Source organism: Dipteris shenzhenensis, chromosome 31, assembly GCF_047967505.1.
Source record: "Dipteris shenzhenensis isolate YYH24624 ecotype China chromosome 31, Dip_SZ_1.0, whole genome shotgun sequence".
NCBI lineage: Eukaryota > Viridiplantae > Streptophyta > Polypodiopsida > Gleicheniales > Dipteridaceae > Dipteris > Dipteris shenzhenensis.
Genome location: NC_141626.1, coordinates 44,925,225 through 44,997,313, shown reverse-complemented (window position 1 = coordinate 44,997,313; position 72,089 = coordinate 44,925,225). Strand labels below are relative to the sequence as shown.

The 72,089-nt window shown below is 43.7% G+C and overlaps 1 protein-coding gene across 1 annotated transcript; it reads left to right on the top strand.

Moving 5' to 3' along the window:
• The first annotated feature begins 31,870 nt into the window (after positions 1 to 31,870).
• Positions 31,871 to 54,298, top strand: LOC147881510 (deSI-like protein At4g17486). The gene is made up of 4 exons (XM_087369896.1): positions 31,871 to 32,923; positions 33,013 to 33,300; positions 47,778 to 47,858; positions 53,680 to 54,298. Exons 1-4 carry the CDS (start codon positions 32,779 to 32,781, stop codon positions 53,826 to 53,828), a joined length of 663 nt encoding a protein of 220 aa, XP_087226022.1. The 5' UTR covers positions 31,871 to 32,778; the 3' UTR covers positions 53,829 to 54,298.
• The last annotated feature ends 17,791 nt before the right edge of the window (positions 54,299 to 72,089 follow it).

The following is a 72,089-nucleotide window of genomic DNA, read 5'->3' as shown; positions in this document are numbered from 1 at the left end:
CCCATGCCCATTGCAAATGACGAGGCTCTGCCAACTCCTTCTGCCTCCCCCCCTGAAGGTGTCCAATGGTACCCCAAGTTGCAGTCATTTCAGGAGCTGCTAGACAATGCACTTATGCATCATTGGAAGCACTAACTCGAGGGCTCCCACCTCCATCTATAGAAAATCCTAGAGGTGAGCCCCTTCACATAGTCCTTCGATGACTGGCGACACGTGCATCCAAAGTGCACAAGAGGAGGATACAGCCTCACCCCCGATGCTCCAGTCCCAACGATCGATGTAGCATGTAGTCCTTCGATGACTAGAAATGTATGCATCCAAAGTGCACAAGAGGAGGATACAGCCTCACCCTCGATGCTCTAGTCCCAACAATCGATGCAGGTGCCAGTCTACAACCATGAAGGCAACTTCCCTTCTTGAAGCTAGAGAAATTTAGGCGATACTATTGCAGTGCCAATGTTGATCGTCGAATCCACCCCTTGTATATGCCAATGGAATGACCATGGACGTGGGCTGAATTCAGAGAACTCCAATAGAAGGACCCCAATATGTTGTACAACTTTCCCAAAGAGATAACTCAGAAGGGATTTCGCTTTTGCCTCCAGTCATTCAATGACACATATGGCTCAGTTCCATATCCTGCCATCATAGTAGCGGTCCACTCCACCGCCTCCTTCTCTTACTCCTCTGTGATCTCCCCACCCACAATTGCCCCATTGACGACCGCCTCCACAATTTGAACAACTAGATTGTCTTCAATCCTGACATCGATCCTACGCAATTCCAGGACCTCCACCTCTACCTCATCCATAATCTCCATGGACATCACATCTGCACGTACAAGGATATGCACTCCACCCATTTTTGGAAGTATCGCCCATACCTCACTCGCCTCACTCCATGACAGATAGACCACGTACGAGGATATGCATGCCACCCATTTTTGGAAGTATCGCTTGTACCTCACTCACCTCACTCCATGACAGATAGACCCCTATGCAGTCCTACAGACAATCCTCACCACACACCTCTTCCAGTGCGGCAAGGGCGAATCAGCAACAGGAAGGGGGGCATGTTCACATCCACAGAGTACAATCGCCAAATCTAAGGTAATCAGTGATTAGAGGTGATTAGGCTTCATGATCTACTTCAACAGACAAGCTCAGGGAGTTTAATCCCCAAATACCCCAAGGTCAATGATTGCAGGCAATGTGCACATGGCAGGAGTACAGCACAAACTCAAGGAGTTTAACTCCCAAATATCCCAAGGCCAAAGCTTCCAGGCAACGTGCACAGATTGTAGGTTCCAGCTAGCACCCCAAGGCCAATGATTGCAGGCAACGTGCACATTCTTATCCACTTCAACGGAAACAACCATGGAAAGAGTACAGGACAAGCTGAGGGAGTTTGATCCCCAAATACCCCTAGGCAAAAGAGTGCAAGCAACGTGCACAGGTTGTATGTTCTAGCTACAACTGCTGTTAATTGTCTCAAGGAAGTTAAGCCTCACAACTCTAGGTTTTGAGCCTCGTACATGGGCTTTGAACCCCAAATGACTTAAGGCGTGAGGGCGCTCAGGGAGTTTGAGCCCCAAATTGCCTAAGCCTTGGAGGCACGAGGCTAACACAATCGCTATTTGGGAGCCGGTTAGGAACAGCTCCTAACGCCAGGCTTTCCCAAGTGCTCTAATATGGTTAACACAAGTACTATTTCCACTAATAGGGAGAGATGGAAAGAATAGCAATATGCCTTGGCACCCTACAGGCCCAAGAGCCTTTGGTTGTAAAGTGAAGGACAGTGCCAAAAGGAAAAGGGTTGGCCCTCCCTTCAAAAGGTGACATGTATAAAAGGCCAAAGTGTTGACGTTGGTCTTCATTGTTGTTCGCACAAGTTTGAATACAAGCTCCCTCTTCTCTTCCAAGAGAGTGTTTTGGGTGTTCTCTTGTTTCCATTGTAGTGCCCTTGTGTTTGCCACTCCATCCCCCTTCACTCTCCTCTTCTCTTCTCCTTTCTCCTTGTCCCTCTCTCTCCCCTCCCTTCTCCCCTCTCCCCCTTTCCTCTTTCTCTCGTGGAAACACATTGCAACAATTTGGAGGCCGCTTGAGTAACACTTGTAGATGGCTCGTGCCTTGCATTGCTCTCACAAGGAGTAGCTTGGAGTGGGGGCTCCATCGGCGTCTCTTCAACATTCCCATGACACGTGAGTCACCACCGAGACCCACACAATCTCAAGATAAATGGATGCACGAATTTTTGCTTAAAGGTTAGTGTAACCACCTTAGCAAGTATGGTTATCAATCCATCCTCCCCACCTAGAGGTAAAGATTCATAGCACTTAGCTATATCTACACAAAAGATAGAGTTGATTTTTGTTGGTAGATTAAGAGATACCTCAAATATAGGGTTGATTATCCATAATAATGAAGTATCAATTGTTAAAAAATATTTAGCAATTAAGGTTTCGTTATGGGCCCATTCCCTTGGAACCTCCAATATAAGTGTATACACTCTCATAAGAAGTTTGGATAGGGTAGAATAGATATAGTTGTGAGCATTGGTAATCCATCTATGAGACCCCTTGTATGGCTTAAAAATTGGACACAGGAAAGGTAGATTATAATGAGATCGTGCCACACTTTTAGAAGGGGATTAAATCCTTCAAGAGATTAGAAGTAACTTGTTTAGGGATGATCCATGTATTTTCTTCCATGCATGGGTTAAAGTCCTGCCTTAAGCCAAAGGCCAGCCATACCATGGATCCAATGAATGCATTCAAATACCATAGTATTAGAGCATTTGTTTGATCTTGAAATGTACAAATATGATTTCACCCATTCAATTTCTTCCCAATAAATCTTTGTTATCTAACCAGAATTCATGTGTTTGAATTTTCTAGTATTGAAAGTTTTAAGTTGGTCAGCACAGTTTTAAGAAAGATGACTTAGCTGAGTATTTATTGCTTAAATTGCACAGAGATAATAACTCCTTCCAGAAATTACTGAGGGACTTAAGGGCTGATGAAAAAAGACAAGGTTTACAAGAAATGTGATTTAAGCCTTTGTAAAGTGTTTGTCGAATAATTTTGCTTTGAAAGATTTTGATATCTAACATTTGAACATGAGATCCCATTTTTATCCCATTTTTAAGTTATCCCCACACACTTCAATAGTAAACAGTTTAAAACGTTTAAAAGAAGAGCATTTACACAGAGTTTCCTCATTTTCCCATGAAAAAGTATGGTATACTTATTTGGAGTTAAGAATATCCAACTTATTGGTTTATCATACTTCTATCAAAAAATGAGATTGGAAAGTATATTAGTTACATTGGGATAAAAATTATTAAAGCAAGATAATAAATTGTCCCTTAAGGATACCCTCTCTAAAATTCGAGAGGAGTAATAAAGATGCAAAATGCCGATGGTTTCTTTATGAATAGAATTTTTTACCAAAATCAATCTTCCAAAAAACTCCATCAAAGACCTAGAGCCTGTGTCACACCGATAACCATTTGAGTTTTTTTGCCAAGGTAGGAATATTATTGCTATTGTTGGTCATAGGCCTTTTTCCCCTGATGGAGCTAGAGCCTGAAGCTAGAGTACTATTACCAATTATTAGAACCACATTGCTAGGGGTATTTGAGGGTGGAGTGGATGCATCCACAATTTCTTATCGAGGAAAAGTAGATCCTTAGCTAATATTATTACATCCCCCCCTTGTGTAACTTCTTCCAAGTCTGGCTCCACCCCTCAAAGGGACCTGATTGCCTCTTCCATTACCTCTGCCCTAGATTTAGATTTCATAAAGTTGGTACTTTCCCTAGATAAGGAAGGGGGTTTTATTAAATTTTCAATCACAGTGAGTCCTTGATCACTATTCATTGACAAAAAAATTTTGGCCTTTGGATTGTCCACATATTCCAAAACCCCTTGGATAATAAAATCTCTTACAAAGACAAAAGTGATAAGAGTTTTAACTATGGGTTTTGTAGGTCCATTCAGCCATATGAGGAATATAGTAAAAGATGCTACTAAATTCATACCAGGGTAAAAGAAATCTAGCTGATTCACCATATACCAAATTGAGAGTGCTCTCAACGGAAGCAAGAACAGAAGAAGGAGAGAGAGAGAGACAGAGAGCCACACAAGTTTTGGTGGGTGCAGAACCACCCTAATCTTCTTTTTCATTCATTTATATATGTGTTTGAGTATTGTACCATAATCGGGGTAAAGGCATAGTGACCTTTAACCCCCACAACCTCCCACTTAAAGGACAATGTGCCTTTAAGGGAGATCAACCAGTGAGCATACTATCCAATGCCCATCAATACATGACAATACTCAAACCACTGACTAGGTAGACTCTTCGTCAGCATATCTGCAGGGTTATCATCTGTATGAACCTTGACAAGCTCTATGCGCTTGTCCTCAAGTACCTCCCTGATGAAATGGTACTTGACCTCAATGTGTTTGGTCTTTGCATGAAAGACCGGATTCCATGCTAGCTGAATAGCACTCATGGAATCACTATGCAATGTTGGTACATCTGTATGAATCCTCAAATCTCCCACTAGCCGATCAAGCCATATAGCCTCCTTGCAACCCTCTGTGGCTGCAACATACTCAGCCTCTGTGGTAGACAAAGCAACACACTTCTGTGCACGAGACATCCACGACACTGCACCACCTGCAAAGGTGAACACATAACCAGAAGTGGATCTCCTACTATCCACATGCCTTGCATAGTCTAAATCTGTGTACCCAAGTACATGCATGTCTCCTTTACCAAAGCAAATGCACATCTCCTTGGTACCCTTCATGTACCTCATGATGCACTTAACTGCCTCCCAATGCCTCTTTCCTGGATTAGCCATATACCGGCTAACAACTCCCACTGCAAATGCAATGTCTAGTCTAGTAGCTATCATAGCATACATAAGACTCCCAACCACTGATGCATAAAGAACCTTGGCCATCATGGCCCTCTCCTCTTTTCTGATTTGGGACTATCTGTATGACTCAGTTTCACATATGGAGGCAATGGAGTACTCACTGCCTTCCCCCCCTCCATATTGAAATGCTGCAATACTTTTGTAACATACTCTTTTTGTGAAATCCAAAGGAGTTTCCTACTCCGATCACACGTGATGCGCATACCAAGAATATGACCTACAAATCCCAAATCCTTCATATCAAAGGCCTCATGCAACTTGGCCTTTAATGCATTTAGCTCATAAGTATTCTTGCTAGCCAATAGCATATCATCCACATATAGTGCCAGGATTATCAGGCTACTATCCTTAGCCCTTTTAGTGTAGAGGTAGTAATCAATTTCACTCCTAAAACCCTGGGACCGAATGAAAGCATCAAACTTCTGATACCATTCTCTAGGTGCTTGCTTAAGACCATAGAGACTCTTCTTCAGCTTGCAAACTAAATGCTCTTTGCCCTTTTCTTCAAAGCCTTCTGGCTGCACCATGTAAATTTCCTCATGCAAATCCCCATGCAAGAAAGCTGTCTTGACATCCATCTGCATAAGCTCCATATCCTCTGATGCCACTAGTCCAAGCATGCATCAAAGTGTGGTCATCTTCACAACCGGAGAGAATATCTCATCAAAGTCCACACCCTTCTCTTACTTGAACCCTTTCGCGACCAAACGGGCCTTGTACCTAGGCACATCATCTCCTGTGACCTTCATTTTGTAGACCCATTTACATGGCAATGCTTTCTTTCCATGTGGCAAAGAAACCAAGTCCCAAGTCTTATTCTTCATAAGTGAACTCATCTGTGATTGCATAGCATACTCCGACTTGCGTTGATCCTCATGCATCATAGCCTCTCTGTAGCAAGAAGGCTCCTCGCAATCAATAAGCATCACATAGTCTACCCCTGGAATAAACTTATCAGGCGGTCTAGACACTCTAGAAGATCTTCTCAAGGGCATTTTAGCTTGCTGTCCCACCTCCATATCAGCCACATTTGGCTCATCATTTCCACCAATAGATGATCCATCATCTACCCTTGATTGTATACCTATGGGAGTACTTGGTGGTACCATTTTTTGCACATTTGGTGCATGGACAGCTTGCTGTCTATCAACATATGCAGGTGGATTCACATCCTGGAAAGTGATTCTCCTCATTTCCACATCCCTCATGGGTGCCTTATGCATCTCTTCTCATTGAAGACCACATCATGGCTGCGTATGATCTTCTTTGCTTCTGGATCTCAGAGACGATAGCCCATCTCTCCACTTTCACCATAACCCAGAAAGATGCATTTCCTAGACTTAGGATCTAGCTTCTTTTGAAGCTCTTTTGGCACATGTGCATATGTCTCACACCCAAATATATGCAAATGAGAGTAAGAGGGCTTCTTGCCACTCCATGCCTCTTCAGGAATACCACCATCCAAACTCTTACTAGGTGATCTATTGATCACATGCACTGCAGTCTTCATTGCCTCAGCCCAAAAACCACCAGAAAGACTTGCATTGGAAAGCATGCATTGCAACCTTTCTTGAATGGTATGGTTCATCTTTTCTGCAAATGGATTTTGCTCTGGAGTACGAGGGGATGTGAGCTCCCTCTTAATCCCACGTGTATCATAGAAATGCTGAAAGTCATGAGAGAGATACTCACTACCATTGTCAGTCCGTAGGCATTTAAGCATTCTACCTGACTGATTCTCAACCAAGGCCAACCATTTCTGAAATACCTGGAACACATCACTCTTCTGAGCTATAGCATAAGCCCACACTTTCCTAGTTGCATCATCAATGAATGTCACATAGTATTCAGCCCCGCCTAATGACCGTGTATGCATGGGACCACATACATCTGAATGCACCAAATCAAGCTTTTCAAACTCTTTCTTTCCCCTTCTTTTATGGGCTGATTTAGTCTGCTTTCCATAGAGACAGTGCTCACAAAATTCAAAATCAGAGAAACTCAAATGCGGTACATAACCCAAATGGCATAAGAGTTTCATTCCATTCTGGCTCATGTGCCCCAACCTGCAATGCCACAAAGAAGTGCTTGGCTGCTCGGTTATTGCAACAACATGATCAAATACCCCTAATACATGTAAGGGATACAAAGTCCCACACTTGGCACCCCTGGCCAAAAGCATAGAGCCCTTCTAAATTTTCCAACTCTGAACGCCAAAAGTGGTGTGAAAACCAGCATCATCTAGCTGACCCACTGAAATAAGACTCTTGGTCAGTTTAGGCACATGTCTCACATGTTTTAAAACAAATGCAGACCCATTTGCAAAAGAAAACTTTATGTCACCTGCTCCCACTGTGTCACATGCATAGTCATTTCCAAGATGCACACATCCTGTCTTTCCACTGTCATAAGTGGAGAACCATTCCCTATGGGGAGTAACATGGAATGAAGCACCAGAATCCAAAATCCAATCCTGGGAATATGCATCATCTGAAGTGGTAAGCAACTCTGCAGATAAAATAGACATGAAGAGAACGTCATTGTCACTATCATGTGTGACTGCATTGATCTCCTCGATCTTCACTTTTCCTTTGTCCTCCCTTGGACTCTCTTCCTTTTGATTTGCACCCCAATTTGCATTCTTTTTCTTATCCTTTTGCTCTCTTTTCAGCTTGTAGCAATCCTTTTTCATATGGCCCTTCTTGCCACAATGGTAACACTCAATGTTCCGTGCCCTGGATTTGCTACGTGACTTCCCTCTTTCTTGGGACTTCCCCCTGAACTGTGATCTGCCCCTTTGCACATTTAAGGCTGCATCCTGCTTGTTGCCATCCATAGACTTCCGTCCAATCTCCTTGGCCAACAAGCTACCCACAACATCATCAAATTTCAGTACTCCACCAGGTGCAGAGTTACTAACAGCTGTACGGAAGGTATCCCATGAGGATGGCAATGAACATAAGAGAAATATTGCCTTAGTCTCCGCATCAAAATTCATTTTCTGAGCCTGAAGCTGGCTGAAAATAATATTGAATTCATTCAAGTGAGAAGCAATGGAGACCCCTTCCTTCATCTGCAGCTCAAACAACCTCTTCATGAGGTTAACTTTATTAGAGGCAGTTTCCTTCTCATAAGTGGCACATAGTTTCTTCCACAAATCTTCCGTAGTCTGCTCATTTATTACTACTGTGAAATAAACTGACTCTGCAAGATGAAGTCTAATAGTAGACTTTGCTAATGCATCCAACTCATTCCAATCATCCTCAGACATATTTGCAGGCTTAGTTTCAATCCCTGCCAAGGGTTTAATCTGCTTCTTTTGAATAAGCACATCCCTTATTTGTTCTTTCCACAAAGAAAAGTTTGTCCCATCAAACTTTTTAATGCTGAGAAACTCCTTTTCAGACATGGAAGAGGATGCCATGATGCAAATAAAGCAAAATCCCAAATGCTAGTTCCTGCAAGAGAGAATTACACCAAATACCAGGTGCACCCAAATGTGTATGCCGCAATAGATTGAAATATCACCAAAACTCAAAGATCAAAGCATCAAAAGATGCATCTGACTCATGTGCATATACTATGCATCCATATGAGCAAATCTGGCCCAAAAGAAAATGCCAATAAGTGCCAAATGACTCAAGCATAAACACCATCCACTGGCATATGCATTAATAATATCTCATCCAAGAGAGCATAGCACTATCAGTGCATCACCTACAATGTGTGAAAGATGTCCCTCAGCATAAAATATCATCCATGTGCAAAGCGTCCATAAAAAATAGCATCCCACAAGGTAATTTAGGCCTATCAACGCATCTAATAAGGACCGCAATGCATCCAAATGGCTTATGAATCATCCACTGCAACCTAATGCACACCACGAATGAGCGCACACTGCTCAAACTGCAACCAGAGTGATCTGCATAAGGTATGCTCAAGAAATCATAGTCCCACGATAATGACCGCTACTGAAAATAGAACCTGAGATGCCTCAAAACATGGTGCCATTGCATAATCGGAATCAGCAAGAAAATATGCAAATATCTCTCTTCTGCCAAAACTCCAAAATCCCAACCGATGAGTGAGAAATGGGAGTCAATACTTATCCATTGCCATGTGGCATAAATCTAAGGTTTCAAAACCTTAGAATGAAAAATGCATAACAGAGAGACGAAATCCAATACACAGAGATCTATAACTCTGAAAATCCTCCACTGAATTGTGCAAGAACTGATAGGTAAGGGTTTTTGGGCGTCCGGAACGCAATGGGACAGACGGTTTTGGAAACCGTGGTCTCAATCACTGGGTCCAACACACGGACTGAAAAACGTTTTTGGAAATAGAGCTGTTTATAAACTCCACCGGAGTGCAAATGATGAGCAACATAGAAGTTTTAGGACCTCCTGAGTCCAAAACACCCAGGCAAAAAACGCAGAAACTGACACAGTGAGTCAGAAATCCAATGAAATGATCCCAGATTCAAGAATGAAGGTGTTTCCAAGCTCCTGAAGTGAAGTCGACACCAAAAGCAAGCAATAGTTGCCTCTATAAGTCAATACGGAGTCTCTGTCATCGAACGGAACAGGGAAAAGCTCAAAAAACGACTTTTTCTTTGAAAACTTTTAACAGGCTCTCAAAACCACTTCGCAAAACCAAAGTGACTTTTCCAAAGGTTCCTCCAAGGTCTCCACACTCGGATGCAAGTAAAGTCACCCACAAAGCTTCCCACAGAGCTTCTCCTTCCTCCCACAGAGCTGTTGAGCTTCAAGCATTCATGCATGCTCAGCTAGATCACCCGGGCTTTGATACTAGTTGAGAGTGCTCTCAACGGAAGCAAGAACAGAAGAAGGAGAGAGAGAGAGACGGAGAGCCACACAAGTTTTGGTGGGTGTAGAACCACCCTAATCTTCCTTTTCATTCATTTATATATGTGTTTGAGTATTGTACATAACTGAGGTAAAGGCACAGTGACCTTTAACCCCCACACAAATAACATGGCATGCCACCTTTGGATTGTCCACATATTCCAAAACCCCTTGGATAATAAATCTCTTACAAAGACAGAAGTGATCAGAGTTTTAGCTATGGGTTTTGTAGGTCCATTAAGCCATATAAGGAATGCAGTAAAAGATGCTACTAAATTCATACCAGGGTAAAAGAAATCTAGGTGATTGACCATATACCAAATAACATGGTCTGCCCAAAAGAGAGAGCCCCCACATTTGTCAGCTACACAAGCACACTTGAGGAATGGTCATAACCAGCTCCACCAAAGGGATTTGTAATTTGCCACCCTTTTTATGATGGAGTTAAAGCCTCCACAAACTAGTAGTAGGAATTTGGAGTTAGAACATTTCCTTGCATCCATTGTAGATAGCTTTGGTGCACAAGGAATGCTAACCTTTTTGAAAGTTGTTAATGAGACTCCTTTGAGAGCTACCAGTTTGCATTTTTCCACTTCCACATTAGAAAGTGAACCCCAAAATTTGAGGATATCTATGCTCAAAGGTGCCAATAGATTCAAATTGTTAAATGTCCACATTTTATTTTGATGAGTCTCATGAGACACATCAAATTCTACCTCCCTAGCTTGCATGGTTGGAATACAAGATGATCCTTGCAGAGTGGTGAGATTATCTTTGGTTCCTATTCCACTAAAGTAATAAGTAAGTTGGAGAAATTATGCAACTTTTCTTGCTCAAATGAGGAAAGAGAAATTTTTTTGAACCATGGGAGCTCTGTAGTGACTTCTGGTGTATTGGTAGAAGATAGAGCTTCTTCAATTTTAGGAAGAATTTCTTCATGATGACGAACATTGATATCATCATTAGAAATGATTTCATCTATCATAGTTTCCATTTTTGAAAGGAGTGAATGGGATTTAGTTGTACTCTTTTGGTTAGTAGCAAGGCCCAATGTCCATCCTTCAATGTCAAGAGTGTGTAATAGTGTGTTATTGCCTAATTCCTTAGCCACCAAGTCATGCTTGATGATCTTCTTATGAATCTCTTTATTATTGATAAGAGAAAGAGTAGATTGTACCATAGGGCTAGGAATGGGAATATTATCAGAGTATCCAAAGATTAGTGTGCCACTGTAGAGCCATGTGAAGAATAGTCATAAGATGTAGTGTTAGTCATATATTCAAGGAATCTAGGTGACCAAACTTTGATGGCAATATTTGTGTGTGTGTGTTAAGATTAGATTAGAACCCCTCAAGAAGGTCCAAGAATATATGAACAACACTTAACATAAAATGATTATTATAAAAAAAAGGTATTTATAAAGATTAAATGTAGTGGAATCCCAAAAAGAAAATATTTTTAGGATTGAAAAACTTTTTTCCATGGAATTTGCACAAAACCTCAACCAACAACACTGATACCTAGCACCATCCAAAAAGTTTTAGTTAGGACCAAAAAAAAAAAGGGAAGATAGGTGTTGTAGTATTGCTAGACTTGTTATCAATGTCTAAGCTAAAGTCAAAGATTGATCAATGGAAACACTGTAAAACCACAAGGAATGGAAATATTTCTTAATCCACCTCCACACATTTTGAAGGGAATACAATTTTCTTTATTACCAACATTCTATGAAAATAGAAGGATAGTGGATGAGACAATGGCCATAAATGGTTAGAAAAGTAAAGTGTAATATCATTCAAGAGGACTCTCTTCGTGCAGTTACGTAAGCAAGAAAGGTCGACTATGTTACACTAAGTTGATGGTGTGTAGGCTATCAATTGTTTGTATGCTCATGTGTAGGGCTTTGTGAGACTACAAATGAATAATATGCACCTAGCGACATATTAGGAGCTAACACCGCCTTGCACAGATCAATCCGCATACTCATGGTCATGGGAGTTCATTGTAAAGTAGCTGAGGTCTTATGCAATTGGCTACTCATTATAGGCATAGGAAACACCATAACACCTCACATAACTTTACCATTGATGCTAGTGTTTGCATGGTGTACGTAGCAGATGACACTCTCATGTCTTGTGGTTTTTTATAGCTATCCCACTACCTTGGCACAAATATGAAGTGAAAAAGAGCTCACTATGCAGAAAATTCCTGCCCGTGGAGCTTGCAGTGCAACCAACAAACCATACATTGTTGCTTTTATAGATTTGCTAGGCAGCAATAATCTCATATAGCTCACATCTATAACTAATGTGTATTATGGATGGCCGAATCAAAATTGGTCTAGAGAATACATGGATAGCCATAGCACATGTAGAGCTCGCTAAGCAAAAACTGGTCTGAGAATACATGGATTGCTATAGCGCATATAGAATAGTGTAAAGGCAGTGACCCAAAATGTTACACTACGTTGAGTAAGTATCCAATAGAAGTCATCAACAACATACATAATTGTCCAGAGTAGATAGCCAGATGAGCATGGCATATGAATATCAGACAATGTCTCATGCAAAGAAATGAGCTGACCAGCCTATAGAATTGATGCCTCATGCAAAGAATAGAGTTGCGCTATTTATAGAGTATTGTCAAGCACCTTATAATGCAAAAGGCCTTCATGGCATGTAAAGTTTGGCACTAAGGTACACTGAGAATTATAGGAGAGCTATGCAAGAAGGAAAAGATTCTTCAAATAAGCTGAGCGAGCTATTAGTTGAGTCTCAGCTTGAAAAGTTGAGTGGAGCTTATTGGACTTAGTTACTTGAGCCCCTCTTCATTCCAGCCACTCCCCACTTTTTGTAATGATAGTCGGATGGTGATATGAAGATTCAAGCTCATAGCCTTGCAATCGTTAAGACTACTCGAATGCTAAACTCATCATTTATAAAGTGGAGGAGACTTTACATTGCTTGGCTATTGCTCTACACCAATGTAACCTCTAATAACCTTTGGACTTCCAAGGTTGAACAAAGTAGGGTATACATATCACCACCCTATCACCTTTCCACATAGCCATTAATAGTAATAATTACCATTAACTTAACATCACACCTACTATACGTAATTGAGGTGACCTTTTTGTAATCCAGTGAAAAGATTTAGCTCTTTTTTTACTTGAATTATTCCACATCACAGTTGGATGAAAAAATTCCCCAAAATTAGCTTAGGTAGGTGCTTATCCATCATACATGGCTTCTATTCCATCTTTCTCTTTCCCAACTTCCCTTGCATCCTCATTGACCCAACGTTTCCTATGTCCTCACCATCTACTTTCCCAATGGTAGTGCTTACAACACATGCAGTACCATCTATTTCCTCTATGTCTACATCAGTAGTAACTTCACGAGTGTGTTCCACTAGAGGAGATGTTTTCTCATAAACCTCTCCACCATATGTCTCCATGGCACCCGACATTTAGTACTTTTCCATTGAGAGGCCCTTGACCCGCTTTAGCCTCTCAGGTGGCTATGGTGGTTCTCAGTCTTGCAAAAAAAGGCAGACTTCTTGAGTTACTCAACAAGGTCCATGTGAAGAGTCAAAAGTTCACCTCCATGAGGATGTAGAAGCTCATGTGAGGAAATTTCTCATTGCATGTAGAGCTAAAGGTGTGGAGAATGAGCATGCCTTCCTACACATCTTTATGTCTCATAGAAGGATGCAACTGATGTATGGTATAGTCGATTTCCCCCTAGCCATTTCTAGACTTGGACAGATCTAAGGGAGGAATTCTTACGAACTTCCCCTTGACCATTTCTAAACTTAGATAAATCTAAGGGAGGAATTCTTATGGACTTTAAAATTGGAGAAGTTTGAACATATGATTGTTCAGTAGTTTTCCACTGACACCATGAAGCGTGGCGAAAGCATCTGTGAGATGTACAAAAGGATTTGGGTCCTGAATGTGAAGATGTCTATGCCAACTAAGGATGCTGTCATGAAGGGGTGGTTTTTGAAAGCATTGCCCCCACCATTTCTATACAGCTGGTTGAAAACCTCCCTAAACATGATTCACTACAAGGCTTCCTAAAGGAAGCAGTTTAGATGGAATGCCGCACTTAGTTTTTACCTCATCATAGACTTTGACCACACAGCTACCAAGAGAGGAGGGTTCATCTGCATGGCAGCAACTCAAGAAGGAGTTAGAATAAATCAAAGAAGGTATGAAAGGTTGAATAAGGGTGGATGGCCAGTCATCCTTTGAGACCCAGATCAGAAGTTGTCTTTGGTGTGCATAGAATGCAAGGGTTTTGGCCATGGTCACTGGGAGTGTCCCTCTAAGAGTAAGGTACCTACTTTTACCTCATTTTGCACATTTTGTGAGATCCATGGACATGATGCCTCCAAGTGTAGGTACCTCAAATGTTAAGGAAGCTTCTACCAGAGTATTCTTTGGGGGAACCCCTAGTTTCTATAGTCAATAAAGCCACACTGATAGCTTCTGGCCCAACACTCGTACCTCTTGCGCTTGGGAAATCCTTTGAGCAACCTTCTCCTCCTATCATTCCACCTCCATTACTTCCTAATCCTCCTTTGCCCTAAGCTCTTGCACCCAATCCGGTTGGGGCCCCATATTTCTATCCTTGGCCTTACTATGCACCATACCAACCACCTATGTCAAGAGGTGGATATGGACCCCCTTATCAACCTGGTTGATGGGGTGACTTCTGAGGTGGACGTGCAGGCAAAGGTACCAACTTTTGAAGACCCATCATGTGTTATAGATTTGAAGACCCTCTTGTACACAGTGCAACACAAATGACCACTACATTGTCCCAATGGAAGAGTGTAACCAGCATTTCAAGTCAATATGGTTGACATAGTAGTGGCGGGGGAGGGCAACAACCCCTACTTGATAGGCCTATATATTGTTGGGAGCTGTGACAAGGTCACAAGAAAAAGTTGATAAATGTATAGATGTCTCAAATTCAGCATTAGAGGCCTCATCATCAACTAGTACCACAAGTGCATCCCCACCGAAGTCATCCCCTCCCTCCACGGTACATAGTATGCCCACGAATAGACCACCCTTGCTTTCCCTTGATAGTGGATCAAAAACAATTCAGAAGGGCACAAGGCCATCAAGCCCTACCACTAGCTCTAGGAATGTCTCACCTTCAGGTGATCAATCTATGCCTTTGAGGTACTAGGAGGTGGTTAAGAGTTCCACCAAAAATCAACAATCCAGTTCTAAGGATGAAGGTAGTACACCTCAGTTTCCTTCCTGCAAGTCTGTAATAATTAGGTTTGCAATGGAGGTGACAACCCTAGGACAGAATAAGGAGAATGAGGTGCAAGCAGGTCTATCCACATTTTCCCCAAGAACACACTCAACAAGAGAAGGAGATGGGGGTGAGACTTAATAATGCCCAAGTAAGGGGAAGTGGATGGAAGAACCACCGTAGAAGACAATGCCTCTTAATTCAGAGTTATGTCCTCACCCTTGCGTGAGCTTCAACCCTCAGCTAGAAGCTCAAAGGATGAGGTCACAAAAGGCTACTGCTAGTATCTAGCCCTATTCTTTGATTGAAGATCTTATGGAATTCAGGCCCAACATCACCCTATGACAAATTTGTTTGTTGTCTCCTCAAATCAATCATCAAACCATCGCATTTTTCAATCACATGCGAGGAGGTTGACATAAGGGATCCATTTAGGGTGAGCCCACACTAGAGATAGTACCGGCTTAGCATGTGCTAACACCAAATCACTGCTCTACCTACACTTGCCTCACATGTGAACAAAGTCCCAAGCTCATGGTGGATATTAAGGGGGTGGAGCTGAGGGACGTCTTTCTGGATGGTGGGGCAGCCGTGAACATCATGCCAAAAGGTATACTCCAACAAAATGGTTTAAAGTTGATAATTGACGTTCATTTTCAAGTGTGCATGGTTGATCAACGCAAAATGAAGCCAATGGGAGTAGTCAAATGTGTTCACATGAAGATTGGTGGAGTGATTTTCTTGTCCAATTTTGTTGTCCTTGATATGACAAAAAATGAACAAACATACCCTCTACTTCTTGGTAGACCATGGTTGCGGTCAGCAAAGGCCATTCAAGATTGTTCAACTGATGAAGTTTGGTTGCCCTTGGGATCCACATCTCTAGAAATAGATGTGGTCATAGGAAAGGCACGTCCCCTCCCAATGGAACTCGGAGAAGAGGATTTTGAAGAACAACTAGGAGTCAACAAGGAACGTTGGGCTCTTGGGGACTGGCCCATTGGAGGTGACCAAGATGGGCGAGAGGAGACTTAGGCACTGGAAGGTTTTGAGAGCTTGACCTACTTGTTGGATCGGGCTGATCCAGAAGAGGAGGAAGCTATCATCTTGGATTGGATGGGAGCCCTGGGCTCCTTAGTAGTCAACATGGTGGAATTATGCCAGCAAGAGGATTCTGAGGAACATCATGGTACTTCAAGTACGGTATCAGAAGTTAACCAGGAAGCATGTGCACAGGGTCTAGTTGAACTAGTTTACAAAAGAATGCATTTTGGTCTTTTCAATAGTCCACACATGTATTAGAGAATAGTGACTTATTCATGTCAAGTCGGGAACAAAAATGGTACTGCAGTGGACACCGGTGATCATGCAGAGGACAATGATGGTACTACAACAAACGCCAATGATAATATAGTGGCAAACATTAATGACATTGGTAAAGTGGATACTTATGGTACTACAACGTACAATGATGGTAATGCAGAGCACAATAGTAGTAGTGAAGAAGACACGAATCGTGCTTTAGAAGACACTAACATAGACATGGCTGATCTTGAGACAAATCACCACCAGGAGCTTGATGTCTTGGGGAGACACATGTGCACACGAGATATGGAGATGTGGACATGGCTAACATACTCTACTTAATCTTAACTTATCCAAAGCGGATCATCCCTCCATTGAAGACCTTCTTGGAACCACTTATGAGACGAAAGGCTTACCCTATAGGGGAATGCTAAGACAGGCACTGAGGCATTGAAGGAACATAACAAATTTCGACTCTACATCTCAAGCAGTGCAAGAGAACACACCAGTTACTTTTCCACCATCTTGGTTGAAAGAAGTGGAGGGGGACTTTCCCCTTGAGGATACTCCCACACATAAAGAACTAGGAATGGGTGATCCAAGTACCTCCACATCCCCAAGCATTCCTTAGGTCGAAAAGGCATGGAACTGGCGGTACCTCAACATCGGTAGTGAGGACCAACCTTGGCATTTTAAGGTAGCCAATTGGGTTTGGGAACATGATTATCTTCTAGCAATAGTAACTGATTTCCTACAAGGATCTGAAGGGGGTGCCAACTGAGTTCATGGAGAATCACATCGACTTATACCCAGATGCAGACCCTGTGAGATTAAAGGTCCATACTGCATGAATCCCAACTATGGCAATGCAGTCCAAGCTGGTATGCAAAAAATGGAACAAGAAGGGTCAATCTACACAATAGATTACTCTGATTGGGTCAGCGAGATTGTCATTCTATCAAAAAGAGAGACCCGCAAACTCAGGTATGTGTTGACTATAGGAGTTTGAATGCTATGAATCACGTGATAGGTTTCCCCTTTCCTTCACCAATAGAGTGTTGAAGATGGTGGTAGGTCATGCTCTATACTCATTGATGGACGGATATAGGGGTACAATGAAGTTCAAGTTAGAGAATAAGATCAACCAAAGACCACATTTGTCACTCAATAAGGGACATATGCCTACCAAATGATGCCATTTGGGCTATGTAATGCACTTGCAATATTTCAACAACTTGTAACCAAACTCTTTGAGGAGAATATTTATAAGTTTCTTGAGGCCTTTCTAGATGAGTTCTCTATTTTTAATGGTAAAGTTGCCTCCCATCTTGATCCGGCGATACAAAATGATCATTTACACAAGTTAAGATGGATATTTGATAAGTGCAAAGAAGTCCACCTGTTCTCCTTGATAAGTGTAGAGAACCCTGACAAATGCTTCTTTCTCACACTCAGAGGTGTTCCCCTTAGTAATATTGTTTCTACTGAAGGGATGACTAGCAAGCCCACCAAGGTAGAGGTGATAACCTCATTACTTATCCCTCCTATACCCAAATACATGGTCTTTTTTAGGGCATGTGGGATATTAGATGAGGTTCATACATTTCTATACGCACTGACAGAACTTCTCCATTAAGACCGATCTTTTGTTTGGTCAATACCTCAATAACTAGCATCTCATAATTTGAAGGACCACCTGGTGAATGCCCCAATTCTAAGACAACCATATTGGGATATCATTTTTCATGTTCATGTGGATGCTAGTGTATGGATCGTTGGTGCTATACTGGCTTACCCTAACAAGGACCACAAGATTGATTTGCCAGTCTACCTTGCCAACCGACAACTTAATGGAGCAGAACGCAATTATTGTACCACAGAAAGGTAGGGTCTCGGCATGGTTTATGCCATGACCAAGTACCATCGCTACCTCTTGGGAAACAAGTTTGTTATCATCACTGATCATCAAGCTCTTAAATGCTTATTGAATAAACCTACTCTCGGTGATCATTTGACCAGATGGATTCTTCTTTTTCAAGAATTTGAAGTTGACATTGTGGTGAGGGCTAGCCAAATGCATCAACCTACAAACCACTTTAAGTTCCAAGGAACCAATTAGTGGTATTAAAGATGCATTACCTGATGTAGGACTTTTTGGAGTGACATCACTATATGGTGAATGCTTGTTTGAGGTGGATTGCTTTCCACCATGGTATGCCAACCTCGTGTAATTGATGTCCACAAGTGGGTGGATCATTCAAGCTACCCCCTTCAAGTTGATTGTAGGTCAATTGTACAATGTGGGAAGGGACTACATCTTGAGATGGTGCGTGCTCCCCCATGAGACAAAGTCTATTCTTGAGGAGGCACACGCTAGCATCAACGGATGTCATATGGCTCTAGATGCTACTGCTTCGAAGATCATGCGTGTTGCGTTCTAGTGGCCCAAGCTATTCTATGATTGCTACTCATGTGGCCCAATGTGGCTCATGTCAACGTACAGGCCCCAAGCCTACATGGTGTGAGTATCTTCCTCTTATACCATTCACTCACGTGCCCCCCTTCTCTTCTATCATTAGGTTTTGGATTTTATAGGGCCCATCTCTTGTGCAACATGACGAGTGAACAGGTATGCTCTGGCCACTGACTATGGTAAGCAATGGGTCGAAGTCAAGGGAGTAAAAACATGCATAGCCTAGGTCAAGGCCGCATTTTATATGATCGAATCATCTCCAAGTTTGATTGTCCTATCGAATTTATGAGTGATTGAGGAACTCATTTCCTCAACGGCACCATTGCTACCCTAGTCAACATGTTACAAATAGTTCACAAATTTTCACTTCCAATAACCCACATGGCAATGGTCTCACCGAGAGCTCCAATCAAACTATGTGTGCGATCTTGACTCGTCTCAACCTCAGTTGTTTAGCATATTGGGATGTCTTACTTCCAACTGCTTTATTTGCCTACAGGAGCGCATATAAGGCAAGTACTAGGTATTCATCGTTCGAGCTGGTCTATGGCCTGGAGGCAGTTATGCCTTATGAATTCCATCTAGATACCCAGCGAGTGCTCACGGAGATGGTTGACAACTTAGAAGCTTGAACTATTGAACGTTTATGCAATGTGGAAGAATTGGAAGAGCATCAACGCGAAGCAATCTCTCGCTCAAGAATTGTGTAGAAGAGACAGAAAGCATGGCATGATCGAAACCTTAGGAAAAGAGAGTTCAAAGTCGGTGATTTGGTACTATTGTATTCAAGTAAGTTTCTCCTACATAAGGCCTTCTCTTTCAACCCCCAAGTGTCATGTTCTCTCTCTACAACGGGCCTTCTCTTCCCACCATGTGTCACTCCATCTGCTCTCACTTGCAGAGAACCTTCTGTTAATAGGTTTTTATGGTGCATCTCAAGACGACACAAGTTCTTGTGTTGCTACCTTCAAAGCCTTCGCGGCTTATACCCTCATCTTTGGGACCTAGGCGACCTTCTTGCCTCGATCGCCCAAATGTTTAGTGCTGACAGAGCTATTGGGGGGGTGTGGTAGTGGATGAGGTGGATTGGAGCTTGAGGCTCAAAGCACGAGGTGGCGGTGTGGTCTTCTTCTTGTAATGAATGGTTTCAGAAGAGATGTTCCTTGGGTGAATGGGGTCTTCTGTGCTGCTTGGACTTCCTTTGGGCGTCGGGTCCAATTGAAGTGATGTTGGGCATAGAGGATAGCCTCTTGTAGTTGTTGTTCATGAATTTCCTGAGTGGAGGATGGTAGTGGCAGTGGAGTGGGCAATGGCACCGGTTTACCACTACGGCTAGCTTTCTTCTCCCTTTGGGATGGGACTTTTGTTGGGGTGTTGGAGGTGGTTGGGGCTTCCGATCCACCCTCTTGTGTAGCTTCGCTGTCATGGACTGGCGAGGGTGGAACTGAAGGAGCAGGACTTGGTCCACATAGTGGGACTACCGCCATTCTGCCACCATTTGTGAGTGAAGCAATCCGAGCACACCAGTCGATTTGACAGTTCACGGTGTAGCACTAGGTTCTTCCCAATACAATCTGTTCGCTAGTTGCTTCTATGGGGAGAACATAAAATCGTATTTCCACTGCTTGGTGAACAATCATTAGACTTAAATTCACAAAACCCAAGGTTTATAGGAGTTGGCCGTTTATAGCTCTTATTGAAGCGACAGTGAGGGTTAGGGTTACCTGTAGCTTTTTCCATACCTCACGGGAGATGAAGTTGTGACTCACTCCTAGATCTACGAGTGCTTTGATTCGCATGTGCGGAACCTGCAGTTGAACAAGCAACCTAGCTGGCTCCACTGTTAGCTCATCCATTAGTTGCATCTGTTCAATCGTTGCCTTAAGTAGTGTCATTTGCTTATGCTGTCAAAGCTTAGCGTTACAAGCTCTGGCTTCCTCAATGGCCTGGTGTTCCATCTTGGCCACCTCGGCCTTGAGTTCTTTTTCTCTATGCATGGCTTGAAGGGTGGAGAGAGTGAGTAGCCCGTAGTATCTTTTTAATTTTCTCCCATTAAGGTAGCCTTCCATTTCTGTCCCATCAAGGGTGGCTATACAACAAACCATTAGGGAGTGATCTCAACCACGTGGTAGGGACCCATACCTAGGTACTTTAGCTTGCGCTTCATATTATGGGACGCTGTATAGGAGTGCCAAATCTCCCTCTGCTAGGTTCTTATTCTTGAGGTTACGATTGTAAGCCACTTTTTACGTCGAGCCTTTTCTACCCAGAGAGAGTAGCCTACATGCAACCTTGTCTCTTCTAACCTTTCGAGGTCAACTAGCTGTTTTGCTAACCTTCTACCCACTTGGTGAAGTAATCGGTAGCCAGAATGATGTATCTCGCCTTGGTTCCCTTAGCTGCTGGGCTTATGCGTCCAAGAAAATCGACGCCCCATTTCTCAAAGGGTTGATCGGTCAGGATTCCGGTTAAGGGCATCATGTCCGCCTTGTGTGGGATTTGGATACGCTGGCAAGGGTTGCATCATTTGATGAATTCGATTGCATCTCCGAAGAGTGTCAGCCACAAAAGACCAACTTGCAGCACCTTACATGCTATAACATCAACGACAAAATGACCTCCTGTGATTCTTGAGTGGGCTTCTTCAAGCACATCGATGTATTTGTGTTTGCACACACATCTTCGCAGGATGCCATCCTTGCCCTTAGTTGCCCTGCTATCAGTTGATATGGTGTGGCATCCTTAATGAGTTTGTGGGCTCTATCCTTCTTAAGGGCATGGCCCATGGGTAATCTATTTGCCAAGTGGTGGCCGATTTCCACTGCATAGACCAGACCTTCCCTTTCGGTTGTGGTGTAGTTAACCTCAGCCTCGTTTAGTTGGCGGCTCGCAAAGTATACCGGGTAATCCAGATTATGCTCCTCGAGTTGGGCTAACACACACCCGATGGCAATGTTGGAGGCATCGATATGGACATGGAATATTAAATTCTAGTCGGGTAACCTCAACACTGGTGCGGTGGCTAGAGCTAGTTTGAGGGTTTTGAAGGTTTTCTGGCATTCCTCAGTCCACTCAAAGGATACTAGCAGTTTGTATAATGGGTAGGCTATGTTCGCATAGAACAAGATGAATCTCTTGTAATAGCCCATGTGGCCAGTAAATTGTTGAGACTCCTGGCGTTGGTGGGGGATGGTAACTCCAAGATGAGTTTGATTTTATTGCGGTCTATAGAGATTCCAATCCGAGACACTATGTGGCCAAGAATGACACCATGTTTGACCCAAAACTGGCACTTAAGAGGATTCAGGGATATGCGATATAGGTGGCACTTCTTAAGGACGAGCCTGAGGTACTTCAAGTGGTCATCCCACGTCGAGTTCACGCAGATGTCGTCCAAGAAGACTTCCACAAAGTCTCTCAAATACTCTTTGAATACCGTGATCATCATCCATTGGAAGGTGGCAGGGGCATTGGTTAATCCGAATATCATTACCCTAGCTGCATACGCACCCCACTCAGTTGCGAAGGTAGTCTTATGTTGATCTTGCGAGGCGATTGACACTTGGTTGTAACCTGAGAATTCATCTAGGAAGCTATAAGCTTCCTTATGGACTGCCCTTTCTAGAACAGGTTCTATGAATGGCAAGGGGTAGTGGTCACATCTAGTGGCTACTTAACCTGTTTCCAATCCACGCATACTCTAATTTTTCCATTTTTCTTTAGGACTATTACAATGGGTGATGCCGAGTCCATATGCTCAATCTCATAGATGAATCCCGCATCTATGAGTTTCTCGATTTCTTCCCTCACTATGAGTGCATATTTAGGATTCATAGGGTAGGGGCGTTGACATACTGGCTTGGCATCGTCTAGCATGGGGATTGTGTGTTGCACCACTTTGGCAGGCACCCCTTTCATGTTGGTGTACTTCCAAGCCATGCAATCCTTATACTCTTGTAGGAGAGATATTAAGGCAGGGTGAGATCATCGGCAATCCCTTGCTTACCTCTCAGGGTTTGAGCATGTTAAACATTCTTAGGGGTACCATCGAGGTCAGACCCTTGAAACCCAATCCTCTCTGGGACATCTATATTGTCTAAGATGTGCATCTAGTTTTGTGAGAATTCTGGCTCGGGGAGAGGTGGATACCAGAAGTCATCAGACTTCTCATCCTCTTCCTTGTCACAAGTTTGGAATAGCTTCACAGAGGTGGTTTGGGCGGTGGTGTCGGATTTTGTGGTAAAGAGGTGTCCTAACAATGGGTGGGCCTTGTAGGTGTGTGAGTCCACTCTCATGGTTTGCTCCTCGTGCCACAAGTAGATGTTATCATTACACCAATCATGCACGAGTCTAGACATTCACAAGAAGGGCCTGCTTGGGATAGCTTCATATCCCGGCTGCCAAGTAAAGTCCATGACTACGAACTTGACAGGGTACGTGAATCCAAAAACCTTAATGTTTATGTCAGTAAGCACTCCCAAGGGCTCAGCAGTTCCCCCATCGGCTAACTTTACTACCATATGGGTTTGCTCAAGTGCGGGTTTTCCCCATTTCACCTAGCATTCCTTGGTGCAGGCACTCACTCCCGCTCCCCCATCCTAGATGGCCTCAACTTTTTGGTTTTGATAGACTATGGGGATAGCGATGTTCGTGTCATCACCCTCAAAGTACTGGCCTAGCTTGTTGATGGGAACCTTGGGTAAGTTTTGCCTCTTTTCTCGTGATGATTGGTTGGGATTAGGGCTAGCAAGAGCGGTTTGTTCATCCAATTGGATGGATTGTGCCATAGGATGGGATTTCCTCTTACTAGGGACGCGCTCGGCATTTTCACCTTTGTCGATAGGAAGGCAGCCGACCCAGCACTATCATAGGGTTCTTGTGAAGCCTCTCCTTCCATGGACAACAGGTCCTTGAAGCCATACAGATCTCCTTCTCCTGGTAGTTTTGCAGTACTAGGTCTTCCTGAAACATTTTCTGCATCAGATCTAGAGCTTCTAACTGATCAAAGCTGAGGTGTTCCTCTTCCTCCACGCTTTCCGGCACCTTGAGTGATTTTGCCCCTCGGTGGCCCATTAGGTGGGCTGGACGAATAGTATCCGACCCTCTACTTGCCTTTAGTTGATGCTTGAACTTCTCTTGACAGTCCCGTACCAAGTTCTGGGCATCTTTTACGTATTGCTTTTCTAGGACCAGGTCAGGATAGGTCTCCTTATAGGAGGGCGAGGGTGCTAGGCCTTGGGCATGCAAGGGATTCTTTACCTCTGGGCTCGAAGGCACTTCAAGGTCAACCTGGGTGGAAGAGTGTTCAAAAGCAGAGGAGGTGGTGAGAGTAGCTATCTCCTCATCAGAACTGTCCTAGATAAGCACCTAGTTAGAGCCATCACCTACCTAAATGGCCTTCTTGGACTGGGTTTGGGGGTGTGGAGGGATCTCAGGGCCGGGCGACAGGGATCCTTTATCCTTCCTTGCGAGATTCCTCATTGCCTTGCCTAATGACTTGGCTTGCATCCTTGTGATGACTTGTAGGGGCACTACGGCCACGTGGTCTTGTTCAATGCTAAGTAGATTAAGGCTAGTACTCTTTGGTAGGATGATTGGGGTTGTCGATCTCCTTGTGGGATAGCAGTCCTAGAATAGATGCTCAGTCCCACACCCTGCACAGAAGGGTGTGGGGTTGGTCATGGTTGGAGTGGTGGGGGTATAATCCCTGTATGGACAGTCCTTCAAGAAATATGGCCCCTAGCATTTGAAGTAGGACACCAGAGGGTTTGAAGTACCTCGGTAGGGGCATTCACTTGCTCTATGGGGACCCTGGCAGGTGTAACATTGGAGTGAGGGTCTCCAAGCAATTGAGTTTAGGTCTCTAGCCCTTGTATTCATGGGAGCGGTTTGGAATACGGGGACCTATTGATCCTCTGGCGGGAGGTAGTGGCTTAGGGTGCCACTTCCCTCCTCGTAGGGGTAGTAATCATGAGGCTCATGATCTGGATCCATCTCCTCCCAGTCATTGGGCACTTCCTCTACCAACACCTGATTAACTAGGGTTATACGAGGTAATGGGGGTTACGGGCCCAATATGGGTGGTGGTAACAGAGCTGGCTGAGTTTTGTACTGGCTAGAACTAGCCACAGGACCACCCTGTCTGATCAAGGGGTTAGGTGAGGCCATTAGGGCTAATGGGGGTCTCATTTGATACATGGGTTGGGGATGTTGAAGAGATGCCGGTGGACCCTCCACTCCAAGCTACTCCTTGTGGGAGCAATGCAAGTCATGAACCATCTGCATGTGTCACTCAAGTGGCTTCCGGATTGTTGCAAATGTGTTTCCACAAGAGAAGAGGGGAGGGAGAGAGGGGAGAAGAGAGGGGAGGGAGAAGGAGAAGGGAAGAGGAGAGTGAAGGGGGATGGAGTGGCAAACACAAGGGCACTACAATGGAAACAATGGAACACCCAAAACACTCTTGGAAGAGAAGGGGGAGCTTGTATTCAAACTTGTGCAAACAACAATGAAGACCAAAGTCAACCTTTTGGGCTTTTATACAAGTCACAATTTGAAGGGAGGGCCAACCCTAATCTCTTTATACCACTCTCCCTTCTCATTCTTTTACCATCCTCTTGGGCCCATCTAGCTCCAAGACACAATCCTGGCTCTACGGACTTGCCACTATCCATCAAATCACATCACTTAACCAATGATGGCATATTGTTAAGCAATCTGTTAACATGCCCCCTTCCTCTGATCTCAATCCAGTCCTTTGGATCATGCAACATGGATGGTTGTTGGACTATTGTCCACGAAGATAATGCAAAGTAGTCTTTCATGTGCACTGGGCTTAATCTTCTTTTGGTCCATTGCAGCAGAGGGATGTAGTGGCTCCTTGTTATGGAATGCTTGCTGGAAGTATGGATGTCATTCTTTCGGAACTAGCATGTCAGGGTTTGTGTGAGCTGAGTTGACTACTTGTGACCATTCAAGGAAGGAATAAGAAAAATAAAAAAAAGTCTAAGGGGTAAGTTATTAGGAAGAAGGTGTTAGTAGGGATTGATGTAAGATCCTAGTGGTGTTAGTGTTAGCAGAGTACGTAAAGTGCATTCTCATGCTCCTCTTAGGTCCCATATTTTAATTGAGTGGGACTTCTAATACATTCTCATCAGACTATGTCTTTGTCATGCCATGTTTGAACGTTTGGACTTGTGCATGACATTTTGTCTTGCTTCTCTACATTGAAGTTCCTTTAAAATCCATTTCATTGAGGGCTTTGCTTGGAAGTATTTGAGCCCAATAAGGTTATGGCACGGTTTGGAGCTTTATTTTTATGAGTCATCAAATTGAGAGGAGTCTGATAATACACCATACAAACCCCTAAAATGAGGACTATGGCTGAAGAGGTTTATAGAAGGGGAATTCTAGGAAAGGCTTCTAAGCTACAACTGAAAGAAAAGAAAAATAAAGAAAAGAGGATGAGTAGAAGTTAGATAGTTAATGGTGATGTTAGTAAAGGAATGTGAAAAATGCTTTGAGGGTCACAAGAAACTCATCCAAATCCATATTGGTGTAATCACCTTTACCCTAGAGTTGAATGCATCCTCGAGAGCTACTTGTGTAGAACCACTTGTCATTCCATGTGTGAACTCAAATTAAAGACCCTGTCGACTTAGGCATAAGTCAGTGCCTTGTTCTATTTTGGCTCTGCTGAAGAGGTGTGTTGTTAATGCTAATTAATGTATCAACTTTCCATAGTGTTTGTAGCTTATCTTCCCGACCAAGGAGCCATTGGGCTGATGTACTTGTGATTTGCTGAGTGTGCCATGCTGAGAACTTGAAGAGGACTGACCACCTATTTTCACCTAGGACTTCACATGTGACATATTGACCAATTGTGACCCAGACCTAGCAAGAACATCATTTTGTAGACCACTAGAGGAATGGCCTCATGTAAGTCTAATAATCATTTCAAAGGAGAGTCACTAAGACATCATTGGAGATCTTTGTTAGCAAGCAGTTGCCATCTCGTTTGGCAGCAACATTGCTTGAAGTTCTTTGAGATCCTTGAATGCAGTAGTAGGTTCTTATGGAGCTACTCCATTTTTAGGAGAAGGTTCTTGTGGATCTACTATTGGCATGTTTCTTGTTGTCGGTGTTGCACCATTGCACATTGCAATCTCCCACATGTACCACTTCTAAGATACTCATCGCAATAAAGTGATATATGTTCTATGTATCAAATGTGAGTAGGATTGCAATGTCTCAGAGATCTTTTGCTTTTGTTGAGCCTAAGTTCCAGTGGAGAAAGTTGTGAGGGATGAAGATAATTCATTGTTCACATTGGAAGGTTCTTGTGGGACTTCTGTTGTGATGGGCATTACTTGTGTGGCCGATTCTTGCATAGCTTCCTTGATGATAGATGCCAAATTTATTAGGTAAGGAAAGTTCTTATGTGGCTCCCAATGTGGATTTAGCTTTTGTCTTGGCAAGTTCTTGTGTTATAGTCTCTTTTTTCAAGACAGGTTCGGGTGTTGCTGCCAATTGCCTCGAAGATGATGCAATAAATTGACATGCCTTTTGATAGACTTGTGGTCAAGCAGGTTCTTGTGTTGATGTCTCCCTTTTTGAGATAGGTTCTTGTGAACTACTCAAGAGGAGGTAGCTGAATTCCTTTGCGTATGATCCTCCTACATTGGTGCTTTTCCCTTGTCCTCACAAGCAGGTTCTCGCTATTCTTGGCATCTTTGTAGAGTAGGTTCTTGTGTCACTACTATTGGTGCATCTGCACTCGTTGATGCTTTTGTATTGATAGATTTGGGGCTCTGTTCCTGATTTTGCAATGGAGATGGTGTGCATTTAGGCTTAGGGAAAGCATGGATGGGTTGTTGATTGCTCTGGCGAGGCTTGGGTACCCATATATAAGAGTTGCCAAGGTAATATCCTTGGGCCTCCAGTAGTCTTGTGGGAACCCATTGGTAATGAACCTTCCTTGTTGGATGGCATCGTCTTCTTCTTTGATGTTGAGGTTTGTTGTTTACATGAGGGGGTGAAGTAAAGAAGCTGAATGATGAGCATGGTAGATGCCTTAGAGATTATTGCCAAAAGCATTTTCATTATTGGGAACTTCAAATACTGTAGTAGCATCTTGTCCAGCATGGATAGCAAATATGGACCAATATAAAGAACAGATTGCAAATTGTGGCCAGTATTAGCAGACTCTGAGATAGATAGATTCTATCAAGTCTTGCTTCGATTCTGAGTTCCCTAACCTATCCATTACACCGTGTAAAGTACCCTATTGTTCTTGTGTTAACTAATTGCAAAGTTTCTTTTAAATCATCACATATCTATAGCTCTGTGCCTCTCAAAGTAGGACCTTTTCTTAGCGATCTGGCATCTAAGTTCTCAACCATGTTAAAGTCCCCCCAGTAATATAGTATTGTTTCCAAAGGTGAATAAGGATCCCCAAGTCTTTTTCCTTGCTTTAATGCCTATAAGCTGAGACAATAACAAAAAAGAATGTTCTTCATTTTGCAATTCACTGCAACCCATCTATTGTCTTTGTCCTTTTTAAAAATTTTGACTTCACCCTTAAGATGTGATAAAACCCCAATTGTTGTTCCTACCCTTCCTTTAGTTAGTACACACACATTAAGTGCAATTATTTACTTACTTTTTTATTTTTCCCCATTTTAGCTCTGGCAGTAGGGCTCTTGGGGGGACTTTTCAATTCTTGTTTTACACAATAGCTTGTGCTTTTCTTTTCAGAGAAAAGTCTTTCTCAACATTTCCAAGAGGGGTAAGGGAGCTCTTCCTTAGAATCATCCTCTTTAGTCTCACTCGTAATTGAGTCCTTATGATTTATCTCATCGTTGAGACCAACCAAGTTGGACATCAACACCTTCCATATCATTGCTAGATTTCCAACACACTGATAGAGAAGACTACCCACCTCAGTCAAATGATGAGAGGTGGACATGTCAGGTCGTATGGAAGAAGAATGCGAAGGCTAGGATCAATGAACTCTCTCCTTGACACACACTTGTGGATTGCCTCTTGGGCTTATAAACTGCTCTTTTACTACCCTTGCAACCTTCTCAAGGCTACCATAGAGGCTTGTAGCCTGATTGCAAAGGGAAAAGGAGCAATCGGGAAGCTCAACCCAAACAAGAATAGCATTGAACCTGGGATAAAGTTAGGTGACCAATACTCAAGTAGAGAGGTTGATTTCTGATTGTCCATAGCCCTTGATGTAAGGCCTTAAAGGTAATTTCCTCCCTTTCAAAGAGAAAAAAATAATAGCCTTTCTAAAAAGACAAGCACTAGTAAGACAAGCCCTTCTTTGACCCAGTTGGTTCTCAGCCAATTTTCTAAAAAGGTAGCAGGAGGTCGTGGACCAGTGAGATATCCACTAAGATCATGATAGGATAGCCAATCTATAGACTCTTCATGTAATTATTCATCAATAAAGACAACAACTTTACCTTTAGAATATGAATCGACCTCATTTTGAGATTTTGCACTCTCTTGAGATAATTCATGTGGAAACTTTTGTGGCTTAACTCCACCTATTAGGCTGGGCCCATAGGCACGGTCGGCTTTGTATTGATTGGAGTGCTCTTTGGAATCAGCAGCAAGGGGTTATGAGCCATGCACTTTCTCCGTGCTTTGATTACCTTTCTTGTCTTCACTTGGTTTTAATTGGAAAGTGTTTTTGCTCTAGCGTCTTTCGTCACCTCTTTGTTGAACTCTTTGTCTTGCCTTGAGAAATGGGAGAGGCCCTCCTATAGGAATGGAGGACATATGAGGCTATAATGCTTTGAGGCTATTGGGATTCCCTTTTGCAAAATCTCTTGGACTTCTTTGTCTATTTGCTGCAACACCTGCGTGCTGTTGATGTCCTCCTAGAGAACTGGTAGTCTCTCATTATTGCTCTTGTCTTGCAGGACCAGGAGGGTGAGGATAACACCTTGAAGTAGGTGGGGAAAATAACCCCCCCTTAAATTCCTTAATAATCTTTGAGCAAATGGCGCTCGCATCCTTTGTAGATACTTTGCTAAAAGTTCTCTTTATGAGTTCTTTTCCGAGTTTAACTCCATGCTCTCTTTGATCTTGGTGAAATGGGAGAGGAGGAAAGGCGACAGGAGTGTGATGGGCCCATAACAAAAAAGGAGATTTGTGTTATCTTGAAATCCACCCATAACCTTCCTCAAGCTCTTGTTCTTTTGGAAGGTTTGACCTTCACCTAGCTTGTCAACATAATTGCTCCATATGCCAAGCTTATACACGGGCCATTTCATGATATCTTGAATAACTACCAGAAGGCATCTTCCTCTTAAGACCATTGCCTTCTCATTGAACATGAAATCAATGTTATGTTCTATAACACAAATGCAACTCTACAAGAGTTGGAGGCAAATGAATGGAGAATATGAGGGATTGAGAAGAACAAATTCCCAAATTTGTGGAACCAAAGGTAGTTCCCACAAGGGAAAAGGATGACACTAAAAGAATGAGAAGGACCATTTTGTGATGAAGGAAAGGACGGGGACACAAAGTCAACAATGAATACTAAGAGAAAGGAAGGAGGTGGGACAATGCCAAACTTAAAAAAACGGGAAGGGAAGGGGAACTTGATAGAGGGGGCAATTGGTGGTGTTGTTGATTTTATGCATTGCCATGTATTATCTCCTTTTTATGTCCTCTAAAATTTTGGATTGGATGGTAGATTTCTTACATCAAAATTAGGCTAGGTGTTCTCTAGTTCAAGAGAGAAGATTTCCTTTGGTTGCCTTGGATAAAGCATATGAAAGTCTTTCACATAGCTCAATGAAAGACATCCTTTGAGCATAGTTGTCTTAGTGGCATTGATTCACAAATGGGTATGTACACTCCAAGTTGAGAGAGAGCATGTCCGCCCCATTTCGAAAATGAAGCAGACGTTTGTCCGCCCCTTAATTCACAAACGGGCGGACGGACAAGTTTGCAATAAGTAATGAATGTTTACTTTTGTATTTACCAATTATAGATGGCTTAGTGGTAGGGTCTTTGGACTGTCGATATGATGTCAGAGGTTCGACTTCTAGCTGGAACGAATTTGCTTGTCTTTTTGTAGGCGGATAGGCTAACGAGGGGCCGATCAAGAGAATTGCAATTTCCCTCCACGTAGGATTGACCCCCACCCATCCGTAGACATGTGTGAACCACCTGCAAATGGACTCGGAAATCTGATTGGTGGAGATCCCTTTTTTTAGTCATATTCGCGGACAAGTGTGAATCGAGCCTTAGGATGGTTACCCACGAAATCACGAATCGAGAGAGTGCATACACGCCTAATTGTGAACTAAGGTCTTTTAGGTGGAGAATAGAATGCTCTCCCCACCCTGTTCTCCATGGAATGTGGGTGGGAGAGCTTCCTTGCCTAGTTCCCATCTACACACAATCAACCAACAACATGGAGCAGGTTCCAGTGGCAGCTTGTAGTGGCTGATTGCTCAAGGGGCTCACTCTTTAAGTCAGGTTGTGGATAGACATGGTGATGTGTGAACATTGCTAAACAATTTCTTCCATGTCTTTTCCCGTGTCCCCTTGAACTTGGCCGAGGGACGGCGGAGTGTAAGGAGCATTAATAAATGGTCATAGCATAAGTACATTAGTCTCATAAAATCCTACAGCATAAGTACATTAGTATCATAAAATCCTTTGTATGATGACGTTATGTTTGAGTGGGTGAAAGATCTTTTTGTGTGTGGTGAAGGTTGACTTGGGGCAAAGGGTGGGGAAGAAAAGTGCATCATGGATGCGTGTTTGATGATCCTGGTGAAGAGACAAGTGGGTGGGCACAATTTAGAAAGGGCCAAGGCACATGTCAAATAAGGAAAATGAATGAACGAGTGAGACAACTTACAAGGAGCTATTTGATGCAAAAGATCTTCCATCTCACAAAGAAAAGGGAGGAACGTTCTTGGAAAATTGGAAGGTGGGATGATTCGATCAGTGAATTGAAATCTTGTGTACAGGATCTGAGCAAGTGCCCATTATTATTTGAGATTGGCAGGTGATCCTTTTGGCACTACTGCAAAAGGGCAAATGCAAAACGACAGTGACTGTAAAAGCGCTTCAGTTTTGCCCCAACTGTTTGGGTAATGTCAGCACTAGTCTGGTTCTTGACCAATGTCTGCCCTGCCTCAGAGCTACTACTGAGATACAGATGAGGGTCAACAGACTGGTAAAACAGGAAGAACTCCATCCTGTTTCTATGACTTTGGTAAAGCAAAGCTTCACTAAGTTTCTGAACTGATTGGGAATACTTTGTGCAATGTGAATTGATATGGGGAATACTTTCTGCAAGCAGTTGAGAGGGTGTCCAGTTAGATTCCATTCAAAGCAGGAGCTCAACTGATTTGGGTCTCCTGCCATTGTCCTCCTCGACGATCTTGATTCTTCAAACCACCAGAATCAAGGCTTGTATTTGTCAACAAGATTTAGCTCCTGTTTTCTGTATCTCTCACAGGTGCTTCATCGGTAGGAGCAAGCACCATCAAATTACAGAGCAGCAGGCAGCACGCATTGCCATGTATTGGGCTTCTTCTGTGGCAGTTTAATCTCTTCCTGTCCTTCCCCATCTATGGGCTTCTCCAAGCCTGTTGTTTTTTCGGCTTCCTCACACAGCGCTACCTTGAGAATCGAAAGCCCATCTCCATGGAGTAATCCTTGAGACAGATTCTTCCTCGAAATCGCCGGCTTTTCGATCTGCTTTAGCGCAAAGGATTCATCCCGCATTCGCAAGACAATTTTTCACAATGGCAAGGTACTGTCTGGGTGGAGTGAAGATGATCGAATAAGATCTTCCGCTGTGGTAACGAGACTCGGTTGAGAAGCCATTACAAAAGCCTGCTCTATCCTCACAACTCGGGCAACAAATATGCGGTCCAGTCTTCCCACCACAGGCTCCGACCCTAGCAGTGTAACCAACCGAGCACCGATCTTCCTCAATATCTATGACGTTACCAATCTCAACAATTATCTGTATTGGATAGGTCTTGGCATCTTCCATTCCGCCATAGAAGGTAAGCTGTTTTCCTTTTCTAACCTATCGGCCGGTATAGATCTCTTTGGCCTCTCCTAACTCGATCAAACCTTCCTGCTTTTGCAACAGTTCATGGCGTTGAATACGCATTTGGAGCCCATGACTATCCCACGTCTGGTGTTTTTGAAGTGGAACCTCGCAACTGTCCGGGCTTTATTTTTCGAAGAACTATCACTCTTGGAACCACAGACAAGGATCCCTTGGAATTCAGAGACTTTATCGAGGAAATCTCTCGCGACTACGCGGGTGATTCGTACCACCTTATTGCCAAGAACTGTAATCACTTCACCAATGATGTCTGCATAAAGTTGTTACGCAGAACGCTGCCGGGCTGGGTGAATCGACTTGCAAACATAGGTGAGCCCCGCCCCCTTCCCTCTCCTCTACCACCTCATGTTTCGTGCGCGTTGGCTTAGGGAAAGTATACGAAAGTCGTTACATATCAGATGGTTGGGTCCTTGCACAATGTGCTCGGACTTATAGATGTCTTCGTCATGATTGAAATTTAAGGAACATTGAATCAAGGCCGGGTCCTACAATGCCAAACCTTCATACCGTGCTTGCCTAATCTTCATCCTACTCGCCAATTAAAAAATGAATGGGTTTGATGCAAACAATTACTGACTACTCTCATTATGTACCCCAATTTGAAGGCTTTTGACTAATAGGAAGATGCCAGCTAGCAATGTCCAGTTGCCACGAACACCTCTCGTTTGGAAGCCCTGCTTATGAACTGGCAGCTCCAGCCCTCCTAAAGATGACACGTGATTTGCCCCCTCATCCTCTCTAGTTTTAGTCGCTCTCCACTCACAGTCCCATCTGTCTCTCGGTACCCTTGCTTGCCTCCCTCCCTCCCTCCTTTCGTCGCTCCCTTCTCTCTCTCTCTCTCTCTTTAGTTCATACAACAAGGGATGTCAGCATTGAAGGTAAAATAATAGAATCAGATTACAAGGCACTATCTTTGTCGATAGAGGGAATACCAAGAGAAGCATGTGCATAAAACAAAATTCAGCCAGTCTGATGATGGAGTACTACAAAGAAAAGCAGCAAGGGAAATATAGATTAAAGAAGACGACAAATTCATCTTGTGAAGGATGACAAACAATACAAACAGCTCAAAATACATACTAGGAACTTCTGTAGGAAACTTTATGCAAGGACATCTCAGCAGAATTGGGAAGATATGAGGGCATATGGTAAACAAATTTATGAACAAGATCAAGCAAGGAACAAGGGGAGGGAGTCAAACCCTGTCAAGGCCAGAGATGAAGTTACGAATTATTGCGATCAGGTCTGTTGGGTCTCAACTGGGCATTGATAAATTCATCTCTCATCTCTCATCTCTCTCAGGGTCTCATCTGGCTACATATTAGAGAGACCTGCATCTCACACACATTGAGTGAAGAGCTCAGCTTTTGCAGGGAACATTTCTCCACTTTCTTCCAGTTTACTTGGCTACCTGAAGATACCGATCCATTTCCTGAAAGCATCTCATATTCCTCTTGGCAGCTCCCAGAGGGGTCCATCAAGATGGGAGAAACCCCCGAAGCAGCAGGTTTGTTGGCCTTGCCACTCTGCTGAGATTGGGTTTGAGATCTGCTTCATATTCAAATGTCCGTTGCATTATCTGATTAAGTGTGGCTGTTAGAGATCACTGACCCTGAGCCCAGGACAAGGGGTGTAGGTTAGGCAGGTCGGGCAAGGATGGTGAGCAACTGCTGCAGTCCTCAGGCAGAGGTGATTGCCAGCAAATTAGAGGCATGCAGGACTGTCAGCGAATCTGACAGGTAGAGTTTGCCACCTGGTCGGGTCAACTCCTTGACCAAGTCAGTTGACTTCACAGACCAGGTTGACTGGTTGGCTGAACCTGGTCAGGCAAGTTTAGGGCTGGAGTGCCCTGTAGACGGAGGCTCTTGCCTTAGTTTATGCATCCCACTGAAGGCCTCTTCACCTAGGCATGCAGGAGCATAGACAGGCAGCAGCAGCCTTCCCCTTCTCTGTCTTTTGTCAGGCAAGTTTAGGGCTGGAGTGACCTGTAGAAGGGAGGCTCTTGCCTCAGTTTATGCATTCCACTGAAGGCCTCTTCACCGAGGCATGCAGGAGCAAAGACAGGTAGCAGCAGCCTTCCTCTTCTCACAGTCTTCCGTCAGGCACACCTGGCTGTGTTCTACCCAGCCGCTGCTGGAGGTTGCGGTCATCCTTGAGTACTGTTTTCTGGACATGTATGAGATCAACAACACAGTCAAAGTCCTCAACCTTGAGACAGGACTTTGCAACATGAAGATGGATGAGGGGGACTTCGTACAAGACCACATCACAAGGGACCAGCTCTCAACACAAACGAATTCGTCTCAGTTAGCTGAACCTGGTCAGGCAAGTTAAGGGATGGAGTGCCCTATAGAAGGGAGGCTCTTGCCTCATCCCACTGAAGGCCTCTTCACCGAGGCATGCAGGAGCATAGACAGGCAGCAGCAGCCTTCCTCTTCTCTCTGTCTTCTGTCAGCCACATCTGGCTGTCTTGTACCTAGCACTGGCTGGAGGTTGTGGTCATCATTGACTACTGTTTTCTGGACATGTATGAGATCAACAACACAGCCAAAGTCCTCGACCTTGGGACAGGACTTTACAACATGAAGATGGACGAGGGGGACTTGGTACAAGACCACATCACAAGGGAACAGCTCTCAACAATTGGTTAACAAATGAATTCGTCTCAGTTAGCTAGGCTTCTACTTGGCAGGCTTCCCAGGAGCTTCAAAGGTTTTGTGACAGCCATGATTGGAGGGCGTGCCCTACAGAAACTTGGGGAGGAGAAGCTTGACGGCTCCAGTGACAAGGCTTTACTTGCAATGGGGAATGCCAAGGGTAAGCCTCAATTTGATGGAGACTCCAAAGAAGACGAGCCAGGAGATTCGAAGAAAAAGAAGTGGTGCTTCTACTGTGACAAGCTAGGGTACTTTGCAAAGGGCTGTCGAAAGAAGAGTTGGACCAGAAACAGAAAGAGTATGACAAGTCAAAGGGAGAGATCAAATCCGCGGGCACAACGTTATCCTAGTCAAGATTACTGAGACGTGCTCACTGCTCATCAATTGCAGTGATAGATGCAGGAGATGATTGGTATTACAGCAGTGGAACCTCAAAGCACACGTCAAAGACAAAACATTGGTTCAAGAACCTGGCTGGTGTTAGTGCTGAATCATCCGTTACAGTGGGAGACAATCGAAGCTGCCCAATCAAGGGTCTTGAAGTCCAAGAGACTAAGAGAATTTTTCGAGAGGTTGCAATCCCTCTTAACTACAACCTGTTTTCTGTCAGTAACCTGGCTAAAAGTAGGATGAGAGTCATTTTCTACATTTTCGGTTCTGATGCATGGGCACATGTCCATAAAGACACGAGAAAAAACTAAATTCAAGAAGCAAGACATTGAGCTTGAGAGCCCTATCTAGACAATGAAACAACACTTGCATTACCCCCGACGGTGCCCAAGCTTGAAGCAAAGTCAACAAGTTCAGAATCGGATACAAGATGAACAGAGCAAGTAGAAGAAAATTCCTGCAAAGGAGAAAAGATTAGCACAGTGGGACATGAAGACCTTGGAGGACTCAAGGGTTGTTTATATCCCTTAAGTAACTTCAAAAGGTCTTGAAGGACCCAGAAAGCTCTAAGAGTAAACTACACACTAATCGCTCAAATCAAGATTATTCAAGAGCCAAAGACATTCGAAAAAGAGAAGGATGTTCCTGAGTGATGGGAAGCAATGGAGATTGAGGTGTTTGGTGGAAATCGACCAACAGAGGGTATGCACAGCGGAAGATTGATAGAATAGCCCACAGTGTGTGTGTGGGAGTGGAATCACAAACTTCTTTACTTAATGTGCATCACATAGATGTGCAGACTCATCAATAGACAATAATCCAGCCAGATATAGAAACCACCAAAATATATTTCCGTCCAAAGCTATGGACACAATACAAAAGAAATAAATCCAAAGTCCCACCAGAGTGTGGTCCTTTGATCTTACCACAAGGTACTTCTACTATCTGCCGGATTGAGCCCGCGTGCTCCACCTCAAGCGTACGTAGACTCTCTGTCCAGAATGATCCTCTCCACATTACTGCCTGTAGATCAGCCTAGGTGGGCAGCCCTTCAAGCTTAGTCTGCAGCTTCTCTAGGTCTCGTGGTCCTCCAGGGTATAGGCTCCAAGGTGGGTGGAAGTCTGCTCCTTGCTGCTTGTTGAAGGCTGCTCTAGAAGATGATCATGAGGGCACAAGGCCCTCCCTTTTATAGGCCCAGAGGGCTAGCAAGCCAACCGACTCAGCAGCCTAAAATAGGCCGATTGCTGGTCGGTCCAGATCCCCCCCTCCTAGCCGACTATTCTGGCCCCTCCAAGGGCTTATAACCAGGGCATATGCCCTTTAACCTTGTGGGGTCCAGCCCCCATAGTTTGGCCCTGTTCCAGGCCTGGTCAAACAGGCCGACCTGGCTGCTGGCTCCCCTTGCAGGCTCTCCTGCCACCTTGTGCCATGCGCCATCCATGTTGCAGGCAGTGTACCTGCCTCCAGACTCACGCCGTGCTGCACCATCTGTCCGGGATACCTCGCCATGCCGTTACCTGTTGCCCAGAGCCTCTCAGCCATGTGGCACCTCTTGCCAGGCCTAGATCCAGGGGCTGTTGCCCTCGCCATCCATCCTGCACAGTCTCACCATCCGAGGCAGCCTCTAGAGCTCCAGGTATTTCTCTTTTCTTTCTCTGATCTTTGCCCCCATGGCAGCCATAGTGCTGCCCATGTGGCCTTCTCTCAGAACCTAGGTCCACCTCCCCCATGCTCTCCTGACATGGGGGCTTACAAATGGGGAGGTGACCTTTCCAATAGTGTTTGCCATTGAAAAGACCCACTCTTGTGTCCAAACCGACCAAGCAGAAGGTTATTGGAACCAAATAGATCTACAAAGCTTAGTACAAGTCCGATGGTACTCTCAACAAGTACAAAGCAAGATTGGCGGCCGAAGGATATTCACAAGTAGAAGGGTTTTATTATGATGAGACCCTTTGCACTCACAGCTCACATGGAGACCATTCGGACAGTGATTGTTATGGCTGCCAACAAGTGGCCTGTCTATTAGATGGATGTGAAGTCTGCTTTTTGCAATGGAAACTGGGGGAAGTCTATGTGGAGCAGCCACATGGCTTTAATACCAAGAGGAACTTGGTGTGCAGACTCCAAAAGGTGCTCCAAGGGCTGAAACAGGCCCCCCAAGAACCACGTGGTTTTTCTTGACATTTATCAGATGCAAACTTTTACCTCCATTTAGAGAGGACAAGAGAACACAAAAAGACAAGGAAAGTGACCTTTGTCTTTTGCATTGTGTTTTGCAGATTAGATATGGCAGGAGGAAGAAAAGATCTCCATCTCGTAGGAGAAATATTGCGTGGAAATTCTAAAGCAGTTGAAGATGGAGGAATGCAAAGGGGCTGTGATGCCTATGGATGTTGGAAGCAAAAGAAGACAAATTTGAGCTTGTGGATACAAAAAAGTATGGACAACTGGTTGAAAGTTTGGGCCAATTCTTGTCAAAGCCCTGGGAGAATCATTGGCAAGCATGCTTGCGTGTGTTACAACACCTGACAGGTACTACAGGATATGGAATTCCTTGACTTCTTTGGACTGTTGTGATCCTGTTTGGGCCGGAGACAACGACACTTCGTGTTCTACAACTGGTGGAGTATAGAGCGTGCATGGCAGCATGCGTTATCATGCCGATTATCATAAACGGCGCAATGATAACCCCATCAAAGACAACCTTGAAGTCATTGGTAGAAATGGCTGAAATGGAAATTAGATTTTTCTTGATGCATGGAACAAATAAGACTTCTAGAAGAGTGACTCTATCCCCTGACACAGAAGTAACCTCAACCTTTCCAATTTCTTTGATAGGATAAGAGGCATTGTTTGCATGAGTGACACTGCCCTCGTACCACTATCAAAATACCAGTCAGAGTTAGAAGCTGAAAGTGACAAGGCTGAAGCATCCAACGATGGATTATAATGGCATGTCACAAGAAAGGCCCATCCATCATGAGAAAAATGTGCTTCCTCATTGCAGTGCACATGGGCAGCGGGTGCCTTTGTGACTGCAAGTCCTTGCTGTTGCTTCTTCTCGGAAGCAATCCGCTTCAGGCACTTGGATATGTCATGGCTTGGTTTCTGCAGTAATTAAAGCGCTGCTTCTTCTTCCCATCAGTAGGGGAAGAAGAGGATGAGGTGCCAGCTGAGGTTTGGGCTTGCTGTAATTTGCCCCTGTGATTTGTAGCAATGGCCGGATCTGCATGAATCTAAGCAGTTGGTGTTGACGACTCTGCTCCACCTGCAGTAGGGCATAATGTCACAAGAAACATTTTCTAGGAGTCTTTCATCACTCAATGTAGTAATTTGATCACTTTACTAATACACAAGAGGTATAATCCGAGAAAAATAAAGAAAAAAGTACGCACAATCTTAGATATGAAGTCTTTTACCTATGGTGTATCGGCCTTCGGCATGTTTAGAATGATTGAACATAAGCTGAAAACAAAAAGCGGGGAGCTGAATAGCCCATTTTTCTTTTAGTTTCAAAAGAGAGTTTGATTAAGTTAGGACTATAGTTTTACATCTTTGTAGGAAGCGGTACATAAGTGTAAGGGGTTCATATGTTTTAAATAAGAGAAGAAGAAGAAGAATGTATTACCGTCCTCTGGGGGCCGAGAATTTTGTTTTTTGGAGAGAGAGAGAGAGAGAGAGAGAGAGAGAGAGAGAGAGAGAGAGTTTTTATTCCTGTTTTTTGGAAGATTTTGTTTCTTGATTTGCTTAGTCACCTTCTTCTTTATTTCTTGTTTTCCTTCTCTTTGACGTATTTTAGTAAGCACTGGGTTTGCCCAAGAGACTCCGTGGGTCTGTAGAAACCCAGTATAGCTGCTTATGCTTGGGCACTGATGGTTGCTTTACTTGCTAAGTATGTCTTCCTTTTGTTTTTCAAAAAGTTTTTGTTACCTCTTTTTTCTTCTCTTTTATTTTCTGTGTAGATTTTTGCACCTACCACATGGGTTGAATTCAAACAGGTGTTCTCAGCTGCATGGTTAACTGCCACTTTCAAGGTAGATATCATGACTGCCTGGTACAAGTTAGATGCAACGAATCACATAAATTTGGAAGACTACAATAAGAAGTATAGGGAAGCTCTTTTGCCAGTGAATTCTTATAGGCATGTACCGCTGTTCGAGCAAATTGAAAGGTATTGCTATGGGCTGCCCAAGGAGATTCGGGGCTACTGCACAAAGACCAAGGTTTCCAATATGTCCCAGTTGATTGAGAATGCTACTACTGCTTATGCACTCATGTAGGGAAAAGTTTATGGCTTCAGAGGTAGCCAACAGGAGACATCGAAGTCAAAGGGCAGCATGACGGAATCTCCTAAGAAGTTGAGAAAGTTCTTGTAACCTATGAAGGCAAAGTTTGAAAGAAGTCAGTAGGCGAAGAGTCTCATTTTTCTAAGTTGGAAAAGTAGCCGACATATTTTCTTTCTCAGTTTAAGGAGTGTTTTTCTGACTCACTTTCGCAGGAGTTGCCTCTTGAAAGGCTAGAAGACCACACGATAGACATAATCCTTGGTAGCAGCCCTCCTAACTGACCTCCTTACAGGGTCAATGCAGCCCAGCAAGAGGAAATTATGAACCAGGTGAAGGACCTATTGGAGAAGGGGCTGATTCCTTCACCCTACTGCTCACCCGTGCTTTTGGTCCAGAAGAAGGATGGATCTTGGCGGACGTGCATTGACTATCAAGCCCTCAATAAAATTACAATTAAGAACAGATTCCCTATACCCAGGATAGACGATATTTTGGATAGGTTACAGGGGTCTGGAATGTTCAGCCGCATTGATCTGAAGAGTGGTTATCACCAGATCAGAATTCAGCCAGAGGATGTGCACACAACATCATTTCGTACCACATTTGGTCTGTATGAGTTTCTTGTCATGCCATTTGGGTTAACGAATGCACCTGCCACCTTCAACAGAATGATGGACAGGATTCTTAGAGAACACCGAGCCTTTGTTCTCACCTTCTTTGATGACATCATCGTGTTCTCAGGACGAGGCTGAACATAAGAAGCACCTGGCAATTGTTTTTGAGGAGCTTTGGAAGCATAAATTGCTTGTCAAATGCGAAGAAAAGCGAAATTTTCATGCATGAGATCCCTTTTCTCGGGCATATTGCTTCCAAGGATGGGGTTAGGATGGACCCTGCCAAGGTAGAGGCTATCAGGAATTGGCCACACTTAAAGAACATCCATGAAGTACGTAGCTTTTTGGGCTTGTGCTCGTACTATGGGAGATTTATATTTTGACACATGAAAAGAAAAGTAAAAGGTACAGTTTCCCGTCGCTACTTGGAGAAGTTCAGGAACTATCCTGCACTAGATGCGAAGTGGATGAGGAGGGTGATCTGGCAAGGTCACCTCAGATTTTGCAGCTCCACCTGGATGCATTTCAGCTCTAGCCCACTACGGTGCAGGCTCCTACAGGTTCAGCAGACATCTGGAGCATTGCCTGGTGCTCGAGAGGAGGGTAGCACCTCCCCTTACTTGATTCAGACTGCTCATGTATCTGGAGATCGCTTGGTGGCATCGATTATCTTTTGTTGCACCCTATGAAGAAACTCCTCCTTTGCAAAACAAGCAAGCAGGCCCGCAAACGCCGCAAACAGAGGGCTAACCGCAAGGAGAGGGATAGAGTTGACCGAGAGGGCTCGAAAGAGGAACAAAGAGCCCCCCCCCAGAAGTGGGAGCCTCTGCCCATTCAGCCGCTCCTCCAGCTTCAGAAGTCCAGCCTCCGCACTCACCCTTGCAGCAGCAGAGAGCCCTAGGAGCTCTAGATACGGCGATAGCGAAAGCTGCAGTCGCTAGCCCGACGAGGGCCGTGGAGGAGCCAATCCAGAGCCCCGGCGAGCCTGATCAGCAGGGGGGCCTGGGATCGGCCTTTTCCCTCCTCCCCCTCCCTCCCCACCCCTCCCCCTCCTCCTCTTCACTTCCTTCCCCCTCTCCCTCCCCCTCCCTCTCCAGGGTTCCCCCTGCCATCAAGCAAGGGGACGACGACACCCCCTTCAACCTCCTCATCACAGCAGCAGGTCCGCTTAGAGAGGGATCCTGAGAGACGAGGCTCGTCCTCCCGGCCTGCAACTCCCAACCTCCACCCTGGGCATCCCTTACTGCGGGACTTCTGGAGGTTAGGACCCTGGAACTATCTAGAGATTCCAGACTCATACCCTCTATCACTGGAGGTCATGCTCATGGTCCTTCAACCCCGCAAGGGGGGTTTGATCGGTGCAGTGGGATCTTAGACACACCTTGTTTGGAGATTTTTGTTTGCCTCCACAAGGTTGGAGAAGTGGTCCCCAGAGGTGTTTGATACTATTTTGGGTAATCAGCTTATGCTCATGATGGACGAGTGGATGGGCCCATAGGGACTAGATCTTTGGTACGCCCATGGCGCGGAGGTGAACTTTCAGTTGAGCTTCACGTGAGAGGAGCCAGTGTGTGGTTTAGCGATGGGAGTTATCAGATTGCCGATGGATAAAGGTGGACCAGGCACACTTCTGGCCCCTCCAAATGTGTGCGGATTTGTTTGGGGTGGAAGCCTCCTTCATGATGAAGTGGGCACAGAAGGTCGGTATTGAGCCGATATCCACCCTAATACGACGCCGCACAGACATTGACTACTCGCCCTCCAAATTTCCGGAAAAATCACACAAGTCAGTCTCTCTAGGGCAGGCACCCACCCACAGGAGAGCCTTGTTCCCAACTCCTCGTCCTCATGAGCTAGACCATAGTGAGTTGGAACGTACACAGGCTCCACGATCGTGTTCGTAGTTAGCCGCAGTACCTGATGCTCCGGCAGGAGTTGCAGAGGGTAGTGGTAGGGCGAGCAGTGGACATCCTTATGATTCAGGAGCACATGTTTTCAGCAGCAGACATCAGACGACGCCATCACCTTCTTCGAAGGAGAGGTCCAGAGGAGTGGTCTCCCGCAGTAGGACGGAGCGGAGGGTCCTGCATCTTAGTCTCACAGACCTTGGCTCCAGAGGTCTACGATCAGGGCGAGCTCATTCCAGGTGGATGGGAGTTCGGACGGGAGAGTCCAGGATTGGAATCCTGAACGTGTATGCCCCAGCGTGTAGGCAGCATCGCCCAACCTTTTGGAGAAGGCTATCAGAGTGTCCTCTGGATGTTGACTCTTGGATTGTTGGAGGGGACTTCAACAACCTGGAGTTTGGGAAAGACAAGCAAGGCGGCGCCTCGTTCTCTGAGATGCCAGCAGCAGAGTGTAGTACCTGGGAGCAGTTCATTTTCATGATCAGTGGCAGAGACCCATGGAGAGAGCCAGAGTTCAGCAGGACTCCTGGTAGCCTTCTCTTCTCCTTTGGACAAAGGAGACACGATGGATTGCTTGAGAGATTAGATCGCTTCTATGTTGGGGACTGGGCATTACATAGAGGCAGTGCTACTGGGATTCTGGTAGGTACCACGATGTCCGACCACTCTCCAGTGGTACTTCACTTGGATCAGCCCCGCCGAGGTCTCCCCTAGAAGGGGGTCCGCATCCTAGAGGACCTCTTGCAAGACGAGGAGATTCAGCAGGTTATGGCAGAGATCTGGGAGCACTTAGAGATGACACCGAGTAAGGGCTGGGTTGCGTGGGTTGCCGATGCGATTCAGAGGAGCAGTGTGGAGGTGCAAGCTCACGCCCTCAGGCGGAGGAGGAACCTTCAAGAGTGCGAGCGGGCTTTGAGGAGAGACCTCGTCTCTATTGAGAGAGTGAAGAGAGTCTTCAGATATCTCAGAGGCACTCAGGATTTAGCCCTCTTTTATGGTGATCAGGGTTCACTTACCATGCATGCTTACAGGGATAGTGGCTGGGCAGGTTGTTTCGACAACAGAGTGTCACACACCGGCAACTGTTTTTTGCCTGGCAGTTCATGTATCTCTTGGCTCAACAAGAAGCAACCAACAGTTGCCACATCCAGCTGTGAGGCTGAGTACAGGACACCCTTCATCGCTACAGTAGAGTGTGTCTGGATTCAACAGTTACTTACAGATCTTGGTATCCGCCAGACATCCTCCACTATGGTCTACACTGACAGCCAGAGTGCTTTGGCCATTGCGCGTAATCCAGTGTTTCATGCGCGTACCAAGCACATTGAAGTTCACTATCATTATGTTCGAGAGCGGTTGTCAGCAGGAGACATAGAGTTGTCCTACCTTCCCACAAAGGACAACATAGGAGATATGTTTACAAAGGCACTTCCTCGTCCCAGGTTTGAAGTCTTTCGACAGGCTTTACACTTGGTTCCCTTTGTTACATGATCTGGCATACCTTGTACATTCATAGGTGGCTATATCCTTTTGGATGAATATGTGCCACCATGACCAAAAAATACCAGGTATTCTGAGACGTTTCCAGAATACTTCAGCCCATACCATGGAGGGGGGTTTGTAGGCCATCTTTTCCCAGTCGTATTGATGCCCTTTGGGCCCTGGTATTGTCATGTAGCTTTAGTTATTGGCACTTAGGTCACCTAGTACTTTTAGTGTCTTATGACACGTAGTACTAGTGGTACCACTAGGACACTAGGTCCTAGGATTCTCTTTTATAGTACTTTGTACTTTCATTTTCATTCTACTAGTTGATGTGATGGCTTCCACTTCTTGCTTCACTCTTTTGCATCCTTTTGCTTCCATGAGCCTACACGAACTTTGATGTGGGTGGGTGGATGAATCAGGTATCTTCGCGCATCTGACTTGCAAGGTTCGTTGGCAGATAGGTTGACCAGCTAGCTGGCATGAAATTTGGCTCAAGTTGAGGTGAATAAATGAGCCTAAAACGAATGGATAGCCTCTAAATAGCCCCATCTCGGTGGTGAATTGCCTTCCAACACTTACTCTTCATGTTGAAACGGTATACTCATGCTGTTCTCTTCCGAACAGCATCCCTTCCGAATCTCGATATGTGCAACCTTCTCGTAAATGCAGTGGTGTTGGGGCTTGATGTGATTTACATTGGAAATCCAACTTTGATTGTCATTGAAGGATCCCCATATGCTACCATGTCCTTGAAGATCCACCTCAACCATTGGCCTTGCATGTCACAGAGCATGCCAATGCGGACTCCGGGTTTGTGAATGAAAGCATCACCTCTTATGTTAGAAGGTCACTTCCCCACTTGTGAGCCCCCGATTTGAGGGGACAAGGGGGCGTAAGACCATAGGGGGTAAGGGAAGAAGAAAAGGCATAAGACCTACCTGGCCTGGAACCCACGCAGCAGGAAGTTGAAAGCGCAGCATCCTAGGCACCTCCTGGAGCAGCGTACGGGCGGCATTAGGGACTGCAGCAGCAGCCCATGTGCTGGGCACATGGGCCCTTATATAGGCCTGGCCCAAGCCAGCCAGATCAGCCAGGAAAGGACGACCCAGCCTGGTCGGTGGGGCCTTGCAGGTCGGTGCCTAGATCAGGGAGCTGACTCCCTGGTCGGCCACTTTGAGGGGGCCTAGCCCCTCCTATAAAAAGCCTCCCTCATTCCTCATCACCTGCACAGACAGCGTTGCACACAGGCAAGCTCGCAGAGGGAGAGGAAGAGGCTCAGCAATTGACAGCATCTCGGAGCTGTTTGTACATGCTCATCCTTGAGCTTTTGTTTGCCCACTTTTGGGAGTGAGGTGTGAGTGATTCTATCCTCTATTTTCAACATCTTATTCATCCAAGAGAGCAACAGGTTGTGTTTGCAGCCCGAGATCGTAGAGTTGATTTTTGTATGGCTAGTCCATACTGGCCTTTGACCACCAACCTGGCCAGTTCTAGGGAGGGTGGAAGCCCATAAAAAGCCCCAAAATCCCTTAGCTTGTGTGGTGTGGGGTGTGGAATCACAAACTTCTTAACTTAATGTGCATAGATGTGCAAGCCAGTAAATAGACAATGCTTAGAGACAAATATAGAAGCAACACTTTATATTTCCGTTCGTCCGCAAAGTAGGACAGGATACAATACCAAAAGGTTCTCCTACTAGATGTCATGCACTTCTAGATCTCTGAGCCTGCGTGCTCCACCTCGAGCGTATGTAGACTCTCTGTCCAGAGTGTTCTTCTCAACCTTACTGCCCTGAGTGTCAGCCTAGGTAGGCAGCCCTCCAAGCTCAGTCTGTAGCTCTTCCTTCTCTCCTGGTCCTCCGGGAATAGGCTCCAAGAGTAGCTCTCCTGCTGCTCCTGACTGCTTGTCTTTTGCTGCTCCTGAAGATATGAAATGAGGCCAAGGGGCCTCTCCTTTTATAGGGCACAAGGCCCTTGAACCAACTGACCTGGTAGGGTTATTTGGGCCAACCAAACTGCCCCCTCGCGCCCCCCCCCCCGCGGTCTGTAAACCGACCTGGTTGGGGGCTGTTCTCCAGACCCACCTGGCCACATGGCAGCCCACCATGGGCCCAGGCACTCTGCCCACCTGCTGGCCCTGTTCTAGGCCTGATGCAGGCTCCATACAAGGCCCAAAGGCCCTGCCATGCAGGTGCCTTTGGCCACTGCAGATCCCGCCTTCACCCAAGACACCAGCAGCCCTGTCCTCCATCCGATAAGCCTCCGTACAGCCCCGTACAGTGGGGCCGTACTCTGCTGATGTCATCGCGCCCTTCAAAGGGCCCTGTTAAAGGCTGCACGCCTGCTCTGAAGTTCCGTCTTGCCAAGCCAGATCCAGGGCTACATGCCCCATCCATCTCTCCTGCACAAGGTCTCCTTCTAATGCGTTTCTTGTGCTGTCCACATGACAGATCATGTGCTGCTGATGTGGCAGCCCCATTGTCTGCCCATGTGGCAGTCTATACATCCCTAGGTCCACCCCCCCCATGCTTGCCCCATATGGGGGCTTACAGATGGGGAGGTGGTCTTTCCAACACATTGGCCATTTGTTGGAACCATCTTCAGCATCACCAATAATGTGTTGTGGATGAGGTGATGGAAAGAAAAAGTGATTGGTGAAAAGCTCTCATTGTTTTGAGTCTTTACAATAGAACTTTCCAGTAAACTTTGAGTCATTGTCATCAGCTGTATCCTTGGGTAGTGATATAGCTCAAAGTGCTGGCCAATACACTATTGTGCCAATTCGAGCTCATTTTTTTGATTACATTGATTGCCATCAGAGTGCATCCCTTCTTCATCTTGTCTGAGGTAGCCGTGTGACAAAGTCCATGGAGATGCTTTTCATAAAAAAGTAATTAGAGTAGGATTTTTTTGGGTAAATTGGGAAGCGTAAATGTGAAATGTTTCTTGTGATGGGACTCTCGTGCATGTCGTGTAAGGAATATCCACAAAAAGGTGTACTAAAACCTTGAACTGAATTTACACTTCCAAGGGACACGTTCTTGTGGAGCCTCCTTCCAAAAGACTTCGAAGCTCATAGTCTTACTAGAGAAGTTTCTTTACATTTTAATTCTTTTACTAAATTTGTTGTCTAAATTCTATTTCCTCCAGTTGCATTTACATTAAGGGAAATTATTTAGAGTACTAAGATGTTTTGTAAGCCTTATGATTGTATGGAAGAATTTCAATGGATGTTTCAATATTTGAAATGCTTATGTTTGGCATAGAGTTCTTTCATTTTCAATATTTTGGATGCAATTAGATAAAAGCTCATTCTTGTGAAATGTGGTCATGTGAGGCTTATTGTAGTTCTTTGAAATTTGTCGTTCCGTTTTATGAGAATTAAAATTTTCTTTCATTCTATGACCATTTCTTACTTTCTAGTTCTATTGTTCTAATGCAGGGGCCTTTTGTAGTTGTTTGCTACCAGAGAGCTTGCAGGTCTCTACAATACGGCATACTCCTGAATACCAGATCTTTGAAGGTGAGAGTGAAAAAGCTAAACGCCTAAAGGCCATCAATGGATTTAGTTTAGTAATGCTTTAGTTGGGAAATTGATTGAGAGTGGTTGTTGGAATTTCCCATGTTGCTAAGCTAAGTGAAAAGGGTTCATATCTTTTAACAACTTAACAATTTGGATTTAGTTTAGTAATGCTTTAGTTGGGAAATTGATTAAGAGTGGTTGTTGGAATTTTCCATGTTGCTAAGCTAAGAGAAAAGGGTTCACATCTTTTAACAGCTTAAAAAGAATTCAGGTGTGATTTGGATGCAAAATGTTTGTGCATTTTTGCAAGAGAATGTAGTATGGCTATAAACCTTTCCATCCCAAGATACCAAGGTTATAAGTTGAAGCGGTGAGGGTTTGCTTTTGTGAAGTAAAGACTGCACTTATTTCTTTCTAGTCTATTAAGATGCCCGTTTATAGCTACATGCCAGACTTGGAATGGTGACTTGTTGGGCTTCCTACGGGTACAAGTTTGTGCATGCACATAAATGACAGTGTGAATTGGATTTGAAGACACCTATAGGCCTGTCCTCCAACCCCCTTGGGCCCCGGTTCCTCACAACCACTTCTTCTTGTCTCATGCACATGTGCATGCATGTCTCTCTCTCTCTCTCTCTCTCTCTCTCTCTCTCTCTCTCTCTCTCTCATTCCGACACCCTAGTGAGGTCGACTGCCATGTATGCATCACCTTTTTGGGGGAGTGATCTCTCGGTGATAGATTGGAGGAGTTTACAGGTGATAATGGGCTCTAGGATGATTCGGATTAAGCCCTCTGTCCCTCATCAAATAGTACTTGAGGTTCAATGGCAATTTCATTGCCTCTTTCAAGAGGGGCACGGCTTTGGCCCACTCACGGTTGATCCACTTCCATGACCAAGTTTCGGTTGTATTTGATTGAGATGTGACGGCACAGAGAGACTATTGAGACAGAGCAGACAACAACAGGATGAGACAAGCACAGGATGCTGAGGTAGATAGAGCACATTGGCATTTCACGGATTTCTATGCATTTGAGTCAGCTCCAGAAGATAGCAGGGTGGAAGAGGAGGAGCTAGTTGACATGAGGGCAGTATGGATCGATAGGGGGAGACGACATGGCGCTGTCGAGCCAGAGACGCAGAGACCACTCACGACACGGAAAAGACAAGAGCACGCACAATCGAGGTTCGGTCTATCTCGGCACTCCTCAAAGGAGACCGCCAGAGATGAGGCGTCTTTCTTGGCATAGCCCATTGGAGACAGAGGTAGAGGAGACCACATCATCCGCCACAGTGAGAGACAGCTCGACAGACGCAGATCTTGACATATTTGCAGCCCACTGGAGAGCCACCACGGCACCGGGTTTCGGATTTGGGGTTTCAGTTTTGCATAGCACTTAGCAAGGACCCTAGCGTGCCCTTTGTTTCAGCCCACAGAGACTTGTATGAGTTCCTTCTTTTGATGTACTCTATCCCATAGGCTCATGAGGCTTTCCAAGGACGTTAATCTCTCTCTCTCTCTCTCTCTCTCTCTCTCTCTCTCTCTCTTCCTGGCTGAGCCGAGCTTCAGGGCTCAGCCATGGGTATTAGTAAGGAAATGGAGCAGCAGGCCACCCTATGAACCCTAGAATACCTTTGTATGATTTTGCAATCAATCAAATCGACTGCCGCTGACATACGGTCTGTTGCTGTTCGTTTTGCAACAGCTTGAAAGACCTAGCAGAGGGCTCTAGCAACATTGTACACTACCGCCGCCACACACAACGAGATGTTCAGCTCGCAAGTAGGTTGCCAAATCTTTAGCAGCTCGAAAGACCTTGTCTATCACTGCTCTAGCAACACTATATGCTCCCGCCACCACACAGCGAGATGCCCAAGTCGCAAGCAAGTTGCCAATTTGTTACTAGGTCACGTAGGCTCTGGTTTTTTGTTGCTAGCACTCGGGCTGTATCGAAGCTGCTGTTTTTGCAGCTCGATTGCTCAGTGATCGTTTCGGCTAGGTGTGACAAGTCACGGGACCTACTTCATTCTAGCCCAACTCGACGGACAGTGCGCTATTGTAGCCTTCTTTGATCTAGCTCAATTGATTAAGGCTTGTTGCTTTTTCCAGTAGTGCAACTACTCAGTTCTAGGAGTTGTCTTGGGCACTATGGGTAATGCGAAATTGTTTGCTCAAGCAGTGGCTTCCCCCTCATTGCCCCGCACTAAATTAAACACACAGGTTCTAAGTCTGCAATAGTAGATTGAGGGTCTCCAATGGGAAAACGAGCAACTGTGGGAATTTCTCAGCTCGGGTCGAGGTTATACTCCGTTTTGGCCATGACATCTAACTGCGCCCCCTAGCTGAAGCTACCCCCCCAACTCCGGAGTGATCTGTTTTTGATCTTAACGAAGGTGGAGTCGTTGTTGAGCGGAGTTGAAGTGGGGGTGGACTGAGGCGATGGAGAGGCTGCTGCTGACGTGTCGAACGGAATGTGCTGCTGATGAACAATGGAAGGTTATACTTCGATAGATATTAGAGAGAGAGAGAGAGAGAGAGAGAGAGAGAGAGAGAGAGATTGGGCTTTGATACAAACAATGTAATGTCATATTAGGTAGATGCTTAGGTGTACTGTAGAATCCCGTAGGATAGAATAGATGCATCTTGAAAGAGGTGTGAGAGCACAATGAAACAAAATGGTAGTTCTCTATTATGGATTGTGAGTGAGAGGACTCTTTCTTATAGAAAGGGGGAGAAGGTAATACCTTCCCTACATAAGTGGCAATCAGCCTCTACATTAGTGGGAATTAGTCCCTACATCAGTGGGATTGGCCTTAATCAAAGGAACCTCTCATGTGGGGGCCTTTGGCTTACATCATCACTTAGGTCACACACTAGACACATCATAGCACTCGATGTGCCTTTACAACACACACAAACACACATGTGACTCCCCTAGATGCACACATGCACCATAGAGCAAGCCCTTGATCATACTTATCCCAAGATACCTCCCCTCAAGGGGTTGCCTCTTGCAGTGTCAAGGATACATCTAGTCTCATAGTTTCTCATGCCATCTCATGGTGGTCAAGGATAAATCTATGGCTAGGATCTTATGCTAGCAAGGGTTCCCAAGGGTGTGAGGTTCACAGAAATGGGATAGTCAAAACACATATCACATGGTCTACATCATATGGTGACCAGAGGTGATTTATAAAAGACATAACATATGATATTCTTTTTGGAGTACTACACCAGGCAGAGAACCTCAAAATTTGACCAAGTGATGATAAACAAAAACTTCAAAAGTGCTTAAAAAGCATAGTCTTCATAGGAGGCCTCATCTTGTGGAGGCACATCATCTGAAAGCAAATTGGCAGTTTCTGGCTTTGTAGTTGCTTCCTTTTTGGCTTTACAATACTTTTCATGGTGATTGTTTTTGCCACAATGTTTGCAAGGATTGATCTTGAAGCAATCTTTTGAGAGGTGATTAGTCTTCCCACAATGTCTGCAAGGTGAAAACTTGCCCTTTTGAGTTTTTATGGCATAGGCTGTGTCATTTCCTCTCCGGAGTTCCATGTGCCTTTCTTCTTCTTGAAGAGCAGTAATAAGACCTTCAAGAGTAGGATTAGGAAGATTTTTCAAAGTGGTAACAACATGATCATAATCTTCTGGCATACTTTTGAGCAATACTGCCATCGCATCATCTGTAGTGATTGGAGAGTTGATAGAAGCAAGTTGAGTCATGAGACTCCGCATGTGATTGACATGGGCAGCCAAGGAAGTGCCACTAACCATCTTCAATTCAAAGAAAACAATCTTAAGTGACAATTTTGAGATGTGAGAGCTAGCACCAAAAATAATATCAAGCTTCTGCCAAGCTTCAGAAGGAGACTCCAAATCAGAAATGTGATGAATATAGTCATCTCCTAAGCCAAGAGCAATAATGCCATAGCCTTTCTCCTCTCTAGCAGGATCTCGTGCCGGGCGTGTTGGAGCTGAGGATTCTCTAGCATTAGAGGCTGTTGAAGAAGAAGTTGAAGCAGGTTTGACAAGCTCCTAGAGGCTTTCCCTCATCAATGCAAACTTAACCTTCATCTGCCATGTGTGAAAGCCTTTACCATTGAACTTATCCATATTCAAGAAGGTAGCCATGAGAGGGTCTAACCCAAAATGGGCAGTGTCTTCTCTCTTACAAGGGTAGAAAGAGTTGATAAACTTCAAAGTACAAGCATTTAGTGTAGCAAAGACTTGTAACCAAATTCCATACTACAAATCATAATGGAAATGATGCTTCAACTTGCATGCTTCATAGAGGTGGCTAAATGAAAGTATTCCAAGCAAATCCAGGTATAGCAACTTAAAGGAAAGCTGTAGCCACAGTTGTACTTATGCTATTCAACACTTTAAAACATCAGAAATGCTAAAGTAGCATCTAATGTAGCATCAAACTCACAACATTGTCAAAACTGTCCAAAACAGAGGTCTGAACTTGGAGGGTGCAATTCTCACAGCTCATAGCTCTATTCAATGGGATTTTTATGCAGAAAGAAAGGCCTTATACTAGAGAAGAACCTCCACCAAGGAAAAGCGCAATGTTGCGCCAGTCGCCATAGCCAAGCTTGACAAAGTCGACTGGTTTTTTCGTGATTTCTCCTCCAATTCTTGACCAAACGGGATCAGATTTCATCAGCAGCTTGCCTGTAGTGTTGTCCAGCTCGGGCTCGGAGGGATTTGCAGATAGGTAAGCACAGAGGCGGCATTATGCGAAAGATTGGCGAGAAGTCTTCGTGTTGGCGTTGCGCGTACAGAGGAAATTTCTCTAATTGCTTGCAGCTGGAAGGTCGCCCGTACGTGAGGAGTCTACAACTCAAAGGGTTTGAACAATGGTTGCTTGTAGGTAGAGAACAGAGCTCTCACAGATTTGGGGAAGAAGGAGGAAAATGGAGAAGATGAAGAAGCTTTGAAAAACTAGTAGTTTATGCTAGAGAAAGCATCTAATGCTAGGCTAGGCTATATCTAGAACCTAAAGCTCTGATACCAAGTGTAGAATCCCGTAGGATAGAATAGATGCATCTTGAAAGAGGTGTGAGAGCACAATGAAACAAAATGGTAGTTCTCTATTATGGATCGTGAGAGAGAGGACTCTCTCTTATAGAAAGGGGGAGAAGGTAATACCTTCCCTACATAAGTAGCAATCAGCCCCTACATCAGTGGGAATCAGTCCCTACATCAGTGGGACTGGCCTAAATCAAAGGAACCTCCCATGTGGGGGCCTTTGGCTTACATCATCACTTAGGTCACACACTAGACACATCATAGCACTTGATGTGCCTTTACAACACACACAAACACACATGTGACTCCCCTAGATGCACACATGCACCATAGAGCAAGCCCTTGATCATACTTATCCCAACATGTACTCCTCGCGGATTCAGGAATGTTTCTGATCACCAGCAGATAATGTGTACTTATAGTTTACGAATCAGGCAGAAGGCTTGTAGCTCATTATTCAGGCCTTAATGTGAGAACTTTTGTGCAGACATTATAGAATTTGGGCTGCAAACATAAAGTTTATGTGTTCCTTGTCTAGATCACTCTATTCTTTATTTTCTTTTCATTCTTAAAAGTATTACTCAGGCTCTCAGGGTGCGAGTGGTTAATTTTTCCTCTTGCTCAAGCTGTTGGATGTTTTGTCCAAATGCATTGCAATATATGTCTGAAGATAGTTTGAGGATGTCATGAGGCTTTTTAGATTCATCTAGATAGCAAGATTTGAGTTAAGCAGCATTATTTTGAGCAGCTGCCATAGACACTAATAGAATGGCTTCAAATGCAGATGAAGAAGGGACTCCGACAGAAGAAGAACAAGTGGACATGTATGATCAGGGTCAGCATTTGCTAGCTGTTCCAAATGGTGATTTTCAGTCCCTAATGCAAGATCAATTTCAAGATGTAAATTCGAAGCACTTGAACAATACAGTGTGACTCCATGTTGCGTTTTGACGAATGAATGAGACCATGGAATAAGATTCTATGAAGGGCACATTGTTGATATAGTGACAACAAGCTGCAAGTGTCTTGTTCGAAGCAAGCTAATTTTGTGTTTTCAATCCCCGTTGTTGATCTACGATGACTGCAATGCTTTGTTTGATACGGTTATGCAGAGGGTTTGCCCTGCATCTTATTCTTTAAACCTGACAATTTCGGTGGCAAGACTAAGCTACAATTTATTATTGGCATTGAGTCAGGGCTAGCCTGCAGTCAATGGCTCTGAATTCAGACATCCTCTTAAGGCGAGACAGATATTAAGTTATGCTCGTCTTCATATTTATGTGAAAAGAAACAAAACAATTCAAGTATTATGGTTTGAAATGGCCAGAGCACGGTATCCAAGGTATTCTCAGCAGTGATGGTTTTAATGAAGAGTATCAAGGCTTCAAAGCTTTATTTTTCTAGTCTTTGTCCTGTTCCTTCTCTCTCAAGGGTGTGGCTAAAAAGTCCAGATTGATCCAATAATTGCCAGTTTTCAAGCCAGGTACAATTATTTTACATGTTGCCATGAAAAGACACATCGAGCTTGAACTTTCTAGATTTAGAAAGGGACTAGTGCTAGCTCTTGTCAAGGAACCAGGGATTTTTGCCATATCATGGCAAATGCTATCTTGGGTTCCTTTCTCAATCCTCATGCTTGTACTCCTCTTTGTTATCAGGCTGTCCTATACAGTGTTTTGTTTTACTTAAATGGACAGTATTTTCCTTTGTCCAACTGTGTGCGTGATGTCCTTTTAGTTCATTAGACAGTATTCTGCTTTGTTTTCTTATGTGCCCATAGTTTTTGAACTCTTGCTATGGTATCTTGTATGTGTTATGCCTATGCAGTCTTAAGGGGGAGCTCTTGATGCCAAAGAGGCGGTCGTAAGTTGCAGAGATTATGAGAGAGCTCTCCAAGATAATCTTATTTGTCCATGTCTGTCACACTGTATTGCTTGACTTGGCCCAAGTTTGTTATGGTCTACAATGAGGCATCTTTCTAGAGAGGTCTTGTGATGACTCGGCCAAGATAATGCCATGTGGAGTGTATTCTTTCCCAAACCGTTCAAGAGAACATCATGACTTGTGATTTTTCAAAGCCAACCCACTCATCAGCACCTGCATATAGAGCAGCTGGTCGAACTAATAGTAAAAAAAGGAGGGACTTTGTGTTCATATGTTAAAGGCATGCTTGGAAGCAATCTCTCTCTAGTCTTGACATTGTGCATGCTGTCTATTCAAGCATACTTGTACTGTCGGTTTCATGGTAAACTTGGAACTAATGAAAATGCATCCGAAGCATGCATGCGATCAGACTCTATGAATTGGTCTTCTTGCTAGAGTGAGAGCCTCATGCTGAAGTTGAGCCTCATTAGTATAGAAGAGCATTACCTTGGTTTTACCGAGGTTGACCTTCATATCCCAATTCTCACAAGAGTTCTACAAACGTGTCAAATGATCTGTTATGTCTAAGGTCAATACATCATCATCATCATAAAGCAAGATGAGTATGAGGGTCTATGTGAGGGGTGATCCACACCCACTAGTGTAAAGCTAGTTCATCTTTGTAGAGATTGAAGATGAAAGGAGATAAGGGACATCCTTTTTTTACCCTAATGGTGTTGCTCATTACCTTTGACAATCGTTGTATAAAGTGTCCTTTGCCTATGCCCTGCGTAATGCCATTGTAGGCCATCTTCTGGTGGTTCTAGTGATGCCCTATAGGCCATGGTATGTGCCTTGTAGGCATAAGTGTAGACACTCAGTCCTATGTGACACCTAGGACACTTAGTCCTAGGTCTAGGTACAAGTACTTTGTACTTGTGTTTTCATATCTTATCTAAGTTTTGACGTGACTACTCTATCGACTCGTCTTGTACCTGCACTCTCTTTGACACCTAGGACACTTAGTCCTAGGTCTACGTACAAGTACTTTGTACTTGTGTTTTCATATCTTATCTAAGTTTTGACGTGACTACTCTATCGACTTGTCTTGTACCTGCACTCTCTCTCTTCGTTTCGTATCTACAGTGGTATTAGAGCAGGTATTGCTCTACTCTTTCAGCCCTCCTCAGCCCCCGAGTCTTCCATTTGCTCATTGGGAGTTTTCTGTCCTGCTGGTCGACACATTCCCAACCTGTTCGTACATTCAGTGGTATCAACAAGATTTGCGCTGTACAGTCCGTACTGTACAGTCCGTACGTAAGCAGCATTGCATCGCTATACTTGCATTTGCTCATTGGGAGTTTTCTGTCCTGCTGGTCGACACATTCCCAACCTGTTCGTACATTCAGTGGTATCAACAAGATTTGTGTTGTACAGTCCGTACGTAAGCAGAATTGCATCGCTATACCTGCATCGTCGTACGCGTATCGTACATTGCGCGTACTTCATCCGTACATCGCGCTCTTTCGTACGTCGTATCGTACGTTGCATCGTACTCCATCCGTACATCGTGCTCTTTCGTACACCGTACCGTACGTCGTTTCGTATACCTTCGTCGTACAAGGTACCTATGTCGTACGACTGTACCTGCGTAGGAGCACAAAGTACTTTCACCGTACCTTCAGTCATCAGCAGTCTATATCAGCTTCCCGTACACACATACCTTCAGTCGTACAACTTGTACTTCATCTGGGTATTCCGTACAGCTTCACCACAGGTTCCGTACCTATTTTAGTATTGGCTTGAATCAGGTTCTTGGTCTCACTGTAGTCATCTACAAACATTTGCAGATTTGGGGATTTTGCAGGACATTGGCAAATTTGGGGCTTTCATTTCCTTTCACCTCCTTTGATTGCAATTTCTTGCAAGAATATTGGAGTTTTGGGATTTAGTCTGCAATTTCTTGTTTAAATTGCAGTACATTGGGTCAGATTGCAGGACATTTGTAGGACATTGAGTCAGATTTGCATACATTGGGTCACATTTGCAAAAATTTCAGCAAAATTTGGGGCTTTTTTGAATTTGCCCTCTTTTTGGCCTATTTGCCCTCAATAAATTTGGGGCTTTTGCCAAATTTGCTGTTTTTGCAAGGAACATTGCCTGTCACAATCACATTTGGGTCAGATCTGCATTTGCCCTTTGATTTGGGTCAGAAATTTGTAGATATTTGCTGTCATTTTTTGGGACAGCAAGCTTTTTGCAGTGATAGCCTTGAGGCTTTTGGGTTTTCAAGTCTTTTACAGGTTATCACAGTTGCTATGGCTGGGAACAATCAAGATTTATTTGGAGTTCTTCGTGAAGATGATAAGTTGGATGGCACCAACTATCCGATGTGGTCTTATCTCATGAAACATATTCTTGTTGCAAAGCATTTGTGGAATATTGTTTCTGGGGCTGACCTGAGGCCCGCCAATCCTTCAGTGGTTGTTTCTGCTGCTGGTTCTTTTGCAGGGGGTACTCCTCCTGATGCCTCTTCCTCTAGCACTTCTGCTGCTGCTCTTCCAACTCAAGAACAGTCAAGATGGGATGCAAGAGATGCAAATGCACATTCATGCATTGCTTTATCATGCAAGAGAATCATTATTCCACACATCCGATCTTGCAGGACAGCAAAGGATGCTTGGGATAAATTGGCTTCTCTATATCAAATTTGCAATGAAGCTCGTGTTGCATATTTGAGAAGGCAATTACAGGAAGTGAATATGAATGATAGTGAGTCAATGGATGCATATTTGACAAAGGTCAAGGACCTCATGGAACAGCTTGCCAACATTGATGAGGTGGTGCCAAATTCACAGTTTGTCAGTACCACATTGAATGGACTGCCAGATACATATCAAGGGTTTGCTACAACCCTTCGATTAGTGGCCATGGGTAATCCAGACCACTATTCTTTTGACCAGCTAGTTCCTTTGCTTTTGCAGGAAGAGCAAAGTAGAGCTAACAGACAAGCCATTATTCTTGATCATGCATTTGCTTCACAGCAGACAGGAAGAGGCAAGGCTTCCAAGCCTATGGGCAAGCCAAAATCTGCACACAGCAGCTACAATTCTTCAACGCATAGCAGCTGCAATTCCTCCCATGCATCTAAAAATACAGCAGATAAGGTAAAGAAGAAAAGATGCAACTATTGTCGCAAGCCTGGACATGACATTTCAGAATGCAGGAAGCGCATTGCTTCAGAGAAAAAGAAAGCAGGATTGACAGTTAATGCCTCACATGCCATTGAATCCCATGAGCTAGTAGATGCTTCACATGCACATGCTCTTCAGGATGATTGGGCATGGGTTGTTCATTGCTCATTTGATCCCTCCAAACCTGATGCACTATTTAGTGCTAATGATGCTCAGTCCTGGTACTTTGATAGTGGTGCTTCCAAGCATGTCACATCTTGCAGACAGTTGTTTCATTCTCTAGCTGATGCACCTCGAGGGGGGATTGTTACATGTGCCAATAATGCTTCATATGCTGTAAAAGGAGTTGGAGATGTGCAGCTCACACCCATTTCCAGCCATCCTGTCACTCTAGCAAATGTTCTTTTTGTGCTTGGCATTGAAGTCAACTTGATTTCAATTTCAGCAATTGCTACTTTAGGTTTCAGAGTAATTTTTGATGGCTACAGATGCCTAGTTTATGATCTTCGTGATGACATTGCCATAGTTCTCACTGGCACTTTGCAAAAAGGGCTTTATCACCTTGATCATCATTCAGCTGCACTTTCTATTGAAGCATTGGGTATTTCATATTCACAGCTTGCTGAAACTCATCTTTGGCATGAGAGAATGGGCCATCTCAATTATAGAGCTCTTGCAAAGCTACATTCACAGCAAATGGCAAATGATGTACCTCAGACTCACACAGTTTCCAAGCATGTGTGTGAGGGTTGTCTTTTGGGTAAGATGCATCGATTTCCTTTTCAAAAGAATTGTCTAAAACTCTCACAAAGGAAATTGCAGCTAGTACACAGTGATGTCTGTGGCCCAATGAAGACAAATGCCATTGGAGGATACAAGTATTTCATGACTCTCATTGATGATTTCACAAGGTATTGCTGGGTATATCCTTTAAAGGCCAAATCTGAAGTTTTCTTATGCTTTCAGAGATGGCTGAATATGGTTGAGAATGAATCAGGATGCAAGCTTGTCACCCTCAACACAAATAGGGGGGGTGAGTATATGTCAAAGGAGTTTGATGCATTCCTATCCTCACGGGGCATTATTCACTCATGCACTACTCCTTACACTCCTCAGCAGAATCCTGTTTCTGAAAGGAAAAACAGGTCCACAATGGAGATGGCCAGATGCATGCTTAAGGCCAAGTCTTTGCCCAATAAATTTTGGCTTGATGCAGTAATGTGTGCCAACTATGTGCTGAATAGATCACCTACACGGGCATTAAAGACTATTACACCTTATGAAGCATGGAAAGGCAGGAAGCCTTCACTTTCACACATGAAAGTTTTTAGGTCTCTTGCATATGTTCATGTTCCATCTTAGCTGAGACATAAGCTTGATGACAAGGCAATCAAATGCATATTCATTGGTTACAGCTAGGAGAGTAGAGGGTATCGGTTATATCAACCAAATACTGGGAAGATTATTGTTAGTAGAGATGTTATCTTTGCTGAACATTCAACATCTCCTCTTGTGGACTGCAAAGCAAAGCCAGATGTTGACATGTTTGATGCCTTTGAATCTTGGTTACCTCTGCCATCATCAGAGGAGGATTTTGAGCAACAACATGAGCCTCCTGCAGGCCCTCCACTAAGCAATAATCACCCCCAACCTCATGCTGATTTGCAAGTTTCTCTTCCGGCACAAAATGATCCCATTACTCATGATGCAGTCATTGAAGAAAGAGCTATCAATAAACAGCAAAGGCAAGTTCCCAAATGGCTTCTTGACACATTGAGGGACAGCAAACAAGATCAGCCTTTTGCTGCCCGGACAAGATCAGGGAATAGACAGCATGGTCACTTTCTTGAGTTTGCACTCCTTGCTACAGCTTGCAATGAAGAGCCTTTGTGCCATAAAGATGCTTTTGACAGCAAAGAGTGGATGGATGCAATGAAAGCTGAGTTACAATCTATTGCCAAAAATGACACATGGGAATTAGTAGATCTCCCACTTGGCAAAGCATGCCATTGGAACGCGGTAGGTCTACAAATTAGAAAGGAAATCTGATGGCAGCATAGATTGATACAAAGCCCATCTTGTTGCAAAAGGGTGTGCCCAACAATAAGGCATTGACTTTGAGGAGACATTTGCTCCCACATCCAGGATTACTACCATTCGATGTGTCATTGCCATTGCAGCCCATCATCATTGGCAAGTGCACCAACTTGACATCAAGACCGCTTTTCTTCATGGGATCTGCAGGAAGAAGTTTATGTCACAACCTCTTGGCTTTGAGGTTGTTAATTCTGAAAATAAGGTATGCCGGCTTAGAAAAGCCCTTTATGGTTTGAAGCAGGCACCCAGGGCATGGTATGCCAAAATTCATGCACACTTACTATCCCTTGGTTTTCAGAATAGTCCCACAGAACCCACTCTTTATTTCCGTGGGAATGGATCTGATTTTTTAGTGCTGATTTTATATGTGGATGATATGCTTATCACGGGCCCAGATACTCAGCAAATAGCAGCCTTCAAGGCTGATTTGCAGCAGATTTTTGACATGTCAGACATGGGACGGCTCCATTATTATTTAGGCATTCAGTTTGCTCATGTTGAGGGGGGTATCATGATGTCTTAGTCCAAGTATATTGGACAACTCCTTGATCGTTTTCAGTTTGAGGATTGCAAGCCAATCTCTACTCCAGTGGACCCTGGCTTCAAATTCTCAGCTCATGATGGGAGCCCACCATGTGATATCACTCTTTATCAGCAGGCTGTTGGATGCCTTATTTATTTATGTCACACCAGACCTGACTTGCAGTATGCAGTATCTCAGCTCAGCAGATTCATGCACATGCCCAGTTCATAGCATTGGCAAGCAGTGAAGAGAGTCTTCAGATATCTCAGAGGCACTCAGGATTTAGCCCTCTTCTATGGTGATCAAGGTTCACTTACCATGCATGCTTACACAGATAGTGATTGGGCAGGATGTTCCGACACCAGAGTGTCACATACTAGCAATTGTTTTTTGCTTGGAAATTCATGTATTTCTTGGCTCAGCAAGAAGCAACCGACAGTTGCCACGTCTAGCTGTGAGGCTGAGTACAGGGCAGCTTTCACCGCTACAGTAGAGTGTGTTTAGCTTCGACAGTTACTTACAGATCTTGGTATTCGCCAGACATCCTCCACTATTGTCTATACTGACAGCCAGAGTGCTTTGGCCATTGCGTCTAACCCAGTGTTTCATGTGCGTACCAAGCATATTGAAGTTCACTATCATTATGTTCGGGAGTGGTTGTCAGCAAGAGACATAGAGTTGTCCTATCTTCCCACAAAGGACAACATCGCAGATATGTTTACAAAGGCACTTCCTCGTCCCAAGTTCGAAGTCTTCCGACAGGCTTTACACTTGGTTCCCTTTGTTACATGATCTGACATTCATTGTACATTCATAGGTGGCTATATCCTTTTGGATGAACATGTGCCACCATGACCAGAAACTACCAGGTATTCTGAGACGTTTTCAGAGTACTTCAGCCCATCCCATGGAGGGGGGTTTGTAGGCCATCTTCTGGTGGTTCTAGTGATGCCCTATAGGCCATGATATGTGCCTGTAGGCATAAGTGTAGGCACTTATAGTGCTAGTGCCTTTTAGGCCACATAGGACACTTAGTCCTATGTGACACCTAGGACACTTAGTCCTAGGTCTAGGTACAAGTACTTTGTACTTGTGTTTTCGTATCTTATCTAAGCTTTGACGTGACTACTCTATCGACTCATCTTGTACCTACATTCTCTCTCTTCGTTTCGTATCTACAGCCATGACGTCCCAAATACCATCATATGCAATACTTGAGGCTCAAAATCGTGTAATGAAGTGAGTTCGTGGTATTGTATGAAAGGCCTTTGAAGATCTCAAAGCAACAACATATTCTCTGTTTTTGGCTTGCCTCTAGGTAGGCCTTAGTGAAGGTTCGTCTTGGAGATGGGCAAAATTCTGAAATTTTTAAAGTTTTTATTAGTGAATTGTTGATAGGTCCACTTGCCTGTTTTTGTTTTTTATCCCTCTCTCTCTCCCCCTCTTCTCCTTGCTGCACATCCAAGTCCTCTCTCTCTCTCTCTCTCTCTCTCTCTCTCTCTCTCTCTCTCTCTCTTCCAAGTTGCGCATCTGAGGCAGGTCTTATGAATGCTTTATGAGCATTCATGTTGTTCTTGTTAAGTCTAGCTTTCTTTGTGAGGGCTTTGAGGGTGAAGATGTGGTTTCGTGAGGATCGATGTTTTTCGAAACTTGCATGCCTATGCTTTCCATGCAGTCCATTGATATGCGTATCAATAGACGACTGGTATATCTTGGCCATCAATTGGCTACCTATGATAGTTTGGTAGTTGCTTGCATCCATGGGATCCCTTGCCTTTTGAATGGGTATGATAGTGTTTGTGTCTACTTTGTAAGGAAGTTCTTGCAAAATGGTTCATTAATTTGCTTGGCTAGGATTAGAGGAAGGACCCTCTTTATCCTTGGCCTTGCTATTCTACAACTCTTTCTAGGTTGGATGTGGTGAAGAGCGTAGAATTGGTGGGACAAGGGATGTTCTCTAGTTAGAACATGGGTTGATAAGGGATATTATAAAGGGTATTTGCCTAGTCTTTCCAAAGACCAAGGCCTTGGATATACAAGATGCTTCTTGCAACGTATCAAGTGTCAATATTCTTTTTGCTCTGTTCCTTGTTAGGATGTCCTTGTTTGGTCTTGGAGTGCGAATGTTGCCTAAGTACTTTACATGTGTTACCATTTTGGTGGACACACCTTTCGAGTTGATTTCATGTAGTTTTGATTATGTATGGAGATGTCTTGTATTGCAATATGGATGGATGTAATGAGGAGGAGGGCTTTGCCATCTATGTCTTGTTGGGAAAGATGGAGAGAGAAAGGAGAGGACAAAACACATAAGAGACATGGAAATGAATGTCTTTCCACATTACACACAAAGTATTTATAAATATATACTAAACCCTTAGGATTTTGCACAACATATTCACACTAGTCGTAAATAACTTCAGCTCGTACCATCTCTACAAATACCATATGCACATATGCAAAGCAATTTCGGATTACCTACTTTGTAAGATGAGGGTGGAATAACATAAATAGGAGCACAAGTAGTTTGTTAAAATAAAGCTTCAAGTGAAATTTGTATTTGGAGAAGTTGTTACATAAGTTGTTGATTTGATTGTAGAACCAAAATAGTGTCAGCAACTTTACATGCTCTTTGATTTTCCCTCTTTTAAGTTGTAAACTAGGAATAAATGGACAAAATGATAGTGGGAGAGGAAGCAAAGGTGCTTAATCTTCTCCTTTCATAGCACAGCCATTCAAATAGGCTTGCATGCGATACGATAGCCATTTTGGTTTGATAATGGTTCCTGACTTATGTTCGGACCTATTAGGTCCACAAAGTGATCAAATGGCTATGCATCTTTAAGTGGCTTCTTTGGAATTGCACCATATAATAGTGTCACCATAGTAGCATGTTTTCTAGTGTTGTTGAAATGAGTCAACTATTGATGTTTCAATTTAAGTGTATGTGTAAATGATAGATCATATAGATGATAAAACAATGCATCATCATGATTGTGATCCAAGAGTGCCATGGCAAGTTACTCCAAGAGGCATAATTTAATTGCTCATCACATTGGCTTTAAGTATGGTCTGATTGTTGTGGAGCATGGCTGCTAGAATAGATCATTAGCAAGGTTATTCTTGAGAAGAAATCCACTTTTTGGAGAGCTTGGCAATGATGCCATACAATGACATTGCATTTGGAGTCATTGTAAGGGTCTTCGTCTTGTTGCATTGAGGCAGTTGTCTTGATACTTGACCAAATGCTAGTGTGGAAGACTTGTAGCTAGATCTTATTTTGAGATTGCACTACACTTGCATTTGGAAATCAAATGATCTAGTTTCTTTGAGAAAATTAGTCTATGGACTCTGATAAAGAATATAAAGTCATTGTGGACTTACTTAGCAAATAGATTGTTGGTATGGATAACTTCATGTTTGGCTTTGTGTCCAAATGTTTGAAGTTGAAAAACTTTGTTAATTGACAGATATCTTTGTTGAGGCAAGCATCACATCTTGCACTCTGAACCATTCTTTGAAACCTTCTCCTTTGTGTCATTAGTGTGATTGTATCCAAAACCTCTTGAAATTGTTCATCATCCCATGCTTCCATGAAAACATGCTCCTTTGCAAGCAACATATCTTGTGTCACTGTGACCTCTATGTTTTTGCAAGATGCGTTTGCATTTATCTTGGCTCGCATTAAAACAAGATCATTTACTTGCGATTCCTTTGCACGACTATTCCCTTTCTAAACAGGATGATTGTGGAACCCACCATGTATTGCACACATTGTCATCAAGACATCTCTTCTACAAGGGCAACACAGGAGCCATATGTTTGAAGGGAAATTGAGGGCTTGCCCCAACATAGCTCTAGCTAGAGTTTGCCCTAACTTTTCTCTTGTAGATCTAAAGGGGCGAGGGTTTTCAGGCATTTGGTCAAATTGCCATGTTTTCTGCAAGGTAGGTATGATGAGCAAGCAAAGCACTAAGGGAGGCCCACTCTGTGTGGTGCTGCACACAAAAGAAGGGGGTCCTCTTCTCCTCCAACCACCATTCATTGTGCCCTTTCATGTCGTTCTCCTTCAACCATTCAACAATACCCCAGGCGATTCGCATTGCAGGCCTCATAGAGAAAAAGCAAGTGGGCACAAGCCAAAGCGACCAAGAAAGTTGATCCTTGGGCAATGGCTAAATTCTTGTATGAAAATAACATTTGATGCTTTAGCCTCCCTCTGGAAATTGTTAGTGATCGAGGGACTCACTCCATTAACAAAACAATACAAATCCTTATGAGTGAGTTTCTAATAGCTCATAGGAAATCAAACCCCTAATACCCTAGAGCAAAAATCCAAGTTGAGAGCTCTAACAAAACCCTATGTAACACTATGACATACATGGTAGACTCCAGCCAAAGTGACTGGGAACATAAGCTCAACACCGCTGCCTTATGAGCATACCGTACCACATACAAAGTTGCAACTAATTACACCCCATTTAGCCTCACCTTTGGGGTAGAGGTAGTGATGCCCATGGAATTCATAGTACTGAGCCTGAGGGTGGTAGTTCAAGAAAGAATATCTAAAGAAGCCATTCCTAAGAGGCTAATAAAACTTAAGAAGCTTGATGAGACCAGGTTTAGAGTGGCATATGGCATGAAAGTTGAACAACTTTGCAAGAAACTTTGGTTTGACCACAGCCTTAAAATTAAGGACCTTCGTGAAGGTGACCTTGCAATATTGTATACTATGAGGAACAACAAGTGAAAACCAATGTATCGCAATATGGGTCCATAGCGAGTTGTAGAGAGTAGGCCACCGGGGACATGCTGCATTATGATCCTTGATGGAGTTGAAATGGATGGCTTTATCAATGAAAGAAAGCTTAAATGCTACTATGGACCTTTGACCAAACAAAATCTAAGCCATCCATACAAAAAAAGAGCTAAAAAGAAGGTCACACACATGAAATGACAATTGATCGAGGAAGCCCACACTCATCAAACAAAAGGGCTTAATGACGACTTTCAAGGAAACTCTAGGATAGGAAGATGATCTGGGTAATCTAACAATTGATCCTACCAAGTTTCCAGTGTAGTTATAGGTTACCGAGCAAACTATACAACCCGAACTAGCATTGATGGGCAAGCCATGATGTTATCTCGCAGGAGGTATGGGAACAATTGCCAGAGCTACACCTTAAACCTAGCCCAGCCATAATACAAGCTATTAATGGTCAACGCATGCATGCAATTGGTTATGTAGATATTGAATTAATTGTGAATAGCCATAGAATAGGTACTCGCTTCCATATAATGCCCATAAGCACAATCGATGAAAAGGTCATTTTGGGCAGAGAATGGTGCTTTTGCATCAATTGCTAGATAGACAGGCATGTAAGAATGACAACCCTAACCAATGGTGGGAAAAACCTCAATGGTAACTCTATGGCACAAGTATCAAAACAAGAAGCCCATACCGACACTTGCAATAGCCCCCTTGTCCTAACTTCGTTCCCGCCTCACCATAACCAGGCCTTAGGCTTCCGTGATTATGGCTAACATAACATTCCCTTCCCCTTAAGAATGGTTTGTGTCCTTGAATTTTTTTTGGGAGATTGCTTACCCTTTCCCATGTTGAACTCTCTTCAGGTTAATCTTTCCACTTAACCAGACATCCTTGCCATATTTTATGTCGTGTTTTTTTTAATTGTATATCTAAAATTCTCTCTGGTTCATGTGGTAAAGACACAAGTTCAATGGGTTCAACTAGGACTTCATTTCCAATGAGATTATCCACATCTCCTAACTTCCTTTTTAGCCTACTAACATGAAAAACTAGATGTACTCTACATCCCTTGGGTAAGGCTAATTTGTAAGCAAGTTCCCCAATTCTCTTATGTATTATTAATGGTCCACAATACATAGGAGACAACTCTAGACATTTACTTGTCTTTAGAGATTCTAAAGATTCAGATACCATGAGATAGACTTTCTCATTTACTTCACACTCCAACCGTCTATGATAAGGGTTTGCATAACTTCATGCTCTATCATGAGATCTTCTTATGCTATCTTTAGCTAACTTAAGCATTTGATGCATATCTTCAAGAAAGTATTCGGCCACTTGAACCTTCTCTTTTTTGGGTCCCACTGCCATTGGGGCCCTTGGTTGGAATCCATACATCATCATGAATGGACTAAAACCTGTATCTGAATGTTTGGCACTATTATATGCAAATTCTAATATTGGAAAATACTATTCCCAATCAATTTGCCATATACTTACATATGCTCGAAGTATATCCTCAATGATCGGATTGACCCTTTCAGTTTTGACCATCACTTTATGGATGATCTACAGTGCTCATATTCAAAGAAGTTTCCAACCTCATAAACACAACTCTCCAAAAATGGATGTTAAATTTGCTATCCCGATCACTAATGATAGGCAACTGGTATCCCATACAACGTACAAACATGCTCCACAAATAGCCTAGCTAATTCTAGAGTTTTAACCCATTCATTAATAGGAATAAAATGAGCCATCTTGGTCAACCGATCAATAATTACCCACACAGAGTTGTGCTCCCTCTGTGTCCTAGGTAATCCCACAATAAAGTCTATGGAGATGCTTTCCCATTTTCCAGATGGAATCTCCAATGGTTGTAGGAGACCTTCTACCTTAAGGCATTCAACCTTATTAACCTAGCATTTTTGGCACTTCAATACATAGTCTTGGACATCCTGACCTATTCCAGGCCAGAAGAATTGTCTTTTTAGAACCACATACGTCTTTTGAATTCCCAGGTGTCTGGCACTCGGAATATCATGACATTCGAAAGAATTTTGCACCTAAAGTCATTATTATCTAGGACGCATACTCTACCTTTGTAGAGCAGATAGCCATCTTCAATAGTATATTTTTTCCACTTGATTTCTTTATCACCAACCTGTGGTGTGTTACCATTTCCATGTGACTCTCCTTAGTGAAAGCCGCTTGACTAGTTGAATTGCTCTTCACAATTGCTTTCCATATTTCTAAAAAGTGAGGATCAAACTCACATTCTCATTTTAAGGACTCTAGGAAATCATTTTTAAATTGAGTAAAACTCAATTCATTTAACAATTGGCATTCTACTACCACATTGAACTTTCCCTTTTGATATGCCAGTTGAATTTCAAACTCTTGCATTAATTCAGCCCATCTAGCTTTTCTACCTTTAAGCTTTGGCTGATTGCAAATCCACTCAATACTTTCCTGATCAAAGATGATCTCAAATTTGGCACCATACAAATAGTGCCTCCACTTCTTCAAAGCATAGAATATAGCATATAATTCCTTCTCATATGCCAATCAATTCCATTGGGCACGGTCTAACTTCTTGATTTCAAAATCCACTGGTCGACCCTTTTGTAAAAGTACCGCCCCAACAATAAAATCACTGGCATTTGTCTCAACCACAAATGGTTCATTAGGATCCATTACCTTTAAGACAAGAGCTGCCTACTATAGCTACTTTTATTTTTTCAACACTCCTCTTTTGAGGTTCATCCCATATGAAGGTGCTTCCCTTGCCATTAAGGATAAAAATAGGAGGGGTTAATCACACATATAGTTAGTTAAACTCGTAGGGTTACCTAATAGGGCAAAAGGGATAGTATATGGGTTAGTGTGTCTAGTTAGTACCAAGGAAAGTATGGAAAGGGTAGGGGTACTAAGTATTTATGAGCAAGTAAGAGGGACAAAGAGACCCTTCACACATCCAAAAGAAGCCAGGAGCTTAGAGAAAGTAAGGTAAGGGCAGCAAGCTACAGGCACCAAGCAAAGTGTATGACCCGTAGTCTTCTCAAAGCAAATCAGGAATACTAAGCAATCAACAACCACCCACACACTGGAATACGAGTTACCAACAAACAAAATGTATAAGAGAAGCCAACAGTGCAAGGGGATTTGACCCATGCGGCAACAGGTAAGGTCCGCCAACATCGTTTAACACAGCATGAGAAAAGCAATGAAAAGTGCAAGTGAACCCATTCTAAAGCAATACAGTCATGCTAAGCAACCAAGAGGATACATGCGTAACACAAGCCAAAGCCATAACTCCAACGGGATGTAACAAGGAACTAAGCTCAACAACAACCACACGGAAATGTCAAGAGAGCAAAATGCCAACATATACACGCATCAAGAGAACTACGTAGCAAAATGCAAAGCTCAAAAAACAGTAAGTATGTCTTAATGCAAGCTGAGTACATCACCATGCATTACTATAGCATTGCGTATAAATTACTAAAGCAAGAAGCCAAGCTAGTAACTAGCAGACAAAGTCAAGAACCCAAGGTGGAATGGCATTTGAATAATATCAAATGTAGCGACCATCAATTGTCCGTAGACTTACAAGGGAGGATCATTTGGATGAGGATAGGCCTCACGAAGGTAATGGAGAGCGCTATTTAAAGGAAGAAGTAGATAGGCTAAGGTCTTAGCATGTTCAATGCGCCAAGAGCAAGCACACGCAAGTAGCAAAAGTGGAGACACGTCCTCAAGAACAGGCAAATGGAAGAGAACACAATTGACTATAATAAACACGAGACATGAAAAATTAAGCCACCATGTGAGCCATGTACCAAGCAAGTGGTAATGCTTACAGTGTGAAAAAACCACTGACCCGAATACAAGACTAGCCACAGTCCGTGAAGTTCGACTACTTGCAAAGTAATCAGAAGCTATGCTAGTAATGCCCATTGAGACCTAGTTTATCGTAAGTATATAGAAGTGGTAGACTACGTTGTAAGAGAGGAAGGAGCATTGCAAGAACAGCAAGGTAATGCCAAACATAGGAATGTGTAGAGGCAACCGCAAGAAGAATAAGTAGATGCATGGAGGGTAGACTATAGGATAGCTTAAAAGAGAAAGCATAGACAGCGTATAACGTAGGAGAGGCGAAGCATCAAAGGCAAGCATAGGTATGCAACGTAAGTATAGAGAATTATACAAGCAACCTACAATGACTCCATAGTAAGGAGGCGACAGGTTCAGGGATGCATAGAGGAAGGTTAATGCATAAGGATGGGGAGGCTAGGGGTCTTATGAACCGAGTTGAGGGTTTAATTAAGTAGGCTAGCACACCAAACACATTCAATGCCCACCAAAAAATGGGTGCGTCTACCCTTATCCTTATGTTCATGACGGGATAATACAAGGATAATAAGCTCAAGATTAATAATTATTTGTAAAAAATCTTTCTTGATTAAAGCAAAACATCAACATCTTGTATAAATTCCAATACAAATTCCATGAGCTAATTGCATAAATGGAAAGTCATGATAAATTATTAGGAATTGTGCCACTTATAAGTAGTCTAGGGAACATGTTCCAACTTATTGCATGCTCCAAAAGCTACATTCTATTAGATGTTACTCTCGTAATAACATCCAATTAGGGGGTCTGGAACCAAAACCACGGAAGGTATTAAAAATCCAAAAAGAATAAATAATGTCTTAAGTGTATGAAACTTATAATTATATGTATGAGTGTGTGTGTGTGTGTGCTTGTGTGAAAAATAGAGCGTGAAAGTGTATAAAATATTAAAATGTGTGTGTGTGTGTGTGCACATGTGTGAGTGTCCATTATGGTGGGTTTACAAAGTGTGTGTGTGTGTTTGTGTGTGTGTATGTACACACACACACACACACACACACACACACACACACACACACACACACACACATATCCAAACAAATTTGTGAATTTTGGAATCTAGAATTGGCTCAAAATAGTGTTAAATTTATTCATCAAACATTTTACATTTGGGATTCTCATAGGACTCATCGCCTCCCCTGTCTGACTTTACGTTGCAACAACCAAAGTGCAACCCCTGATCACGATTGTTGGGACTATTTTGTCCCTCTTGGGAGATGTCTCTACTTCCATGGTTAGTTGTCTAGAAGGACTAAAAGGACCCCTAATCATGTGGGATCCCTCATCGTGCTGTTGTGCTGGGATCTCCTATGAGAGTCGGATGGTGGGGACTCGCATTGCTGGGACTTCTGCTGATGAGAATCGCCTTTACATCCCTACTGATCATTTCCATGTTGGCCACTGGGGCTCGGCGTGTGTTTAGAGGCCATGGAGTTGTGAGGAGGAGAGTGTGTTAGATATGCTCAATGGCCCACCCTCCTAATAACCACCAATGGTCCAAGGTGCTCAAGTTGTAAGGCCCCCATATGAGGAGAAGCCATGTGTGAGCCCGAGACACTGGATGGATCCTGACTTGCATGTCAGATGAGGTTTATCAATGAGACTATTGATGGTAGAAAGGTGATTGTGTGGGAGCCCCTTATTCTTGCTGGGGCTTGGGGCTAGCTGGCCCCCAGCTAGGGGTTCCCAGGGGGTCCAACGGCCCCTCCTGGTGGGGGTTTGGGGGCGGGAGCCCCCAAGGCAACGGTATAGGAAATATTTCTTGAATATTCCATGGATGACTAGTCAGTTCCACTGACTAGGCTGACTGGTCGACTCCACCGACTACGTTGATCTGACTTCCGCCCTCATAGCTATAAAGAGGCGACCTCCCTAGTCCATTGTATCAGATCAGTTCAATCAGATCAGATCTTCTAGCTAGTAGCTCTTCAACTAGTGATTGTCTAGATCACCATCTAAGCTCCACTACGGGAGTGCACAGGTGGATGGAGCCATCATCTGTACTACATTAGTATTGAAGGAAAAGTTTGTTCCTCTCCAGTTTCCTATGTACTCTCTATTCTTTTTCAGTTTTTGTTCTGCTGCGTCGTGTAATTTAACATGGTATCAAAGCCCAGGCGCCTCTAAGGATCAAAGAATAGAAGAGAGGCGAGGGCTTCAACAACATACAGAGTGATGGCAACAGGAAGCGACTCGAGTTCAGCAACTGCTGCTGCACCAACAATCCAAGCGTTGAGGATTCGCCCACTAGCCTTCACTGAAGGCAAGCTAGATAGTACGAACTACACTCTATGGAAGTTTAAAATTACTGCTATTCTGGATTCATATGAGCTTCTGGAGACAATACTGGGGACTGACCCAAAACCACAAGGAACCCTCGACCCAACAAATCCAGGGAGTCTGATACCTCTAATGCCGACCTTCTACGAGCTTGGAAATGTAGGAATGTAGATGCTCTGTGTGCCCTGGTTACAAGTACTACTGATAATGTTTTGACCTTGATTCAACATACATCTAAGGCAACTGTGGCTTGGAACATATTGAAGAGTTAGTATGAGACGCGGAATCAGACAAGGATCCAAAACCTGGAGAATCAGCTCACAGCAGAGAAGTTAATGAAGGAGAGATAGTGGGGGAAAAAAAAAGAGAAGGAAGAGGGAAAAAGAAGAGAGGAAAAGAGCGTAAGCATAAGAGAAGGAAGAGGGAAAAAGAGCATAAACATAAGAGAAAAAGAAAGAAAGCATATGCTTATGCTTATGCATGAGCATATAAGCATGAGAGAAAAAGAGAGAAAGCATAAGATTGTGCTTATGAGCTTATGAAAAGAGGAG

Excerpts from the sequence above, each read along its gene's own strand:
- LOC147881510 (XM_087369896.1), top strand. The coding sequence starts at position 32,779 with ATGCGGTCCAGTCTTCCCACCACAGGCTCCGACCCTAGCAGTGTAACC. Across the intron at positions 33,301-47,777 it reads GAATCGACTTGCAAACATAG|GGGCCTTTTGTAGTTGTTTG; the intron begins GTGAGCCCCGCC and ends GTTCTAATGCAG. Across the intron at positions 47,859-53,679 it reads TGAATACCAGATCTTTGAAG|ATGAAGAAGGGACTCCGACA; the intron begins GTGAGAGTGAAA and ends CTTCAAATGCAG.